Here is a 72,089-nt window from a genome sequence, read left to right as displayed (position 1 = left end):
GTAAGTGGTAGTATGTTTTGATAAGTCGTAATTTATACATATTTTTATCCCATTCTTAGCATATTTTTAGATGAATTATCATTAGATTTGTGGAATTCAATGCTCTAAATCCTTTAATTTCATGTTTTATACTTAGGAGAGCATTGGAGAGTAAAAAGAGCGAGAAACGGGCCAAAAATGGAGAAAATGGGTTAATGTGGGAAATCAACACGGGCTGGACTTCTTCATACGGGTAGACCACACGCCCGTGTCTATTTAACAGATTGTAACACAACCTAAGCCACACCACACAACCATGTCTATTTAGCAGACTTTAAACATGGCTTAAGCCACCTCATACGGGTGTGTCCCTGTCGAGCCAAAGTCTAGTCCTATTTGGAAAAGGCCATTCTTGAGGGTTTTGAAGCATTCTAAAGCTTATATAAACACCCCAAGAGGTACCTAGAAAAGACACACGAGTAGGAGGCAAGGAATTACTCGAATAAAGCTGATTGATCCATCTCAGAAGCGAATTCTCCTTCAAGATTGAAGATCTTCCTTCAATTTCCTTCAGGGGTTTTTGGGTTTTCTTTATGTTTTGTTATTATTATTCTTCTGAGATGTTTCCTTTTACACTTATGAACTAAGTCCCCTAAATACCTAAGGGGAATGAAACCTAAGATGGATCTTGTTATTATTTTCTGAATTATATGATAAATACTTGATTTGTTCTTAATTCTGTGTTTTTAATTCTTGTTTTAATATTCTAGGATATTGATTCAAGTTTTAATGTGCTTATTCAGAGGAGAAAAAGTCCCTGTCTAAGAGTAGATCTAGCATAATTAAGTGGAGTTGATTGCACCCCTAGACATAGGGCGACATAAATCTGCCAGATTAGGCTCAAACATAATAAGGGAATCCATAGATCGAGTTAATGCAAACTAGGGGTTTTAATTAGAAAGAGATTTCAATTAATCAACCTAGGGTTAGACGTTGTTAGTCTCAAGAGAGATAATAATATAACTTAGGGATTTCTACGGATCGAGTCAAGTGAATAAATCGTCTGGTTCAGAGTCAAGTAACAAGTGAAGTCTAGGTAGATTTTTCCTTGGGTATTGTCCAAATCAATCAGTTTTCCCAAAAGTATCTCCCCAATTTTCTTCCTGTGCATTCTTAGTTTAGTTAATTAGTTTAGATAAAGTAAATCCTTTTATTTTTAGGCTAGATAATAAAAAGAAAGTTAATACTAGTACTTTTAGTTCCTGTGGGTTCGACATTTCGGTCTTGCTATAAACTATACTACTGTTCGATAGGTGCGCTTCCCTTCATCGTGATAATAGTTAGTTTTCAATTACGATCAATCATAAATATAAAAACTTATCACGCATACATCAATTTTTTGGCGCTGTTGCCAGGGAACTAAAATATTAAGAACGCATAACTTTATTACTTTACCCATTTATTTTATTGCAATTTAGATTTTATCTTAGTTTTGTTAATTTTACTAATTTTTTTTTATTTTCTTCTAACAGGTTTTTATAGTTTATGACTAGAGGAAACCCGTCAGGACCATTACTTTTTGACAGTGAGATTGAAAGCACAGGTCGCAGAAACCAAAGAGAAATAAGGCAAAACCTAAGAAAAATAGAGGAAGGACAAGAGGAAAATATCCATAATACAACCGAAGAGATGGATGAAAATCAGAATAATCAAATTCCTTCTGTGGTTGTTGCAAATCCAATAAATCAGAATCCTGTTCTTCGTACTATGTATGATTATGCTAAACCTACTTTAACAGGAGTTGAATCGAGTATAGTTAGACTTGCTATTTCTGCAAACAATTTTGAACTAAAACCTAACACAATTCAAATGATACAACAGTTTGTTCAGTTTGATGGTTTGTAGGACGATGATCCAAACACTCATTTGGTGAATTTTCTGGAGTTTTGCGACACTTTTAAGATCAATAGCGTTTCTGACGATGTCATTTGCCTTTAGTTGTTTCCCTTTTCGTTGAGGAACAAAGCTAAACAGTGGTTGAACTCGTTACCAAGAGGGTCAATCACTACTTGGGAACAAATGAACGAAAAATTCTTACTTAAATATTTTTCGTCAGCTAAAATGGTTAAGTTGAGGAATGATATCTCTTCTTTTGTGCAGATGGATCTAGAAACACTCTATGATGTATGGGAGAGATACAAGGATCTATTGAGAAGGTGCCCTCACCATGGGTTACCTCTATGATTGCAGGTTCAGACTTTTTACAACGGTGTGAACCTCTCAACAAGGCAACTTATCGACGTAGCCGTTGGTGGTACTTTAAACAAAAAAACTCTTGAAGAGGCTTACGAATTTATTGAAGAGATATCACTAAATAACTATCAGTGGCAAGTCATGAGAACAAAGCTGAAAAAAGCAGCCGGTATTTTCAACCTCGACTCGGTCACTATGATATCTAACAAAGTAGAACTTTTAAATAAAAAGATTGACGGTTTATATGGTTCTACTCAGGTACATCCAGTGATGACGTGCGATGCAAATGGAGGAGGTGTGCACACAGAATATCAATCTTTCAACCCTAGCACCGAGGAGAAACAAGTTCAATAAATGGGTAATAATAATTCTAGACCTCAAAACAACCCATACAGTAACACTTATAATGCAAGTTGGAGAAATCATCCCAACTTCTCGTGGGGTGGCCAAGGAAATCAAAGGCCACAACATCCCCTAGGCTTTCAACAACCACCTTACCAGTAGGAAAAGAAACCGAACCTTGAGGAGATGCTAACGAAATTTTTCTTAATGTCAAAAACTCATTTTTAGAATACCGAGACAGCACTTAAGAATTAACAAGCGTCGATTAAAGGGCTCGAAACCCAGATAGGTCAACTCGCCAAACTGATTTCTGAACGACCATAAGGTAGCTTGCTGAGTAATACTGAATCGAACCCAAGGGAACAACTCAATGCGATTACCGTTCGAGATAAGGAAGGGTTAGTTGAACCTGAACTAGAACCGAGGTAAGGAATTGTGGTAAGTAAAGGTAAAGGTGAGGTGGACCACAATGAGAAAGAACTAGTAAGTAGAGATTACAAACCTCGTGTGCCATACCCTAGTGCGACAAGGAAATACCATACTGATGAACAATTTGGTAAATTCCTTAAATTATTAAAGAAATTATATATTAACTTACCGTTTATTGAAGCTCTTTTGCAGATGCCTAATGTAGTTAAATTTTTAAAGGAGCTTTTAGCAAATAAGCGGAAGTTGGATGAGGTGCTGCATGTAGAGTTGAATGTAGTTTGCTCAGCCATTCTACAGAATAAGCTACCCAACAAGTTGAAAGATCCAGGGATTTTTACGATTCCTTGTTTAATTGGTAGTCTACACGTTAACAATGCTTTGGTTGATTTAGGGGCTAGTATTAATGTCATGCCCTATAAAATGTTTAAACAACTAGGTCTTGGGAAACCCAAACAAACTAGGATGAGCATTCAATTGACAGATAAAACAATCAGATTTCCTAAGGGTATTATTGAAGATGTACTTGTTAAAATTGACAAATTTATATTTCCCATTGATTTTGTTGTTCTAGACATAGAAGAGGATGATGACGTGCCTTTAATTTTAGGAAGACCCTTTTTAGCAATTGCTAGAACTATTATTAATGTTGGTACAGGTGAACTCATACTGCATGTGGGTGATGAAACAATCACTCTTCAAGCTCATAATTAGAGTAACACATCAAATATCGAGGGTGGTTGTATAAATCATGCTACTAATACTGATCATGTAGTGCCACCTTCTTTGCAGGAAACACGTTCGAGGAGCATACATGAGCCATGTTCAAGGAACAAGAAAAGACCCATCTATGAAGAGCGAAGGCTACAAATCGAGAAACTAGATGAATGGCGTACACAGAAACTGAGAACACACGATAAAACAAAACCACGCCATGATGAACTCAATGTTTCACCAAATCAACTTAAGGTTGGAGGAAAAGTACTATTAGATGCACCAAACCCTCGCATTACCACTTCTGAACCTAATGGAGCAATCCCTTTTACGGTACTTAACATTTTCCCATATGGTACAGTCGAGGTCACTCATTCCAAATTCGGCACATTTAAGGTAACTAGTACTCGTCTAAAACCTTATTTTAATAAAATTGATAGTAGGAATGAGGAGTGTAAACTCCTCACACCAGCATGACCACGCAACAGAGAGATAAATCTAGCTTAGACTATAAAGAAGCGCCTCTCAGGAGGTAACCTGAGCACTAACGGTGTCGATTTCTTTAAATTTTAGTTTTTAACATCTAAATTGCTAACTGAGTCCTTGAACACAGGTTTTCCAAATCCACACAGCCAGACACACGGGCGTACCTTAGGCCGGGCTCATACCACGGGAAGCAACACGGCTGTGCAATACGATCGTGTGAAAATAGAGTAATTTTTTTCCCCAACACGGGATTCGATACGTTGCCACGGCCGTGCGACATGGCCGTGGGCAATCCTGCCAAATCAACACGGGTGTACAACACGCCCGTATCTATAAATCATGGTAGAAATTGAGAAATAACACGGGCATGTGACATGCCCTTGCCCACCACCCGTGGTCAAAACTGTCAAATTAACACGGGCGTGCGCACATATACACAAGCATGGGAGAAGTGAATGAAGTAGGACACGAGTGTGCAACCCGGCTATATACCCCAAAATTTATATAAACCCCCACTATTCATCATCCCTTTTCCCAAAAAAATGATAACCTTAGCTGCCGCAATCTTCCTTACCCACGCCTGTAGCCGACTCATATCACCCACTCCTCGGACGACCAACCTCCTCCCTCTACAAAGCACTATTGCGTTTGTTCATTCTTTTCTCTCTATTATCTTCATTTCTTTTACTAATTTCATGTTTTTTCTTGTTTTATTTGACTATTTTTGATTAATATTCACATTTCTAATAATAGTCATGCTTATGCTTTTTGTTCTTATTTAGAAATTTGCCATTTTAGTCGATGTATTAGGATACATTCATTCATTCTTGTGTTTCTATGGATTTCATGCCTAACCACACCATATTCCATTTTATCATTCCCATATGCATTCATTCACTAGGTATTTCGTTTAGCACTATTCTCGTATTACTATTGCTAATAATGATTTGATATATCTGTCTATTAGGATTTGGCTTGTGACCCCTATGAAGTATTTCTATTTAGTTTTAACATGCTTGCATACTTTTTCATGCTATTCTTGGGGATTATTTTTAATAACTCGTCTTTTCATTACAGATACCATGTCAAATCCACGTGGTAAAAAAATTGCCGTCCCTACGTCGAAGAAGTAAAAAGGAGCAGCATCATCCTCGGGTCCTGCAACTGAAATTCGGTACCCATTCCTACAGTTTCCACCGAGATCACAGGAGGAACTATTTCAGATACTACGGGTCCAACCCTTAGGGGTAGGCCGTTGTATTGATTTGACCGCCCTAAAGCAGATCTAACTCGCTAATGCAGTCCGAGCTCTCCTAACTACTGACCCATGGGGGCTCTTCTTCGAGATCGTCAACCCGACATATCTCGAGTTCACGTTAGAACTCTGTTCGACCTTCCACCTTCAATCCATTATGACAGATTTCAATGATCCCGGAACGGTCCAATTCCGTCTCGGTGGTTTAGTTTGCCAGTTGAGCGTGCCTGAGTTTGGTGTCGCATTAGGACTGTATACGGAAGAGTTCATGGATGACGACCACTTTGACAACCTCCATCTCTATATCCACTATTCGCCTTCAAATTGCTGGAACGCCCTAGTCTCTGCTTCGACCACTTATGACCCTAGTCGCTCCAAGGCATCAGTTCTCGCCCCATCCCTGAGATACCTACACGCTGTCCTAGCCTACACCTTAACAGTACGGCGAGAGAGCACCGGCATTGTCAACACTAACGATGCCTATTTTTTATGGAGCATGACACATGGGCACGTATTTGACATTGCTTATTTTATCGCCCTCGCCATTCGACACCAGACAGAGCGACATAGGAAGGGAGTCATTTCTATTGGCCCTTATGTGACTCACCTAGCGCGGTACTTCGGTCTCCTTGACACGGCGATGTAAGCATCCTCCCTCACTCTCATTGGTCAGATGTCCCTAGAGGGCATCTCGAGTATGCTCTATATGAGGATGATCGAGCGACGACGTGGATTTGATCCTCCCTAGTATCACCTTGTCCAGTCGGCCGAGTAGAAGGACCCTGAGGACATAGCTGATGATGTTCCACCACCTCATGAGGATCCACCCTCTCAACCACCACCTATTCATCTCCCAGTTCATGCGGCTGCTTCACTCTCTGACATCTCTGAGCGTCTCACTCGATTCGAGCAGTAATATTTTCAGCACTTTGATCACATTGATGCAACCTTACATCAGATTTGTCAGCACCTTCACATCTCATCGCCACCCCCACCTCGCGAACCATCTGGCGATGAAGATTTTTGAAGATTTTTATTTATTAGCTTTATGTTTTTACTTTTATCTTTTTAAAACTACTTTTTATTTTATTTCTCTTTAATTTTAATTTTACTTCATCCTTAGGTTTTAAAATTTATATTAAGCAATTTATGTTTCGGTCATTTCTTTACGAGTAATCATGCTATTTTATATTTCCTAAAGAGTTAATTAATTCTATCGTAGTTATAAACTTAGGAATTTGCAACTCCACAGGAAAAGGTCCTCCACGACTGCCATGTCTTGCTCTACCACCAGTGGAGTATCCTCCTCCAATCTCACCCTTGCCTTAGCCGATTACTTTCCATAACTCCAATTCAAGGATTCCATATAACATTCAGGAAGTTTGAATTTTTTCCCTAACTTATGATCTTATACCTATATTTTTCAGTAAATCTATCTTTGTACATTGAGGACAATATACATCTTAAGTGTGGGGGGGTTATTTATATCATTATCAGAAAAATCTCTGAATTTTGTCTTATTCTCACGTGACTCACTCATATCACTAATAGAATGAATTTTGATTAATTTATGATTTTTATTGATATGTCTTGAATTAAAACATAGGTATTTATGCATTTATTGTTTAAACTTTAAGGAATTAAAGAATCAAGCATGATAAGTTGATTTTTGAGAATTAAAAATTTTTAGATTGTTTCCCCAAGTTTAAGTATTATCTTGAGTTGAAATTCATAGGTTTAACATCAAAAAGCCATAATTTTTGTGAGATTTTGAGTCTTTAGAGCATATATTATTTCTTTCATGCTCACTTTTATTGTTGCTATGAGTGCGTCAATATTGATTTGTTATTTTAGAACTTGCTTCGATTATGCATGTTAAGACCACACCATTTGATTTGATATGTCGAGATGATAAAGGCACTTAGGTTTAACCCACTTACTCCATAAAAGTCTACCATCATAATTAACCCTTAGTGAACCCCTTTGAGCCTAACAAGCCATTCATTGATTTACCCTCAATATTAACCCATAACCCATTATTGTTGAAATCCCCTCATTTGATCCCTATTTTTGTCGAGATTTGATTTGAATAAATTGCTTAGCTATGTTTTATTTTTGATAGTTAGAAAAGTTCTATGTTATTTTGATTTGTTCTTAATATATATATACATACATACATATTAGTAGTAATTTTTTGTTTTTGAGCTTAAGTATTTAATTCCATATTCCATGAAGAAAAGCTCAATTCTAGGATCTTCTAATTAGGAATCTAATTTGTCAGTTTTAGTATTTTTCTAGTTAGGTAATTTTTTAATTCAATCTCGATTCTAACCTTCTCTTTCAGCTTGTGACCACACCCCCTAACCAAAGCCACGTTACAACCCTCTAAAGACCTTTTGATGTATCATCTCAATATATAGTGGTGGAGATTTGATTTTCACGAAAGCCTATGGTAATAACATTTCATATTGGATGTTGAGTGCTAAATTTCTTGCCCTTAAACACCTCGAGTGATTTGAGTGAATCTTTAGTGAGGATGTGAAACTCTGTGATATTTTGAATCAAAGGTGATTACTTAGATGATGGGAGACACCTATGTTTTCGTGATTAAATGCTCAACTTGGAATGTATGAAACTTTGATGTTCTTCAAGTTGAGTTTTCAATGTATGATTACTTATGTATTATTTTGAGATACTATTGATGAGAATTATAAGTTGAGAAGAATTTATTTTGATTGTGAGTTTAGGATTTTACTTGAGGACAAGCAAACCCTTAAGTGTGGGGGTATTTGATAAGTCGTAATTTATACATATTTTTATCCCATGCTTAGCATATTTTTGGATGAATTATCATTAGATTTGTGGAATTAGATGCTCCTAATCCTTTAATTTCATGTTTTATACTTAGGTGAGCATAGGAGAGTAAAAAGAGTGAGAAACGGGCCAAAAACGGAGAAAATGGGTCAACGTGGGAAGTTAACACGGCCTGGACTTCTTCACACGAGTAGGCGACATGCCCGTGTCTATTTAACAGATTGTAACATGGCCTAAGCCACACCACACGACCGTGTCTATTTAGCAGACTCTAAACACGACGTAAGCCACCTCACACGGGCATGTCCTTGTCGAGCCAAAGTCTAGTCCTATTCAAAAAATGCCACTCTTGAGGGTTTTGAAGCATTCTAAAGCCTATATAAACACCCCAGGAGGTACCTAGAAAAGCCACACGGAGTAGGAGGCAAGGAATTACTCGAAAAAAGCTGATTGATCCATCTCAAAAGCCGGATTCTTCTTCAAGACTGAAGATCTCCCTTCAATTTCCTTCAGAGGTTTTTGGGTTTTCTTTATGTTTTGTTATTATTATTCTTCTGAGATGTTTCCTAATACACTTATGAACTAAGTCCCCTAAATAACTAAGGGGAATGAAATCTAAGACGGATCTTGTTATTATTTTCTGAATTATATGATAAATACTTGATTTGTTCTTAATTATGTGTTCTTAATTCTTGTTTTAATATTCCAGGATATTGATTTAAGTTTTGATGTGTTTATTCAGAGGAGCAAAAGTCCCTGTCTAAGAGTAGATCTAGCATAATTAAGTGGATTTGATTGCACCCCTAGACATAGGGTCACATGAATTTGTCGGATTAGGGTCAAACCTAATAAGGGAATCCATAGATTGAGTTAATGCAACACTAGGGGTTTGAATTAGAAAGAGATTTTAATTAATCAACCCAGGGTTATACGTTGTTAGTCTCGAGAGAGATAATAATGTAACTTAGGGATTTTTACGGATCGAGTCAAGTGAATAAATTGTCTGGTTCAGAGTCAAGTAACAAGTGAAGTCTAGGTGGATTTTTTCTTGGGTATTGTCCAAATCAATTAGTTTTCCCAAAAGTATTTCCCCAATTTTCTTCTTGTGCATTCTTAGTTTAGTTAATTAGTTTAGATAAAGTAAATCCCCTTATTTTTAGGCTAGATAATAAAAAGAAAGTTAATACTAGTACTTTTAGTTCCTGTGGGTTCGACATTCCAATCTTGCTATAAACTATACTACTGTTCGATAGGTGCGCTTGCCTTCATCGTGATAATAGTTAGTTTTCAAGTACGATCAATCATAAATATAAAAACTTATCACGCATACATTAGTTCTGCTGAGGACGAAGCCTTTGCCTACTCTTTTAAGCCTTGTTAAATCCTCTGTTAATTTTGTGCTTGTGTTTTAACAGCAGCAAATCCAATGAATAGGGGTTTCTTTCGTGTGGAATTTTGATCGAATCGTCGAGGTAACTGAGTAAATGTTGGATTTCGGTATTGGTTTTGTAGTTTCGTTTAGTCACGAATTAAATCTAACTCTTAGCATTGGGTTGTCGATTTTGTGGTTTTGGAAGGCTCGGGAGTGTTTTCGCTGCGAAACACTACCAGGTGTGTACTCAAAATACAGAAAAATGGGATTCAATGAAAGCCGAAAAAACCCTACTGTCGATGCCACACAAGTGTGTGGTCGCCCGTGTGGTAGGCTGTGCACGACAACACAGCTGTGTGATTAATGAAGGCCAGGCTGTGCGCAAGATATGACCATGTGATGGCCGAGGTGCGGCCGTGTGGACCGCACGGGCATGTGGGCCCAGACGGGTAGTCCACACGGGCGTGTGGGGTTTGAGCCAGACCGTGTGATCCATACGGGCCAAGGCCAATTGGGGCGTGTGGGGTTTGAGCCAGACCGTGTGATCCATACGGGACAAGGCCAATTGGGGCGTGTGGGCCACACGGGCATGTGGGCTCACACGGGCAAGCGACATGGACGTGTGGGCCCATTTAGCTAAAATGTTTCCTAAGGTTGCATGGGTCATCCAAGTCGACTGTTAACCTACTGTAGGGTCGGTAAGCATTACTTTGACCACCCTAAATCATGTGATCAACATACAATGTATGTATTGAGTATGTTAAATATATGCATGTTTACTGATCTGTATGTATGACTGATAACTAAATATTAGCATGTAAGCATGTATTTCTGTATATCTACATTGAACATGTTTAGTTGCGTCTGCATTGGGGTAGGATGATTGACTATTGGAGTAAGTGTACTGAAATGATTTCATGCCTACTATCTGGCAGCTGAGCTGCAATATTACAAATATGTGCCGCATTCGGTACGACTTGGTGTGTAGGGCTAGGTGGGTGTTTTAAACCCCACATGGTGCGTAAGGATGGTTAAAGATGGTGTGTAGAGGCTGGTGGGTAGGATACTGATTTCTTTACTGTATGCATACTTTATCTGAGATGGGCTAAGGTCCTAATTTATATTTGAGACTGTATCTGAATGGGCTAAGGCCTAAACTGTATCTGAATCTGTAATGGGCTTAGGCCCAGACTGCATTTGACTGATATCCGTTGTTTGACTGTATGTATGTCTTCTGTGGGAATTACACACTGAGTTTACGTAAACTCACCCCTTTTTGTTTTATCTATATAGGTAATCCACAGACTTAGACGAATCGGTGCAGCGGAGGGCTCAACGGTGACCACATGATTATTGAACTGTTTAAATTTCATTTATGGTTTTATTTTCTATTTGCTTTCTGGGGTATTTTTTATGTAATTTGGGACTTTTGGATTGTTTGCCTTTATTTTGGATTTTAACAGTTTTCATGAACTTCAGAACTGTAATGAAAACTCAGTTTTATTAAATACAACGTTTTTCCTAAATGCAAACGATTTTATTAAAATATAACGGTTTTAAAAGCTTCCACTATAAAAGATGTTTTTAAAGCGAATCAAATTAACGAGACCATAGTTTTGAAATTAACGAAAGATAAATAAGAGCTAATAAACAGAAATTGTTTTAACTTGATAAATTCGATTTCAAATTCCATTCCATGTGACATCGCCAGATTCGACCATAACATCTAGGCTAGGTTTGGGGTATTACATTATTTCAGCAAATCGAGCCTGTAAATTTTTTTTATTAAATTTTATGGAGTTATTGTATAGTTTTATTGAATTTGAATAAGTAAATTTATCGAACTAGTGATTAATTAATATACAAGGATTAAATTGTAAAAGTGGTAAAAGTTAATCATTTTGGATTTTTAAGCAATTGGAAGAACAATTACTATTATACTGATCGATAGTGAAAGACATTGTACAGCCAGTATTGTTATTTAGCTTAATTAAGATTAATAATTAAGATTTATTAAGCTAATTTTAGTTAATTAACAAATTAACTTAAGTACATAAAGTAAAAATTAAAAGAATCAAAAGCCAAATTCTCTTCCTATCGTCTTCCTCACCGAATAAGAAGAAAAAAAGTGTTTCAGTTTTGAACTTTTTTCCCTTCAAATTGGTAAGTTTACAAGCTGTCGAAACCATTTTTTCGAGTTAGGAAAAAATGGAGATCGACTAAAACCAAATGTGGAGTCGCACCAATCTTTTGTTTAGGTGTGATTGGGTCACCTACTAAAACATTTTGTTCCATTTAAATCCATTTTTGGTCCACGTAAAAATAAATGGGCTCGGGAGCCAGTTACGTATGAGGAAGGGTTAACACCCTCAATACACCCAGAAACTGGTACAAGATTGATTAAATGCTATCCTTAGATTTTAAAGAAGTTTCGAAACATAATTCTTATTAAAACGCTTAAGTGGTTCAAGTTCGATGTCAAAATTCTCTTGTTTTAAAGGTATGCAGTATCATATCCAGCACGATTGGACACGATCCTTTATACCTTCAAAAATACGATTGATTTTTGACTTTCAAAAGCTTGTACACTAAAAATTATAAAAGGAATATCCAAATATTTAGTCCAACGAAAAAATCACACCTAGCACAATAGGGCATGATTCCTCGAATTTCCAAATATTGCATATTGCCTTGCTTTTAACAAAGAATTTAAATAAATGGTTGTAAATTTTCTCAAAACACATTGATCTTACTGGAAATAAAATGGAATAATTGATTTCAAAGAGTTAAAAAACCACAAAACAACATTTTGTAAATCAAAGGGAAAAGAAGTGATGAATAGGGGTTAATACGCATGAAAAACGTACAATACTTGACAAGTGCTTATAACATAATCTTATTCAATCAATCAAATCAAACAAACAATTAATTTAAAATAGCAAAATTTATGAGTATGGGTGAAACAAGTAAACACGATGTAAATATACATGAAATGACGTGAGGACAATTGACTCATGACATACCAAGCAATATAAAACTGATATAACACTAAAATAGTTTCTAAAAATGATAGATAACGAGCAAATAACATATGCTAGGGCTTGAAATAATTTATAAAAGGGAAAAAAATTAAGAATATAAATATAATTAGAAACATTTGAATCAAATAAAATGCCAAATATTTAGAAATAAAACATTTATTTGAAATTTACAATATCTATACAATAAAGATAACTTTCTAAAAAAAACATAAAATATGAAAAGATTGCATGTGTATAAAATATGAAACAAAATAAATGTATATGTGAATAAATTTCAAAAACAACGATATACAAAAATAACATGGAATTAAAATATAAATCATAAGATCAAATTAACTTCATCATGCATTATGTATGTACCAATATATATTCAAACATTTAAACGAAATATTATATGAAGTGTTAAAATAAAATGATATTAAAAAAACTTCAAAATAACGATTTTATAAAAAATAAAGTAAGGTTATTAAAAAATTAATAAACAAGCGGATTTCAAAATAATAATTGTTAAAAATAAAACTTTGATTAAAATAACATATATGTACAAATATATAAAAAGATTTGAACCGGATATTATATAAAATATTGAAATTATATGATATAAAGAAGAATTTCAACGCAATTATGCAAATAAAGACAACGCGAGATTATTTGAATAAATCAACATGCATAAAAATATTAAATGAATTTTAAAATAATAAGTCATACAAATAGGAAGCTTAATTAAAATTGAATTAAAGCATAGGGGATAATTTATAAATAAAATAAGTCATTTAAAATTAAAGAGAACCAGCGCGCCACGCATGTGAATATTCAGGGGCCAAATCTGGAAATATTACAGATCCTAAAAAACAACACCTAGGTGCAGACTGAAATGCAAAGACATGCAGATTCTAGGGAAAATTTGAAATAAAATAAAATGTAAATAAAGATCAATTTAAAGGTCTGCGCGAAGACGAAGGTCTAGTCGCGCAATTTGACCATTCGAAGTGCCAAAGTGCAGATCCAGCATATGGATCGGGTCTGCGCGCGGATCTTCCCAACTCTACACGGCACCGTTTCAACCTCTGCACAAAATCAAGCCTAAAAAAATCATAAAATCCAACATTCAGACACTTAAGAACAAATTAAAATAAAAAACCTACAGTCTATCTCCCTTATTCATCCGGCCGAACATTAGGCACCTTTCAACTGCCGTTTTGCCTCCATATTTGGCTGGCGGTCATCAAGCGAAGGCCAAATCTGGCCCTATTCGACCACGAATCCAAGAGCCTTGCTCAAACGCTTCAAGATCCTCGTTTAGGCTTCGATTACGACGAAGCAAGCAAGGACATGAAGGAACCAACATTAAGGTAAGTCCCTTTTCCCTATTTTTTTCTGTAAAAAATCTATATGCAGGAACAAAGAAGGAAAAAAAAACTAAATTAGAACATGGAAAAATGAATATGAAATCACCTTAGTTTCATTTCTTTTTTCTTTTTTGTATCTAGTATTTCGTAAATCCCCTTTTATAGTACATTCAATGGCTTTTTATAGCCGGATTTTACAGTATAAATAAAAGAAAAAAATCTATTTTCTTTCTGTCATTTGTTGTTATCTGCTGACTGCTGTTGTGGTTGTTAGTTCGTTGCAGGTGTGCATGGCATGGAGGAGTTATTCGTGGGCGTGGAGCATGGCGTACGTGAAAGAATCGGTTGGAGGCTGTGGCGGTTCGTTGACGTGAAGGCCTGCTTCTAGGCTAACAAGCGGCGGCACAAGGAAAAGAAACCCTTAGGGTTTTTGCTCAAAAATGTCTTGGGCCATTTGGGCCTGTCTTAGGATAATTGGGTAGGGTTTCAATTGGGTTAAGCTTATTTGGGTTAATTTGCTTGTATATGGGCTAGATAATTGGGTTTGTAACATGGACATTGAATTGCTGATTATTGGGTTTTATTTTGTTTTTATTATTTATTATTTTGGTTTTGGTATGGGCCCGGGCGAAATGGGCCTATTACAGCTACCCCTATTTGCTCATTGTCGTGCAACGAGAATAGAGCAAAGACTTCAAATAGGGCCAATTTTGCCTGGTTTTACTAAATCTTGACTGTAACTTTAGGTAAATAGGATGGTGACTTAAATCTGCTCCATTGCCAATACATGGAGATAAGATTCGCCATCCTTAATTTTCTCTACATCTGCTTAGGGAGATAAGATCTTCAATCTTCAGTCTACTTCCTTGCTACATCAGGAAGATAAGACTACAATTGCCAACCTGCTCTCTTGCTACCTCAGAGAGATAAGGCTAGTGGTAAAATCTGCTCCATTGCCGATACATAGAGATAAGATTCACCATCTTCGATCTGCTCCACTACTGCTTGGGGAGATAAGATCTTCAATCTCCAGTCTGCTTTCTTGCTACCTCAGAAAGATAAGACTTAATCTTTAACCTGCTCTCTTGCTACCTCAGGGAGATAAGATTGGTAAAATCTGCTCCATTGCCAATACATAGAGATAAGATTCACCATCTTTGATCTGCTCCGATACAACTTTAGGGAGATAAGATCTTCAATTTTCAGTCTGCTTTCTTGCTACCCCAGAAAGATAAGACTCATTCTTCAACCTGCTCTCTTGCTACCTCAGATAGATAAGGCTAGTGGTAAAATCTGCTCCATTGCCGATACATGGAGATAAGATTCACAGTCTTCGATCTGCTCCGCTGCAACTTCAGGGAGATAAGATCTTCAATTTTCAGTCTACTTTTTTGCTACCCCAGAAAGATAAGACTCATTCTTCAACCTGCTCTCTTGCTACCTCAAAGAGATAAGGTTGGCGGCAAAATCTGCTCCATTGCCGATACATGGAGATAAGATTTGCCATCTTTGGTCTGCTCTACTACAACTTTAAGGAAATAAGACCTATCACTTCAACTTGCTCCACTGCAACTTCAGGGAGATAAGTTCAGTGGTAAAATCTGCTCCATTGCCGATACATGGAGATAAGATTCACCATCTTCGATCTGCTCCGCTACTGCTTAGGGAGATAAGATCTTCAATCTTCAGTTGTTTCCTTGCTACCTCAGGAAGATAAGACTACAATCGCCAACCTGCTCTCTTGCTACCTCAGAGAGATAAGGCTAGTGGCTTAAATCTGCTCCATTGCCGATACATGGAGATAAGATTCGCCATCTTCGATCTGCTCCGTAACTGCCTAGGGAGATAAGATCTTTAATCTTCAGTCTGCTCTACTACAATCTTAAGGGGATAAGACTTGTACATTGAGCCTGCTCCACTGCAGCGTCAGGGAGATAAGGTTTGTTATGATCTGCTCTATTGCAACTGACACTTCAACCTGATCCACTGTAACTTTAGAGAGATAAGTTTGTAATTTTCGATCTATTCTGTTGTAACTTCAGGGATATAAGATCTGACTTCACCGATGTTACTACACCGTCCTTTGGGGAACATGTCCTGTAGACTCGATTTTATATGCGCATGTTTATGCCCAATGATTAGGATGCTATGATTGAAATGAATCCAATGCTCCTAACTAAATGAGTGATGTCAAATAATTAGGACGCTATGATCGAAATGAATCAAATGCTCTTAACTAGATGTTATGCTTATGTCAAATAATTAGGATGTTATGATCAAAATGAATCAAATGCTCCTAACTAGATGTGTGATTTATTATGCTGTCATCTTGTTCGGCTGGTATTCTTGATAGAAAACCCAAAGAAACAATCACATTCTGCTCAGCAAGCTTGCCCCGTTGTAATTTCGGAGTCCCTTACACTGTAACTTCTGGGACATAAAGTTTGAACTTCCCACTGCAACCTCAGGGGAATAATCATTTGATTTCTTCTATCCATCCTGTAACCACTCAAAGGTATAGAATTTTCATCATCTTCAATCAATTTGACCTATTACACTATTCCCTGGGTATAATGAACAAACGTATATGCCTGATATCTGCATGAATACAAAATACCATTTTCCTTTTCCGAGAACAATCCCATTGCTCATTCTTGGCCAGGATTATAACACTGATTAATATTTTCGACAAAAAACCCAAGGAGATAATCTCAATTTGGGCTTAAATATTTCCAACCCTTAAGCTTGGTGAGTTTTAAACAATAGTCCTATTTCAGGCTCCTATATTATTTAGAAACTTCCCAAAGTAATATGCGAAACTCCCTTTATGAAAGTATTATTAGTCCAAAAATCATTATTTCAATGTAAAATGCTTGAAAATGATCATAACCATGGACAAGAAAGGGATTAATTGAGAACATAGCTCGAAACAAGCAAATGCAATCCAAGAAAGAAATTTACTGGGACGCGACCTGAAAAGAATAAGGTAATCAAAGATAACAACAAAAAAATGGGTAAAAATAGAAAACTAGGTGCCCCAGATATCGCAGGTTGAGCTTCCCTGTACCAACTTCTTGAGGACCATTTTGAGCTCAATTTGTGTTTAGGGGATTCAGAGTACTTTGTCAAAACCCCAAGACATAACATACTTCTTTCATTGTTCATTCAGGCATAGCAAAACTATTGTATGCCCCCATTTTAATCCAAATTTGAGCCGCTCTTTTCGGGTTTTCAACTCAAATCCCCTTTGGTCTCAAAGCGCCTTTTGCAGGTTTTTGCCCTGGCCTCTCCTTTTTCTTTCTTTTTTCAATTTCTTTGATTGATTCTTTCTTTTTTTTGATTTTTTTCTTTTTATTTCTTTTTTTATTTTGATTTTTTTAAGGTCTCAAGCCGCCCTTTGCAGTTTTCACCTTGGCCTCTCCCATTTTAGGTAGAATACTCTTTGACTGCACTTTGAATTTCTGAACTGGGCAAATCCTTTCGGTCAATATCAATGCTCCTCCAGAATAGGCCTTCTTTACTACATAAGGTCCCTCCTAGTTTGGCAGATTTCTTCCTTTGAAGTCCTTTTGTATAGGAAGGGTCTTCTTCAATTTCAAGCTCCCCTCATGGAACTCTCGAGGATAAACCTTTCTATCATAAACCCACATCATCTAACTGTGACAGATATCCTTTAAATTTGACTGATCATATTAGGATTGAACCCATTCTGATCCATTCAACTTTAATTCTGCCAAGACTCGAAGAAAAACTGTTTTAGTCCTATGAATCAATGTGTTGCCTTGGTGAAGATTCCGGCCCACGTTCGATAAACATAGAGGGTAAATGATAACTTCTTTATGCCAATCCTTACAAGACTCAATCATTTTTCACTATTACCTTTGCTCTATTGTTTGCTTTTCCTTTTCTTTTTCTATTTTTGTACTTTTGTTTTGTTGTTTGGATGCCTTTGTTACACTGTGATATAGTGTCTGATCTTTGAACAGTCTATAAACTTTTGACATTGTGCAGTTGTATTTGAAAGTGATCCTTTTTGATATTACTTGTCAGCAACCCTTTTTTTTTTGAAATTTGGTGACTATTGATCTTGTAATATTGACATATGAAGCGATCTTCACCCTCTTTGTGAAGTAATCAATGACTGCCAAGATGAATCGATGTATATTAGATAAGAATGGCCTGATAACATCATTGCCCCATATAGAGAAAGTCTGTGAAGAAATGAATGAGACACATGAATCTTGTCTCTCTAAATACATCCTAACTAATACAATCCCCTTCTATGGTGAACTAACAATACCCAAACCTCATGGTTAGCATGACTACCATAAACCCATCAACATGTCCTTCTGACAATGTATAGACATTTTGTATTATCCACAGATCTTAGTATCTCAGGTATATCTTGACATGATCATGTGAGAACATCTTTCAATCCTTGGAGTAACTCAATGACGATTCATTTTGTCTTTGTGATGACTCAGATTTTGATCTTTGCCTCTTGCTCACAATGTCCACTGACCCTTTGTAAAGTAGGATCTATTTTTCAACTTGTTCTACCGTCCTTAACAAATCAGGAAATAAGTCACAATCTCTGTCATCTTCAAAGTTCTGAGATCTAATTAAACACACATCTCACCCCAAAAGAGAGTCAGTTACAGCGTTGCTCATATCATTGATATCTAGAGACCTATTGTAGGTACAAAGATAAATTCCTAAGAAAAAATGATTCTAAGGATAATTATTTGTATGGTATGATCATGAATGAGGAATGAAAGCATATTTTAAAAAAAATAGTCCAAAGAACAAAAGAATAAAGAATGAAAGAATATTTATTCAAAAAGCATGCATTTTATTGAAATAAAATTTTTTGGACACAAGTCTATTTCACAAAAGGATTCTTATTGCCCCTAGGCTTAAGGCAACAAACGCGTTTTGAATATTACTCTAAATCAGCTCTAGAAATACAAGGATCTCTCCCACAGTCCCATTGCTTAAAACAACCCCAAATACATAAGGGTTTGGAAACCTTTATTCCCTAGACCTCTCTTTGGATACGTTATTCAAATTCCCTTTGATAATTAATGGTTACAACCCTTGGCTGACCTATGTTGACCAATTTTGAAGGCATGCTCATGATGTTCACTTCATTTTCCTCATTTCTCAAGGTTAACCTTTTGGCGCTTTCTCCCATATCTATCCTTTTATTTCTTATCGCATCTTCAATCATCTCACCGGGCATTACTTTATCTAAAAAGCTCAGAGTAGCACTTCCCAACACATAGTCAATGAACGGGGCTTTCAAAGTATTGATGAAAAGCATCATAGTCTCCTTTTCCAAAAGAGGCGGTTGGACTTGTGTTGCTACCTCTCTCCATCTTTGGGCATATTGCCTAAAGCTCTCATTTTTCTTTTTTTCCATATTCTGCAAGGTAATTTTGTCGGGTGTCATGTCTGTTACATGACTATACTGCTTCATAAAATCTTGTGCTAAGTCTTTCCATGAATTGATTTTAGCACGACTCAACTGATTGTACCATTTAACTGCTGACCCGATCAGACTGTCTTGGAAGCAATGGATTAATAGTTGGTCATTGTTAACATACCCTATCATCCTTCGACTGAACATTCTGATGTGAGTTTCAGGACAACTAGTCCCATTGTACTTTTCAAACTCCGGAGTTTTAAATTTCGACGGGAGTACTAAATCGGGGACCAAACTTAGATCCTTGGCGTCAATCCCACAGTAGAAGTCAACAATCTCCATTGCTTTCAATTTTTCTTCCAACCACCTATACCGATCCTCGAGTTGTTTTGGCAGTCTCATCTTTTCTTTTTCCATTTCATCCAGATTAGGAGCTTTAAGATTGGTTGAGTTGCCCCCTCAAATTGGAGCCTGAGCCTATCAGGTAATCCATTAGTGCCGAGGTACTAGTCTGATATTGTTGAGTTTTGATAATAGGTACACCTTGCGGATATGTCTGAGCATTTTTCAAGGTACAACTGGGAGGGTAGAGAGGCTCCTCATTGTCCTTCCCAGTATTGATCATGGATCTTTTCCTTTCTTCAAGCCCCTTTGTCAACAATTGAGACAATTGGCTCAACATATTCCTTTGAGACTCTAGCACCAGATCCATCATATCTTGCCTAATCTTTGCCAGTTGCTCTTGCATCTGTATTTGTAACGGGTCTTGCATCTCTCTTTGAAGTTGTTCAAGTCTTTCCAATCTTTGATCTATATCTTTTGTCATAGCACGGGTACCGAAACAACACTTGGTTGGTAAATTTTTATTGGTCCCCAGATTAACTAAAATGATTTCAACTAATTAGAGACCCTTTTCTGAAAATCTAATGCAAATGATGCAATGATGCAATGTAATGCAAATGCATGAGATGAATGCAAAAAAAATAGAGGTGTTGATTTTGAATTTAATTCCATTAGAACAACTTTTCTAGAAAACAAATTCCTTTATATAAAACGGAATACATATACGGTATTGCTTTAATATTCCAGGCGAAGACATCGATCCCTTTTCTTCGTGAAATCCAAATCTCGCAAACCTCCAATAAATGCCTCAAGTAGCTCTTCTTGGCTTGATCCAGGTCACGTCTCATTATCTTCAAGACGTTGATTAGCTCCGTTAAGAAAATCGAGATGCGACGACTCTCAAACAATCTTTATCGATTTGAATCTTCAGGTAAAGATTTGTTTTTCCTCACGAACTGTCAGCCTTCTTCCGTCAATTCAGACAACCGTATTATAATCCACTTCATCAGGAAATTCGTTTTCTTATGACAAACTGTTCTATTTAGTAATCAAATATGAATCAACACCTCCTTTCTATGATGATGTAATGCAATGCAATTATAAACAAAACAAAAACAAAACACGTTAGTACAAGTGAGATAAATATCAAATAAGTACCTATTCAGGTGACCACTAAATTTGGGCAAGGTTCTACTAAAGGTGGATTCTCAAGGTTCACTATATGTAGCTTGGTTCTAGAGAAAAGGGTACCTAAACCAGCGAATTCCTCAATTCTCACCCATTATAGGCTCATATGAATCGAGTTCGGTTTAGGGGAATACATTTCCCTATGACCGTGCGGAGATGAAAATCTCACGAAATCATAGGTACGGATGTATCCCAGAAGCAATCCACTAGCCCATACAGAGGTGAAAACCTCACAAAAGCATAGTTTCTTACTCCCACTTAACAGGTATAACCACAGCGGTCATACAATGCAATATTATTCTACAAGACTCGAACCACAACAATCATGCAAACAAATACAATTAAAAGAATCATGATTTTCAAAACAAATTTTCAATTCTTTTATAAAAGGACAACAAATAATCAATTTTATGGCCTGACTCTCTTTGTTCAATCCCCAGTGGAGTCGCCAAGCTGTCGAAACCATTTTTTCGAGTTAGGAAAAAATGGAGATCGACTAAAACCAAATGTGAAGTCGCCACCAATCTTTTGTTTAGGTGTGATTGGGTCACCTACTAAAACATTTTGTTCCATTTAAATCCATTTTTGGTCCACGTAAAAATAAATGGGCTCGGGAGCCGGTTACGTATGAAGAAGGGTTAACACCCTCAATACACCCAGAAACTGGTACAAGATTGATTAAACGCTATCCTTAGATTTTAAAGAAGTTTCGAAACATAATTCTTATTAAAACGCTTAAGTGGTTCAAGTTCGATGTCAAAATTCTCTTGTTTTAAATGTATGCAGTATCATATCCAGCACGATTGGACACGATCCTTTATACCTTCAAAAATACGATTGATTTTTGACTTTCAAAAGCTTGTACACTAAAAATTATAAAAGAAATATCCAAATATTTAGTCCAACGAAAAAATCACACCCAGCACAATAGGGCATGATTCTCCGAATTTCCAAATATTGCATATTGTCTTGCCTTTAACAAAGAATTTAAATAAATGGTTGTAAATTATCTCAAAACACATTGATCTTATTGGAAATAAAATGGAATAATTGATTTCAAAGAGTTAAAAAACCACAAAACAACATTTTGTAAATTAAAGGGAAAATAATTGATGAATAGGGGTTAATACGCATGAAAAACGTACAATACTTGATAAGTGCAGATAACATAATCCTATTCAATCAATCAAATCAAACAAACAATTAATTTAAAACAGCAAAATTTATGAGTATGGGTGAAACAAGTAAACACGATGTAAATATACATGAAATGACGTGAGGACAATTGACTCATGACATACCAAGCAATATAAAACTGATATAACACTAAAATAGTTTCTAAAAATGATGGACTAACAAGCAAATAACATATGCTAGGGCTTGAAATAATTTATAAAAGGGAAAAAAACTAAGAATATAAATATAATTAGAAACATTTGAATCAAATAAAATGCCAAATATTTAGAAATAAAACATTTATTTGAAATTTACAATATCTATACAATAAAGATAACTTTCTAAAAAAAACATAAAATATGAAAAGATTGCATGTGTATAAAATATGAAACAAAATAAATGTATATGTGAATAAATTTCAAAAACAACGATATACAAAAATAACATGGAATTAAAATATAAATTATAAGATCAAATTAACTTCATCATGCATTATGTATGTACGAATATTATTCAAACATTTAAACGAAATATTATATGAAGTGTTAAAATAAAATGGTATTAAAAAAACTTCAAAATAACGATTTTATAAAAAAATAAAGTAAGGTTATTAAAAAAATAATAAACAAGCGGATTTCAAAATAATAATTGTTAAAAATAAAACTCGATTAAAATAACATATATGTACAAATATATAAAAAGATTTGAACCGGATATTATATAAAATATTGAATTTATATGATATAAAGAAGAATTTCAACGCAATTATGCAAATAAAGACAACGCGAGATTATTTGAATAAATCAACATGCATAAAAATATTAAATGAATTTTAAAATAATAAGTCATACAAATAGGAAGCTTAATTAAAATTGAATTAAAACATAGGGGATAATTTATAAATAAAACAAGTCATTTAAAATTAAAGAGGACCAGCGCGCCACGCATGTGAATATTCAGGGACCAAATCTGGAAATATTACAGATCCTAAAACACAGCACCTAGGCCCAGACTGAGATGCAAAGACATGCAGATTCTAGGGAAAATTTGAAATAAAATAAAATGTAAATAAAGATCAATTTAAAGGTCTGCGCGAAGACAAAGGACTAGTCGCGCAATTTGACCACTAAAGTGCCAAAGCGCAGATCCAGCACATGGATCGGGTTTGCGTGCAGATCTTCCGAACTCTACATGGCACCGTTTCAACCTCTGCACAAAATCAAGCCTAAAAACCCTAAAATCCAACATTCAGACACTTAAGAACAAATTAAAATAAAAAACCTACAGTCTATCTCCCTTATTCATCCGGCCAAACATTAGGCACCTTTCAACTGCCGTTTTGCCTCCATATTTGGCCGGCAGTCATCAAGCGAAGGCCAAATCTGGCCCTGTTCGACCACGAATCCAAGAGCCTTGCTCAAACGCTTCAAGATCCTCGTTTAGGCTTCGATTACGACGAAGCAAGCAAGGACATTAAGGAGCCAACATTAAGGTAAGTCCATTTTCCCTATTTTTTTCTGTAAAAAATCTATATGCAGGAACAAAGAAGGAAAAAAAAAACTAAATTAGAACACGGAAAAATGAATATGAAATCACCTTAGTTTCATTGCTTTTTTTCTTTTTTTGTATCTAGTATTTCGTAAATCTCCTTTTACAGTACATTCAATGGCTTTTTATAGTCGGATTTTACAGTATAAATAAAAGAAAAATAAAAAAAATCTATTTTCTTGCTGTCATTTGTTGTTAGCTGCTGCTTGCTGTTGTGGTTGTTACTTCGTTGCAGGTGTGCATGGCCTGGAGGAGTTATTCGTGGGCGTGGAGCGTGGCGCGCGTGGAAGAATCGGTCGGAGGCTGCGGCAGTTCGTTGACTTGAAGGCCTGCTTCCAGGCTAACAAGCGGCGGCACAAGGAGCAGAAACCCCTAGGGTTTCTGCTCAAAAATGTCTTGGGCCATTTGGGCCTGTATTAGGATAATTGGGTACGGTTTCAATTGGGTTAAGCTTATGTGGGTTAATTTACTTGTAAATGGGCTAGGTAACTGGGTTTGTAACATGGACATTGAATTGCTGATTATTGGGTTTTATTTTGTTTTTATTATTTATTATTTTGGTTTTGGTATGGGCCTGGGCGAAATGGGCCTATTACAGGTATGATTATCACCTCATTTCATGCATTTTTATTATGCAATGTCATCTATGTTTGTCTTGCTTAAGAAGTGTATATGAGGTTGCAATATATACTGAGAGGTATTGTATTATGCTACTTATAGTTTAAAGTAAATGTGTGGTTGTTTTTATCTAGCATTTTGCTCGAACTTTAGTTTTAGTCCCCTAAATATTTAGGCATCATTTTTCACACCCTATATGTTGTTGCTTGTACCATAAGAAAGATCTGTTGATTTAGTGTGTTGTGTAATGTGGACATTTACTCCAATTACATGCAAATATAATATGAATTATGTCACAACTTGGGGATTATTAATTGTGATATTTATATCTATAAGACCTTTGTAGGATCATATCTACCTCCATTTTAATCATTTAGCACCAAAGGTGCTCAAGGAGAGGCTTCCAAGTATCTCTAACACTGCTATCATTTTTGCTGTATGAATGTTACAAAGGAGTCTGTAATAGGCCCAATTCGCCCGGCCCATTATAAACCAAAATAAAGATAAAAAAACAAAAATAAAAAACAAAAACAATAAATAGCCCAAGATAATCTAATGCCCATTTACAAATTATTTAACCCAAAAAAATTTATATAATAACAGCCCAATTATTAAACTAAACCAAACTTATTATAGCCCAATAATTATACCCAAAGTCCAATCTAAGACTAACCCTAGCCCAAAACCCAGTTGCTAATTAGCGCCGTAGCAGTAGTCTGCACTCCTGGCCATTCATTCTCGAAGCAGGCTCATAGAGCCCAGGCCAGAAGCTTCTGGAAGTCACCAGTAGCCAGCCAGGATTGGGCTCCTCACGAAACGGCCTCCTTCACATGCGCCCCTCCTCGTGCTCCTGTATGGATGCTCCTGCAAAAGAACATGCGAGAATAAGCAAATAATAGAATATGTAGTAAATTATAGCAAAGCAATTTGATTTTTCTTATTTATTTTATTTCCATTTTTCAGCTATAAAAAGCCATTGGATGTACTATGTATTCTTACGCACACTAAATAGGCATATTGAATAGAAAAATTCAACAGCAGTTTTTAAGAAGGTGATCTCCGTTTTTAATCTCTTTAATTTTCTGTTAGTTATTTTATTTGGTTTTCTTCATCATTTACTTTTAAAAAAGGAAAACAAATACGAGAGGAGAAAGGTGATCATACCTTGCGATTAAGCCGTCAGTTCTCTTTCGCTTTGTCGAAATCGGAGTTTAAAGGGAATTCCGAGGCTAAAAAATAATTCTTCGAAGCCTATGAGCGCTGGTCGCAATTCATAGTGGTGGATTGGTGTTTGAGGGAGAAAATTTAGGGTTCGGCTGAAGGAGAGGGGAAGACCTAGGTTATTTCGGCTGAATGGTTCAATTTTAGGCCTTATATAAGACCAAATACGATACCGTTTTGAGCCTGATTCAGTGGCTCCAAAACGGCGTCGTATTGATTAAACCCCAGGATCCTCTCACCCCAGGATCCGCGCGTTTTTGCGGAGAGGGGATAATTGCGCGATATGTCCTTCTCTTTTACACGGGCATTCAATCACATATTATTTATTTTACTTTATGTTAGAATTTCGGCCCTATAATTTGAGCACGTTTGCATTTTGGTCCGCGCTACAGCGCTGCGTTTCGGGGTCTGGAATATTGCCAGCTTTAGTCCCTTGGCATTTGTGTGCATTGGGCAATAATCCTCAGTTCAATTTTTAAAAATTTATAAATTATCCCCTTTCATTTTAAATTTATTTTAATTAAGTTTTCTATTTATATAATTCATTGTTTTTGAGGAAATTCATTTATTTTTTTATGCGTTGAAGTTACTCTAATAATTTTACTTTGTTTAAAAGAATCATTGTTTTGAAGTTTTTGTATAATATTATTTTAACATTATGTATAAAATTTTATTTAAATATTTATTTATATACTTGTGTACACCTAGTATTTTAATTAAGCTTTCTATTTGAAACACTTAATGTTTTACAATTCATTTAATATTTTTATATATGTGTTAGTCTATTTTGGTAATTTTGCTTTGTTTTTATTTGTATAATTATTTTGATGTTGGTTTTATCATATTATTTTAACATTTTATATAATGTCTCATTTAAATATTTTTGTGTATATTTGTACATATAATGGAGTTTTCTATTTAAAATACCTATTGTTTTAAAATTTATTTAATATTTTTGTGTATATGTCAAGTTATTTTAGGAACTTCATTTTTTGTGTTTATAAAATTATTATTTTGAAATTCATCTTTATATCATATTATTTTAATATATTATATAGTATCTCATTTAAATACTTATATATATATTTGTACATATATAGCAAAATTAATTTAATCTTTTATGTATTATTAATTCCATGTTGTTGTTACAAATAATTATTTCTAAATCTATTTATATATATATGTTTGGTAAACCTATTATGTGTATTTCCTAAGATTTTATCTTATTATGTATTCTTGCTATCCTTTCATATTTTATATATTATTAAATTTTTCTTTATTGTATATATTTCAACAAATGTTTTTAACACTTTGTATGTTATTTGATCTAAAAATCTTCATTCTATAATACATATTTTAATGATTACATATATATCTCTAGTTTGTTTTTACAAATAGTTTCAAATTCATTAATTCATCAATTCATATATTATATGTGTTCATCATTATTTAAAATTTGTCTTATACCACATTTTTTCTATTTTTTTTCATTTTGTTATGTATATTTTGCATTGGTTGTATTATATTAGGCTATACATCATTGTTGTACTATTTCTTTCATTTTTGTTGTTATCTCAATTGTTCTCTATGCATGCTAGAAAGATGGTTTCATTTTGCTTAGATTAGCTATAGTCAATTATTTGATTTAGTTGGTTAAGTAAGGTTATGTTATCTTCGTTCACCAAATATTGTATTTTATGCATGTATACTATCCCATGCTAATTATTTTTCTTTTGGTTTACAAAATGTTGCTTTATAATTCTCAACTCTTTAAAATCAATCATTCCATTGAATTTCAAATAAAAGTAATATGTTTTGGGTTTACAAATATCTTTAAAAATCCTAAAATAAGACAATGTTCAGTATTTAGAAATTCGAGAAATCGTACCCTATCGTGTTGGGTTTTGATTTTTCGTTGGACTAAATATTTTGACACCCTTTTGTAACTTTTGACTTAAGAACTTTTGGAAGTCAAAACTCAATCGTGTTCTCAAAAGTATAAAGGATCATGTCCTATCGTGCTGGATATGATGCTTTATACCTTTGAAACGAGAAAGTTTTGGCGACCAGCTTAAACCACTCAAATGTTTTAAAAGGAACCATGTTTTAAATTTTTGAAAAACCCTAGACATAAAGACAACAATTAATCAATCTGGTACTAGTTTTTGGGCGTAATGAGGGTGTTAACCCTTCCTCATACGTAACCGGCTCTCGAACCCATTTTTAAATTTACGTGGACCAAAATTGATTTAAATGAAACAAAATGTTTTATTAGGTGATCCAATCACACCTAAACAAAAAGATTGGTGGCGACTCCACATTTGGTTTTAAAAAGTCGATCCCCATTTTCTTAAATAAAAATCGACGGAGTCCATCTCTTTCTTGCCTACTATGCATTATAAAATCGGTAGAACTCTTATAAAACACCATGGAGAGGTGTGGTATTCAGATGCATATATGTATATTATATGTGGTTGTTTTTAGTTTTAATTTTTTATGTACATGGGTATATAGTCGAGCAGGTTTAGTGGAATTTAATTGTGTTATTCATTTTAGAGATACACAAAACAAATGCATATTATATATGAGTGCTTTTTTTTTTAGAATTTACACAAAAAAAAATGCGCATTATATATAAGTGTTTTCTTTTTGAGAACTTTTTTGAAAGTATGAAAAAATATTAAAATTTCTAGTTGTATCGTTTTCAAAACTAACATCGAATTACCAAAACAATATACTTACAAAAATATTGATTGAACTTCTTCCATATTAAATAATAACTAAAAGAAATACAAGATAGCACTATAAAAACCATATAATACTATTATTCTCAAAACATTATATAATTACATATAACAATAAAATTGAAGTCTTTCTCATAAATTATCATCAATCTTTCTGAGATTCTAAACCATTTAAGAAATGTTCATGAATTAAAAGTATTATATTGTTAGATAAACCCTTAAATTATACATATAATAATTTCATCCAATATAAGTAAAAACATATTACTTTAGTCTTGAATAGCGATGGATCATTATTTTCCAACATTTTAGTATAACTCATGTTACATGAAGAATTGAACCTCCAATTTGAATAAAAATCCTACATAAAAATATTTTCACAATACATGTACTTAAGTATTTACGACTTTTGACATTTAAAAAGAATAATGCATTCAATCAATACCTGTAGAGGATGAAAAAAATGGTTATAATAGTTTGGAGTCATTAACATTGAAATTTGATGATAAAAAGGATAAACAACAATTATTTGTTAAAACTAAATATGACAAGATGTAAATTAAAGTATAGTAAAGCAAAACTTAACTATTTCTTTATTTTTTTCATTAAAATAAAGACAAAAATTAATTAAATAACATAACAAATATATGCAAATATAATACTAAAGGAAAGCATACTCACTTGATATTTTCTCCCTATCTTTTGAAACTTGAGAGTTCATTGCCTTCTTTGTTTTTTTCTTTTGATTTTGGTCAAATTGGCTTTTCATTTGAGAATTTTTTGAACACTTTTTTTTTGACACATACAGGATCAAACATTGATTTTTCACTTAATCTCCTATTGGTATCATTGATAGCATCTTGAAAAGATGTATGTTTGAAATTTCCTAATCTTTAGCTTCTTGCATAATTGTCATCTCCTTTTCAATTAATTGCAATGCCTCAAATAGTTTTTCTTTGACAATTTGAGTACACTTAGGAGTCAATGAACATTTGTCAAAAAGGTTGTAACGATATGATTCAATTCATTGGGGCGCAATAAACAGCTAGATTTTTCTTCATGTGCTGATGAGGCTCTAAAATCACTTGCCAACAACAATTTTGTTTTTTTGTCCATCTCCCAAGTATATATTTTTCGAGTATCTCTTTAATGTTATTCATAAGATGAACCTGTAATGACGGAAAAGTAATCTAAGACTTTCAAACATATTACAACTATATTAGACAATGTTATTTGAAACACCAAACTCCACACAATAAATTCTTTCACGTCCATCTTCAGTCACATGATATAAAGAAAATTTTTTTATGTTGCTAACTTCAACTCAATTCAAGCCTATACAATCCATCAATTCCTCTTCGAATATTTTAAACATAGCAAGAGTTTAAACATCGGATGCAGACTTCAAAATCCCACATTCATTAACATTTTTAGTGCCATATTTTTACATAAAAAATCTTGATTTAACTTTATTTGGCAAAATTCTTTTGCCTTTTCCTCATAATGTTGTATAACCTGAATAAGAGGCAAAGAGAAATTCATAATCTGATGTAATATGTTGTTCATACTCTCACTTCTTTGAGTGGATCTAATCCAAGCCAAAAAAATATTTATGCTAAAGGCAGGGCACCATTTTACGTGAAGCTCATAGTCTCTTAAGCCAAGCATGATCTTGAATTTGAAAATTTTCAATCATGGTAACCCAACTTGATTCAATTTTTTTCACTTGCACATTCACAAAAGCATTTATTAAATTGTACTTTGAACTCAGCATTGGCAAAACAACTAGCAAGATGTTGTTTAGCATTATTTGAAATGTGCCACATGCATAATCTATGAGAAGATTTTGGGAGCACAATCTCTATTGCTTTCATCATCACTTGATCTTGATTAGTAAAAGTCCTCTTCAGTTGTCGGTGGCCCGTGGCTTCTAAAAATGTTTCAAATAGCTAAGTAAATGACTTAGTGGTTTCATCTGATAAAAAAACACAACCAAACAAAACAGTATTCCAGTGATTGTTGATTCTGAGCACAAACCAAATTATACTTATTGGTTCTATATGTGGTATCAAACACAAGTACATCTCCAAAACAATTGTAGTCCAATTTTGATCTTTCATCTCTCCAAAAAAAATTAGCTAGTCGATTATTCTGGTCCACTTGCATTGAACGGAAAAACATAGGGTCTTATCTTCCTTATATTTGAAAAAAATGATAATGCTCCCCTGCCTCAATCATTTTCTCTTTTTCAATTCGCAAGAAATTATGACAATCTAATTTGGTAAATGTAATATTTTCAAACCCAATCTCCTTATTGAGAAATGAATATGAACTTGATTGTTTGATTCTAACATCTACATGTCCTTCCAAAATTTTTCTTCCTGATCTTAAATAAATTCTTTCTTTTGAAGTTGCTAGGTGGTAATTATGATAATCATTAAAGTAAGAAACAATCTAAAGACCTTTTTCTGTTGTAAAACAGATTTTAGCTTGACAACCTGTCCTTGTCTCTAGACGATTAAATTTTTTTCACTTTGTCAACATCTTCGTATTTATGATACCTAGATTTCAAGCATAAAAATTCATGTTGTCTTATAGGTTTAGTCATACGTCGTCTCTTATTTCCTCTTCGAAGACTAAACCCCTTACTCAGAGCAAACTAATTGTAAATATTGTAAGCCTTTTATTCAAAATGCACTTTCAGTCCCACTTTTATTTCTTCAACGGAATTATTTTTTTTATTGACAAGATGAACTATTTTGACTTGATGTGTCTCCATAAATGAAAATTATAAATTAACAAAACTTGGGAAGAAATTTTAATATCTAATAAAAAATCATGATAATAAAAGAAACCGCTAAAAATTTTTAAAATTCAATTAAAATATAATAAAAACATAGGTTGAAAACCATATAGATTTTTTTTCACTAAGCTAAATCATTATTATTAAAAATCACAACTCTTTCAAAGATTCTAAATACAACTATATATCAAACAAATGAAAACCAAGTGGAAATACTTAACATCCCAAACAAACACAGTTCCACACCAAACTAAAAAAAAAAAATCTTTAAAACATGCGCACGATCACTAACCAGAAAATCTCCATGGTTTGCAATAGTGTAATGCATATTTAATTTAATCATGTCTAATATAAAAAAAAATCAACCAATAACAACAGCCAATAACTTTGAATTATTGTATCTTCTTTTCAATTTTCATGATTCAATGATCATCATCATTATTGTATTGCGAAAATAGAAACTATTAGAATTAAAACTTATCTTAAAACAACAATTGGATAGTAGTAGCCAACAATTGAATAGCAAAATAGCAGCTGGCAACAGTTGCCCGAAAAACAACAAATGAATAGCAACAGCTAGCAGTTGCAGAGAAGTGTCAAGAAAAACAACAATTGAATAGCAGCAGCCAACAATTGAATAGAAAAATAGCAGCAGTTACTGGAAAAACAACAAATGAATTGTAGCAGTCAGTAATTGCAGTGAAGTGCCAAGAAAAACAGCAATTGAATAACAGCAACTAGCAATTGAATAGCAAAATAGCAGCAACCATTAGTTGCCAGAAAAACAACAAATGAATAGCAATAGAACTGTTGCTGAGAAGTGCAAAGAAATTCTTAATTAGGATTGAGTTGTGGCGGGAAATTTTTAATTGAGATTTTAGGATTTATGGTTAAAAAATTAATTAAATGAGTTGTGAATGACATGTAAAAATTATTTGACATGTCATTAAATGGTTGAAAAGGGATACAAATGACGTGGCGTCACTGTTTCATAAAATCATTTCCCTTACAATGTAATATAATATATGAATAACCTATCAACTATTTTATTAGGCTAATTTACTAAAAAAACGCCCATTTCCAAAATTATTTACGAAAATGGGCCAATTTTTTTATTATTTACCAAAAAGGTCTAAATTCCCCAAAAGCGCGTCCATGTCAACACGATTTTAGGGGATATGCCAGCAAAATGCGTCCCTGGGGGAGCATTTTTACCATGTCAGCACAAATCACGCCCTCATAGACGTATTTTGCTAATGTAGCAAACCCTCCCCCAAGGACACGTTTTAGTCCGTGTTTAAATTTACAAGAATAAACCTTAAAAAAGGCTCAAAGTGACAACACCATTATTTTTTAAGGTGTCACCAATTAATATGGAAATAAAAGTTACAAAGCAAATCTTTATATAGACCCAAAGTCTCATATCTCTTATCTTCTTAAGCAACGTGGGATATGAGATATGTGTATATATAGACTCATGAATAGGTTTGCAGCTTGTTCCTAAACAATGTGGGATTCCTTCTTCTTTTAATTAACAACATGAAACTAAATGCTACACTATATTTATAATTTTTTTACAAAACAATTTCTATTTTTTTGTATTTTGTTAACATTTTCTCATATTATAAAATTATCTTTTGAGAAATTTAATCTTGTTGCATTTTAGAATTGTTAACATACATAAAAGAACTATTAAAAAAAGAGAACAAATTGCACATATGAAACTTGTACATGCAATAATCTTCTATTCAACTTTGAAATTTTGAAGTTAATATCAATGCAATTCTAATTTTTAAAATAATTTTCCATTATTTAAATCTAGAAGTTATACTTTTAATTTTTTAATTTTGTTTTTGATTTTATATTATGAATGTTTGATTAATAAATAAATGGCGAGTATTTGGCACTCAAATAGTATTTTTTTGTAATTTTAAAAAATTGATATATCTTTTTTTAAATATTCACTTATTTTTAGTATTTTACTGTACTAATTAATTTTTTTAATTCTAATTTTAATTTAATTTTCATCACTTAATGAATGCTGATAAATTTATTTTAGATGTATTTTGACTAGATAGATAATCTATTTAAACATAGTATATAATTATGTTAAATAAATTTTTTTATAGAAATATATAATATACATAAAATATAATAATAATTTTTTATATTTTTATATCTAGATTAAATTACATTAGTAAACACTTAAATATGATTTTTTAGCTATCGAATTATAAAAAGTTACAAAATGATCACTTAACTATTAGTAATTTTTTAAATATTTATTTTTTAATATTTTACCATACTCATTTTATATTTTAGAATTTTTTGACTTATAGAGTTTAAAATTTTTATTTATAATGTAACAAATGTTAACTTTTTGTAAAAAAAATTTAAACTCTAAGTAAAAAAATATAAAATATAGTGTAACTTTTAATCTCATGTTGTTAGTTAAAAGAGGAAGGAATCCCACATTATTTAGGAACAAGCTGCAAACCTATTCATGAGTCTATATATACACATATCTCATATCCCACAGTACTTAAGAAAATAAGAGAAATGAGACTTTGAGTTTATATAAAGATTTACTTTTTAAGTTTTGTTTCTATATTAAATGGTGACATCTTAAAAAAAGTGGTGTTATCACTTTAAGCCCTTTTTAAGGTTTATTCTTATGAATTTTTAAAAAAATTGGTCTATTTTTATAATATTTAAAAAAATGACCTTTTTTGAAAATTTAAACATGGGCTAAAATGCATCCTTGGGGGAGCCATTTTGCCACATCAGCAAAGTGCGTCCACAAGGGTGCGATTTGTGTTGACATGGCAAAAACATTCCCCGAGGGATGCGTTTTGCTGATATAGCCCCTGACTCTGCGCTAACGTGGACGCGCGCTTTCAGGGAATTTGGCCATTTCCAGTAAATAATCAAAAAATTAGTCCATTTTTATAAATAATTTTAAAAATGGGCATTCTTTAGTAAATTGGCCATTTTATTATCAAACACCTTTTCAAGTCTTTTAACAATTATGGTCCTTAAAAAGCAAAATGTTGTGGCGATGAGTTTGGTCCAAAACAAGTATCAAAAGATACAAAGATTGTAAGCACAAGTATGAAAACCATCTATTATGCCAATGCCATGTACATCAACTAAATCCAAAATGCTATAAATTTTTAATCCACAAGTTAGTTCAATGCAAAAAATTCTTAACAACTACTTTGTCGTAAGGACATCTTTCTCCACTAAGTTATTTGATCTGGTGTCAACTGTTGTTTGAATTGAATACTTGGTTACTATCCAACTATATATATATATGTTCACTTTGATAACCTTAGTTCATTCGCCTCTACTTTTATAGTTGCTCCTTTTTATAACTTTTTCGGAGAGCTATAAATAAAGGCTTAAATATTTCATTTGTAATCTTTTGATTGTTTGCCTAGCTTAAACATATTCTAAGTTCTCTATGCATCTTTCTCTAAACAATCACAGCCACCACCACAGCTTTCAATTCTTTTAGCGACCAATTACTTCCATCACCAATGCACTTGTTTTTCAAGGTGCGCCGATCTTTCTCTCTTTTTCTCACTTGAGGTCTTAATTAGATTTGTATCTATCTTACTCTAAAAGAAAGTTTCATGATTTCTAACATCGTAATTAAAAGAATTGATCGACACTCGCGAATGAATTAAATTTATAATTTATTCTAAACCATAATTATATTAGTATTATATTAGGCTTAAATGTATAAGAAGCCCTTAAAAAAATTAAAAAATAATTAATTAAACCTATTTAATTGAGCTCTTGTTAATAACCCGTAACTCAATTAAACTCTTCCATTAACAATTTCCATCTTAAACCATGTTAATTATTAAATCAATTGGTAGATGAAGATATGTGGCAGCCCTAGATTTAATGGTTCATTTTTCTTATACAAATTTATAAAACAAAAATCATAAAATTTGTATAAAAAAAATGTCATAAAAAATTGTAAAATATTATATAAACATATAAAAAATTATAAAAAGGATAAAAATTACAAAAAAATTTTAAATATTATTATAAAATTATATAAAAATGTAAAAATTATTTAAAAAGTTATAAAATATATTAATATATTAATATAAAAAGTATAATAAATCTCAACTCGGTTCAAAGTGCCATCACCATCCAAATCACCTTCACCCAACATACAAACTACTACATCATCCTCCATATTACTCAGCCGCAACATCACACTCCTCGTTTTCAAACTTTCTAATTGGTGTTAGCTAATTTTAACAATCAATGTAATAAAAAAATCCTTATTAGAGGTACTTAATTAAAATTTTATATTAATAAAACAGTTCAATTAAGTATAAATTAAATTAAAAATCTTAATTTTTTTACTTAAAATTTTATACCTTTAAGCCTAATATATTAAAATTCTGTTTCAAAACACAATTAATTGTTTAATTAAAATTTTCTAAACCCCAGGAACGCATAAAATAATTCTCGCACTATGCGAAAGAAACCTACATTTTTTCTATCATTTTCCTCCATTTACGTTTATATCTTTTAAGTTTTTTTTATATCTTTTAATTACAAAAAATTATTATTCTCTAGCAATATTTGACTAATAAAGTGTAATTATATTGTAATTTTTTATATCATGTTAAGTAGTATAAATTATAATTACACGGTTATATAATTTATTTATTTTTTAAAAAATATCAATAATATTTTTTAAGAAAAAATTTCTAAACAAGTAACATATCAAAATCAAATAACTGTATGTAATATGTTAGTCCAAGAAGTAGTAGAAAAATATTATTACCAAAAAAAATAACAAGAAAATAAGCATCATATGCAATTTTATTTAATTGCTCTAGCATTTCATATTTGTTAGCCTATTCCCTGTGTAACATTTAACATATACTCTTTATCGTCATCAGTTGGTCTTTGACTAATTAGTTCATCATCTGAATTGGAATTTGACTATGCATCATTAGAATTAATAGGATCTTTTTCTTCCGTATACTCTTCAAAGTATAGGTCATTTCACATATGAATGAAGTTAGGAAGTATGCAATATGTTAGCATAATTCAACATTGTCTTATCAGACTATACTAAAGTGGACAATTTTTTTAGAACAAAAAGTGTCCTCTCAACCATGTAACACCTAAAAATTTTAGTTTTTGAATTATTAAATTTATTAAAGTGATTTAATCCAATTTAGTGGATAGGTGTTGTACTTGTGTGTGTGAGGTTCTGGATTCGAATCCTTTTCCTTTGAATTTTGTTATTTTTTGTCTAAACCCCTATCTCTTAACTTTGGGCTTAAATTTTATTTTTGTGCACCTAAGAATAAAATGAGTCTAATGGTTTAATAGTAAGGTGTTAGCTTACCATTTAGTATTGTGCTCAAATCCTTGTACGTGTAAAACAAAAATATTTTTGCAATGTTTTGCTTGTGTTGTCCATATGGTAGAATTAGGGTGAATTTTAGTGGGATTATGTGGATATTGTTTTTAAATTATTTCAAAGAAAATCCCAAAAAAATCTCTCCCACTTTTCCCTCTCCCTTTGTCTCTTTTCCTTTTTGTCATCTATACTATTACTTTCCTCAAAATTTTCCTTTTCAAGTTTTGTTCCTTCTCATTCTACTCACCGAAACTATTCTTTGCTCATAACATGTTTTTTTCGAGTTCTTTCTTTATTGTTCCAAACTCTGTGCTAGTTGGCGTGAGTTTCTTTGTTTGAATCCTTTTCGGTTGTTCCAATTTTTGGGTGTTGGATGTACGCATTTGTGGTATTCGATAAGACAATAATTCTTTTTGGTTGATGTGTAATATTTGGTTATTAGGTTCTTTACGAAGAAAGTGGTTTTAGTGTTCAATTTATGTGTTTTGGTGCAATTAGGAGAAGATCATGAGACGGTTGATCCTCTAGCAAACTAAGTTTTTATTTAGGTTATTGTTTCGTTCAAGGTTAAGTGATTTTGCCATTTGTAGGGGCTGTTTTGTTTTTGTAATTGTGTTCGATTGTTGATGGTTGTACTAAATTAGTGCATTGGGTTGGTAAAAAGCATGCTAATTAATTTGTGTGAATTGTACTCAGTTCTTGAATCTACACCGGAAACTAACTAGGTGTGCGACTCGATCCCGTAAAAAACACAAACGGCAGAAAGTCGAAAAATCCACTACTGGCATTACACGACTGTGTGTTAGACCGTGTGGACCACACGAGCTGGGCTATTTGGGCCAATTGGCCTGTGTTGGCCACACGGGCATGTGGGCCCTTTTTTGGAAAATTTCACCTAAGGCCGTATTGATCTATGATGCGTATTTAGCCGCTCAGTAGGGTCTATACTATATAAATAGGGCTTGAAAACATGATATCTAATAGTATGCTACAACAAATATCCCCTAACCCAATTTATCCAAAACACTAACCCAACCCAAACACAAAACAAATAACCCTAGCCTAATTAGCACCGTCCCATCACCACTTGCCTCCACCGCCTCTGACTCCCACCGCCCCAGTCATGTCAACAGTGCAAATGGCCTCTGCTCCACCGCCCATTTTCCTGCAAAGAAAAGACAATGTAAAAAAGGATTTGTAATGGCTATATAAAGCCGAATCCAAAACCATTTGAAAGTTCAGCATTTTTTTTGTGAAAATAAAAAACAAACATCACTCGATTTCAAGCAGAGAATCTCTAGCAATCTAAAACAATAAAAACAATCCAAACAGAGTAGAAAGATAAACAGTCGAAGGTGATTCATCCTCATCTTCTTTCTTTTTCTTTCTTTTTAACCAATTTTGCCCGCATATACATATATATACGTTTTAAAAATAAAAAAATGTAAAATTTCTTACCATTTTTCATCTCCACGGTGGCCGGCACGGCGAACGGCACGGCGGCGACCGGCCTGCACCTCGTCGGCTTTTGGGCTGGCAGACCGAGAGAGAGAGAGGAGTTTAGGAGTTTTTTTAAAGGGAGAGGAGAAATGAAAAAAAATAAAAATAAATGGGTTATATAGGCGGGCAAAACGCACCGTTTTGCCCGACCATTTTAAAACACAAAAACGGTGCCGTTTTAAGCGCTGACCCGAAACCCGGCCCGCTCCACAGAAGGATCCGCGTGTTTTTGCAAGCATGGTCTAATTGCTTGCGCAGTCCTTCTGGTTTTTACATGCTTTGCAATCAAGTTTTTAATTCTTTTAAATTAGCCCCGAGGTTATCGCATTTTGCAAGTTGGTCCTCCCTTCAGCGACACCGTTTCAAGGGCTCAGGTAAATTGCCCTTTTGGACCTCGTATGTTATTTGCACTTTCAAATTAGTCCCTTCTCTTTATTAGTTTTTTAAATCGGCCCCAAAACTTAATATTTGTTTCAATTTAGTCCCTTTCTCCTATTTAATACAGTTTCTATATTATTTTTACTCTTTATTATTTTAATATTATTCATTATTCTATTGTACCATTCTTGTATTATTATTTTTAGCATATTTTATTATTATTTAGCCCCTTTTAAATTAATACTATATATATACATATTATATATATTCTTATAGTTGTTTTATATATTATTATTGTTCCTAATATATGTTTTATGTATATATATTCAAATATTCTATTATGTACATTTTGTTATATCTATTTTTACCTCTATATTATTAATATTTATTATATATCTTTAACATATATACTTATATATTTATATATTATTATTATTATTAGTTTTTGATATTATTGTTTTGTTAAATACATTCGTGTCATATATACATACTTTTAATTTATATGTTATACTTCATATTATGCCCATGTAAATTAATATTATATTATGTATATCATTTTATTATAGTTTTATATGTTGTAAATATCATATTATGTTCTATAATGTATATTATGTAGGTCATGTATATGTTTTAATATATTATGTGTATACTTTGTTTTGTATTTCACGTACATATTATGTATAAACATTTAATATTATCACATATTTAATTTCAATATATATTTATACAATGTTTCTTTATTATTATCATTATCTCTGTATTATTACTATTATTATTCCTTCCATTACCATCACTATGATATTATTATTTTTATAACATTTTTATATAATTATCTATACGCTATTGTTTTTACACTAACTAATAATATATACACATTTTTGCGTACATATTTCGCTTATATATATCATTACCCACGGTATTATCGTTTCATCACCTATTTATACCGTCGTAAATTCTTTCAAGCCTTAAGTCATTCATTGGTTGCATTATTATTAATATATATATACTATGTAATTTTATATTGCGTATATATTCTATATTATGCATATGTACCTTGTAATATTATTATTATGTATATATATGTTTCTATATTTCTTCTTACTTTTATTATCATGCATATACTTTAGTACATATAATCATTATTATTGTTTTCATTATCATTTTATGTTACCATTATTTATTTATTTATTTGCTTGCGCGTTCGATCATTTCATTTTTTTCCTCACATATGTGTTTACATTTGCTTAGCCTCGTCATTATATCATCTTTTACAACTGTTCATATTATTGCTTTTGACACTATCGCACCCGTCATTATGTTATTATTCATATTAATTTGCTTTTATGTTTACTATAAATCACGATTTTACTCAAAACATTAATAATTTTCTCACAAAAGTAAATATTCCGTATTTAGTAATTCGAGTGTAATACCCCTACCCGTACTCATTGCCGGAATAGGGTACGAGGCATTACCGGAGTTTACGAATTAAATTTTTTTTTATATTCAATATAGCCCTTTTATAAATATCTAACCTTTCCTGTAATATTAAATCAAGACCAATCCACATCAACCAAATCAATTCAACATATTTTCATGATAGATTCATGCATTTATATAAGATAACGTCATCACATATCTATAACCAGGTTTGTTAACCATACTAATGGCTAACTTTACATTCATTTCACGTTAACATTTACTTTGTTAGCTTATACATGCCATTGATTTCCAAAATAAAGTTTCTTTATATACCGAAATCCTGAGGTTGACAGTGTGATGTGTCTCCAACCAAATCCGACCTCCGAGCTCTTAACACTACAAAACAGGGAAAAAGGAAACGGGGTAAGCACTTCGTGCTTAGTAAGCTCATGTAACAAGAATTATACTTACCTAATATTTTCAATACAATACAATAAACATCCATATATCCATTCAATGCATTATTACCCTAATATGCACAAACTCAACATTCAAGTTAGTACAATAATTTCCATGTACCAATAATATATACCATGATTGATGAGCACGTCAATACCATGATTTCCATTTTCTTGTTATTTTTCCATATTTATCCCGTTGAATTTCTTCGAATTTTCGATGGATTTTCAGAGATACACTTTTAGTGTATATTTCCGGGTCCGTCAATTCATATTCATGTGTGCACATATCCATTTCAGAGAGCACACTCCCGCGAACCTCAACCTTGCAGCGGGATTACCAGTCCAGACTAAATCCCCTGCAATATAAACTCATAGAGTATTGTCGGGATTACCAGTCCAGGCTAAATCCCCTGCAACGACAATTACTCTAATGAGCTTGGATCTGAATTACCAGTCCAGGCTAAATTTAGACCCTAATTCGGATTACCCGTCCGGGCTAAATCCATTTTACACATATTCTTCGGGAGGGCTATATCAGGATAGGATCACCCGTCCGGGCTAGATCCTTTTTACCGTCAATTCCTTTTCAAAGATCCATCGAATTTTCCTTTCATTCAATTGAGATTTCTTCCCATTTTATCAAATATATCAATGTTTCATTAATTTTCATGTAACACCCCAAACCCGGCCCAGAAGTTATGGCTGGATCCGGCATGCCACATAAAAAATGTTAAAAAAAAATTTCCATTCTAAGTCCAGAAAATCGTACTTGATGTTCAAAAGATTAATTCATTAAGGGTTAAAGTGAATGGAAGCTGTGCACCAGGTAGGAAACCGGAAAAGAGGTGGTGAGTCCATCGGACTGCTTAAGTACCAAGCTCCCTTCGGATCCAATCCTAGACATGCATACTGCCATTGCCACACCTTAACGTCATGGATATTTCTAGGAAACCGATTTGATTAAGTCATTTTTAGGAAAAGCGATTAATTTTGGAAAATTACTTTCATTGCGAAAGCTTTGCTTGTTGTCGTGTTATTTTGAAATCAACTGTTGTTTTTGAAAACGCGCCCTAAAGCTATCCAATTTCAATAGTTAAAATAAGTATTACCTATCTTAGTAATACATATTAAAACCATCAAAAATAATTAAGCGGCCTTATTACATTTAAAAGCCCAAAAACTTCAAACGTAAATAAAAGGATGTCCAGTTCACCAGAAGAAAATCAAACTTTCAGAACGGGTGGCCACTCCGAATTCCCTCACAACTCCAAGCCCACTATGGTTGGGGATTTCCTGCGTGGATGAAAATAAAAGGGGTGAGTTTGGGGAAACTCAGTGTGTAAGGAAAACCCATTCAAAGCCCAAGTCAGCTCAAGCCTATTGGGCCTAAGCCCATTCAGGTAACAGTGGTACTGGGCCAGAGCCCTTTTCAGATTACAATAAACTGGGCCTTAGCCCCTTATTTAGATAACAGTATGGCCCATAGGCCCATTTCAAAATACATACAACATCAGTAAACATATGCAAGCCCATTTGGGGAGACTACTCAACCCACCAACCACTACACTCCACCCGTACCAGCCATACACTCCATGTGGGGAATAGCTCAACCCACCCAGCCCAACACTCCACAGTTGCAGCCTTACTGCTCAGTTAACAGTAAATTGAGGCAAAGCCTCCAGTACGTGGACAAGCCACTTTCAGTACTTCCTCCGTCAATATCCCAGTCCCATGCATCAGATAATAACAACATGGCATGCAGTAAATAACAACAGTCAAACATGCATTTAGGTCAATTTAACCCTAGGGGTATTTCGGTAATTTATTTCCTAGGGGGTAAAACTGTAAATTTTCCACTTTTAAAGGTATTTCAGTAATTTATCTATTTTAGGGTTTTTCATGCATATTCCTACCTTTCACGTACTAACAGAATCACGTACCGAGGTTTCTTACCGAATTGGGCCCGTTGGCCCATCATTCCAATTTTGGCCCATTAAGCCCAAAAATATCGAGGGCATAGAAATCATGCACTTTGCAGTCCAAACATTGCAGCTTACCAAAAACATTAATCGATTTACCTCACGAGCATTCGCACACTCGCAAATCTACAAAATACCAGTTTTCGGCATTTCGGCTTTTGCCGATCTAGACTAAGAAAGAGGGTGTTAGTTACACACCTGTTTGTGACGATATGCTGACGAGATCCACACACGAACCGCCTACAATTGGATTACTAACACGTTAATCTAACTATTCAAATACGAACTACGTATTAACCCCTTACAATATTCGGCCAACCACACCTACAAATCATAGTAAGTTTATAAGAAAACAATAAGCAACTCATTAACAAATTTTTGTCAATGTTTACCACATAATCATAATTTCACTGCAAGCTGTCTTCCTGAGCGACAGTCACTAAATCATTTATAACTGGAGCTACAAAACTCCAAATCAAGTTCCATTAATTTTTCCTGAAAATAGACTCATATATCTTCTATCCATAAAATTTTCAGAATTTTTGGTTTGGCCAATCAATACCAGATTTTTCTCAAAGTTTCCCATGTTTCACTGTTTGACTAATCTGACCACCCTTCATTGCAAATAAAATTTCTCATTGTAAAGAATTCAAAATATGTTCTTGTTTATTTCATTAGAAACTAGACTCAATAAGCTTTAATTACATAATTTATTCAGCTTCTAATTCTTCTCCCACAATTTATGGTGATTTTCCAAAGTCACGTTACTGCTGCTGTCCCAAGCAGATTTATTACCAAATCACTCTTTCACACATACCTTGCATGCATGTTATTTAAACATGTATATCACCAATCAATCATCACATATCTATGATTTTACTTAAGTATAATCTCCATTTCATCATTTTAAAGCACAACATGTTAGCTGATTTTTCCCTTTAACATCTAAGGCACATGCATGCTCATTTGTTTGGCTCAACTTCACCTATCTTCCATTTTTCATCAAAAGAACATGAAACAACAACCATTTCCTTCATTTTAATTCATGACTAAATGCTCACAACACAACTAAAAATCAAAATATACTTCAAGAGTTAAGGTAGAATCAAGAAGAACTCATGAACCTCAAAATAGAAGCAAGGTACCAAGAACTTACCTTCAATTTTCCTCCTCCTAATGACCGAATACTCAAGAGCTTTCTCCTCTCCTTTCTCTTCTCTAACTTTCCGCTATGATGAACAAAGATGGACAAAACTTTGTTCTTTTCACCCCTTTTTCTTTTAATAAAACTTCATATTTCATCCATTTAATTTTTTAATACAAAAGACATGAAATTCTTATCATGAAACATTTACCTAACCCATTATCATGAAACATTTACCTAACCCATTATCATGAAACATTTACCTAACCCATTATCATGGAACATTTACCTAACCTATTATCAATTTGTATCAATTTGTACCATAAATTATGGATATCAAGTGTACATTTTGTCTACAACAACATGATGGCTGGCCACTTCATGTAAAATGGGAGGTTTGTCATGCAAATCCTTCTATTTTGCACTCCTATTTATTTGGCCACTTCAATTTAGCCTATAGCATTTTCAAACATTTTCACATAGGTCCTATTTCATAATTTCACTCCCTTTTTCTTATGGAACAAAAATTAACTAAAATTACCGGGTTCTATCTTAAGCTTGGGCCTTCGAGAGGCCCACTAACATAATTAAACCTATGCCAACATCCACAGGATTCCCGAAAATTGGGGCGTTACATTTCATACAATGAACACTCCAATCATATTCACATCAATAACATACAATCTCAAGCATTTAAGAATATAATTCAAGTTACATGAACTTACCTTGATACTTGTTTGTAAACAGTAAAAATCTACTAATCCCGAACTTTTTCCTTTCCTCGATCTAGCTTCGTATTTGAATCTTCTGGATCTAAATAAATAAATTTAATTATCAATTTAATACATTTCATGTTCATATGCAACATTCTCTATAATTCAACTATTATTTATAGTTCATTCAAAGCTGTCTACTTGAGTCATAGTCACTAAATTATTTATAACTTGAGATACGGAACTCCAAATTAAGATCTGTTAATTTTCCCTGAAACTAGACTCATATATATTTTTACCATAAAAATTTCAAAATTTTTGGTTTAGCCAATCAGTACAGTTTATTCTTCAAAGTCACCCCTGTTCTGCTGTCGACAGTTCTGACCCTTCTTCACTAAAAATTAATTATCTCTTCATAAAGAATTCAAATGATGTTCTCGTTTGTTTATCTTAAAAATAGACTCATTAAGGATTCTATACATATAAATTTAAGACCCTAATTGTTTTTATTCAATTTTTTTTATGATTTTTCAAATTCAGAACAGGGGAACCCGAATTCATTCTGACCTTGTCTCACAAAATTCATTATATCTCAAAATTTACAAATCCATTTCTTACACTATTTCTTCTATGAGAAACTAGACTCAATAAGATTTAATTCTATATTTTTTTCATCTTCTAATTCGATTTCTACAATTTATGGTGATTTTTCAAAGTTAGTCTACTGCTGCTGTCCAAACTGTTTTTGTGCAAGCTGTTTATTACCATTTTCCCCTAAGCTTTTAATAAATGATAATTTCGTCCCTACTCAATTAGCCTCTCAATTGAGCTGATTTTTCTCAATTAACATTTTATTCTATCACCTTAAACTAGTTGACAACCTTTAGGAATCAGAATTTCAGCAATAGACTTTAATTCCAAGCATTTTCACAATTAGGTCCTAAAAATCAATTTCTATTGAAATTACCTAATAAAATCATATCATAAACAAATTAAAGCTTTAATTTCATTCTATTTCATCATAAACTTACAGCACTCAACCATGGTGACTTTCAATTTCATCCATGAAATCAAAAACTAATGAATTTAATAGTAGGACCTAGTTGCAAAAGTCTTAGAAACACAAAAATTACAAGAAAAAGGCAAGGATTAACTCACTTGGTGCAAAAATTATGAAATACCAGCTTAGAGAACCCTCCCATGGCATTTTTAGCTTCTGGAATTGAAGAGAAATGAAGAGAAATCTAGATATTTCCTATTTAGTCCTAGTTTTATTCAGTTAATTTTGCAATATTCCAATTTTACCCTTAATTTATCAATTTTTCTGCTGATTTCATGCCCTTGCCGTCTAGCCCAAATAAATTTTGGGTCTAATTGCCTTTTAAATCCTTTCTCATTAGACTTTTAAGCTATTTAATCATCCTAGTGACTTTTACACCTATTACAATTTAGTCCTTTTCATTTAATTGACTATCCAAACATTAAAATTTCCTAACGAAATTTTAATACCACACTAATAACATTTCATAAATATTTATAAAATTATTTTCGAGTTGGTTTTACAAGATAGAGGTCCCAATATCTTGTTTTTACCCAATTTCTTCAATAATTTTTTTTTCTAACTAATCACTAAATCGGTAAAATCTTTCTATCAATATTTCATACGATTTTCCTATCATATCAATTTTCATGCAAAAATATTGAAATAAATTTCTCTTTAAATCGAATTTGTGGTTACGAAACCACTGTTCCGATAACCTTGAATTTAGGTTATTACATCGAGACAATCGTGCCCTAACTTACCGGGTCTCGATTTGTCTCATTCAACCTAAATAAATGGAATATTCTTTGAAATATGAGTCTAAAAAAATGCTTATTTTTGGAGCTTCGAGGTGTGGTGCCCTAACTTACCGGGTATGACATTTTGATACCTCGAAATAAGATCTTTTGCAAATAAAGGCAATGTTCGGTGTTCGAAAATTCGAGGAAACGTGCCCTAACTTACTGGGTTTTGATTTTCCTCGTTCACCCTAACTAACTGAATATCCTTTCAAAAGAAGTTAAAATACATCGATTTTAAATAAAAGGCAAGCTCATTCTCAAAAGTTCGAGATGTCGTATCCTAACTTACTGGATATGACGTATCGTTGCCTCGAGACGAGAATGTCTTTGACATTTTAATGTTTATTTTACAAAAGAGGGATCTTATTCCAAAGTCTTTCAAGTTCTCAATTTTTGACAATTAAGACACTAATTAATCAACTAGGTACCAATTTTGGGCGTAGCGAGGGTGCTAACCCTTCCTCGTGCGTAACTGACTCCCGAACTCATTTTCTAATTTTCGTAGACCAAAAAAATTATCGTCTTAGTAAATCTTAACTTTTATTAAAATGATTAATTTAAGGTGATCCGATCACACCTCATCAAAAAGGATTGGTGGCGACTCCCATTTTTCATTTTCGTTTTCAAATCCAAGTCGATCCCCGTCTTCCAAAAAATGGTTACAACAGCTTGGCGACTCCACTGGGGACACCAAATAAGAGAGTCAAGCCACAAGTTGATTAACTTTTATCTTTTTATCAAAAATTAAAAATTTGGTTTTGAAATACGATCCTTTCATTACATTTCATCAGCTATTTTTTGGTTTGTGATACAATACCTGCTGCGTTGGTTCGAGTCTTTAAATGGTTTTGCATATTGCATTGCATGACCGCTGTGGTCACACCCCTTTAAGTGGGAGTGAGAAACTACTCCTTCGTGAGGTTTTCACCTCCATGCAGGATAGTGAATCGCTTTCGGGATACATCCGTACCTATGTCTTCGTGAGATTTTCATCTCCGTGCAGCCATAGGGAAATCTATTCCCCTGAACTGAACTCGGTCTATATGAGCCTATAAATGGGTGAAGATCGAGGAATCTACTGGTTCGGGTACCCTTACTCTAGAACCAAACCCCATATAGCAAGCCTTAAGAACCCACCCTAGGTAAAGCCACTCCGAAACCCTAGTGGTTACCTGAGCAAGTGCTATGTTTATTATGCTTTGTTTGCTTTGAATTGCGTATGAAATACTGACTTGTTTTGTTTTACTTTGATTGTATTTGCATGGTATTTTCATCGCAAAAGGTGTTGATTCGTATTCGGTTCCTAAATAGATAGCTTATCATGGAAAAGGGGTTTTTTTGATAAAGTAGAAGACAACGCGGCTGTCCGGATATGGGCTGAGATGACACAACAAGAGAAAGGTGACAGTCTTACTGAGGGGTATGTGTCAGAGTTATGGAACTTTACTCGGATCAGCGTAACTCAGAATAATCTCCAAGAGATGAAAGAAATTTGGGGTCAGTGGGATGATGAGGTCAAACAGCTATTCTATTGTCATTACGGTGATTTACCTTATCTGCTCGATGTCAAGGTAGATGAACACCTGTTTCGAGCCCTTGCCCAATATTGGAATTCTGCTTACAGTTGATTCACCTTCGGGAAAGTAGACTTGGTACCTACTATAGAAGAATACACGACCTTGCTCCATTGCCCAAAAATTCAGGTTGACAGAATTTATTCCAGGCCTGCTAACGTCCCAGCATTTTCAAAAAAGCTGATGAACATCACAGGGATGAGCGAACAGTGGGTGACAACCCGGATCAAACAAAAAGGGGATTGTAAATGCATTCCTTGGAGGAACCTGAGGGATATAATCTTAGCACACCCCAACGTGAAAAAAAGGGTAGATGTCTTCGCCCTGAGCATTTATGGACTGATCATCTTCCCTAAGGCTTTGAGGCATGTAGACGAGGTTGTTTCTGGTCTTTTTGACAGGCTTGGTAAAGGAACCACACCTGTACCCGCAATCTTGGCTAAAACTTTCAGATCATTGAATGCTTGTAGAAGAGTAGGTGAAGGGAGATTTATTGGATGTATACAACTCTTGCTATCTTGGTTCCATAGCCATTTTTGGAAAGTGGAAAAGGTTTCCTATCGTATCTTCTCTGAAAGTTATTCTCCACTGAAAGAGTTAGTGGCAACACCGAGGCGAGATGATGTTACAGAAGAAAATTGGATGACGGTTCTCCAAAATTTGCGAGAAGAAGATGTTGAATGGAGAGCCCCTTGGATGGTTCCTGATGAAATATTATACCGATGTGGAGACTTCGATTGGGTTCCCTTGTTAGGAGTATGGGGAGCCGTCGGGTATGCTCCTCTGCTTGCATTGCGACAGTACAGATCCAGACAGTTTACACCACCAACATACGGGTTAGCCTAGTGCGAGTTCGTGTTCATAGGGATTCACAGGGAATAATTACAAAAAGAAAGTTTGCAAGATATCAAATGCCTCGAACCAGACTCGTAGAATGAAAAAATTTGCTGCCAATCCCATGACTACTTCTGAGTACGACCGATGGTGGAATCAGAGGATTAACGACAACATCCCTACATCAGATCAAGGGAATCCTTAGTTGATAGAAGAACACTTAAAAGTAATCCCGTCTGAGCTAGAAATCATTAGGCAAGATTTCGAGAGAAAAAGTCTGGAGCTAGAAAAAAGGATCGAGCAGTTGGAAGAAGAAAAGATGCAGTTAGGGTTAGATGTCGACGTCCAGAAACTATAAGTTGAAAGACTCAGAAAAGGGAAAAACAAGGCTAAAGAGGACTTGGACAGTTTGAAAACGGACTATAAGAAGCTGCGTAGATCAATGAGAACCGCTGGGTTAGGAAAAACATCGGAACTGTGGCGACAAGAAGTTAAAGAAGAACAAAGCAAAGCCAACCAATGGGAAGAAAAATTCCGAGATGCTCAAGCTCGAGAAGGTGCTCTGAAAAGAAGTTTGGTAGAAAGCCAGAATGAGAAAGAAGGGTTGAAGATCCGGGTATCAGAGTTAGAGAGGTCATTGTATCAGTATCGCTCGCGTAACTCTGCAATCGAGTTGAAAGCTAGTCAGAACAGAATCGAAGAATTAAAAGAGAATATAGAAGAACTCAAAACAGCGCTACAAAATCGTGATCTTCAAATAGAACTCCTCGAGGTAAATAACGAGCGATGGAAGGAGCAACTTCATCAATCTCAAGACCAAGTCAGAAGCAGGGACTACGTCATGGGCGAAGCTTTGACTCAAGTGCAAGAAGTGGCCGATCACTTGCAAACATTAGCAGTACAAGCTGATGTGCTGAGTTTAAAATACGAGTCGAAATCGGACCGAGGTCGAGAGCTAGCTTGGCTTCTTAGACAGGTCAAGGCCTTAAGTATCAGGGCCAAGCCTTATATGTAATCTATTTTATGTAAAGAAACTTGTTTTCTAGAAATTTATTCTAATAAAATCGAATTGGAATCAACGCTTTTTTGCATTCATCGCATTCATTGCATTCATGCATCAGCATTGCATCACACGCACTAAAACTCACAAAAAACCCTAAAAATCATGGCAGTTACCCTGGAACATCGTTACGGTACAAGAAGAAAAACAAGAGCAATAGATCAAAGGTTAGAGAGATTGAAACAAATGCAAAAAGAGATGCAGGATCAATTACAAACACGTATGCAAGAACAGCTTGCCAAAATCCAGCAAAATATGAAGGACCAGATGCTGGAGTCCTAGAAAAGCATGATGGACCAACTAACGCGTTTATTGGCTGGCGGGTTGGAAAAAGGGAAAAGCCCCTTGATCAATGCGGGAGATGATAATGAAGATCCTACCTACCCTCTGGGTTTTGCCCTAGCGGACGTTCAGACACAACCTGATATGTACCCAAGAAGGCCATCGGTCACAATTAGGCCCTAACCATTTCAGGCCAGTGTTTCGGCACCGATGAATTATCAGGCCAGCTCGGGCTCTAATCCGGGGGATAAACCGACCAACCCTATGGTCCCCAATCTTGATGAAGTAACAGAAACAGAAAAGGCAAGGATAGAACTCCCGAGAGAGCTTGAAGAAAGGTGTAGATGGTTAGAAGAAAAATTTAAAGAAATGGAAAGCACTGACTATCGTGGTGGAATCGACGCTAAGGAATTAAGTTTGGTTCCGAACCTGGTACTCCCTCCCAAGTTCAAAACTCTGGAATTTGAGAAATACAATGGGACTAGCTGTCTCGAAGCTCACATCACTATGTTCTGCTGACGAATGGCAGGCCATGTCAATAATGACCAACTATTAATTCACTGCTTCCAAGAAAGTCTGGTTGGGGCCGCTTCTAGATGGTACAACCAATTGAGTCGCGCCCAGGTCAGTTCATGGAAAGATTTAGCACAAGCTTTCATGAAGTAGTACGGTCATATGACAGACATAGCCCCTAATAGAATCACTTTACAGAATATGGAGAAAAATCATAATGAGAGCTTTAGGCAGTACGCCCAGCGATGGAGAGAGGTGGCCACACAGGTCCAACCCCCTCTGTTAGAAAAGGAAACCACTATGCTCTTCATCAATACCCTAAAGACACCTTTTATTAACCACATGCTGGGTAGCACAACCAAGAGTTTTTCAGACATAGTAATGTCTGGAGAAATGATAGAAAATGCCATAAGATGTGGGAAAATAGAGGCTGGGGAAAATGCTAAGAGGTCAGCACCGAGAAAGAAAGAGCACGAGGTGAATAATGTGAGCTCATATTTGAAGTCGATCACCGTAAGCCAACCAAGGTCAACAACTACTGGACAGCAGGGCCCACCCAGACAAGAGCCCAACACAAAACAAAATAGGGAGAAACTCCAATTTACGCCCATTCCAATGACGTACAAGGAGTTATACCAAAGTTTATTTGATGCACATGTCGTGTCTCCCTTCTATCTAAAGCCAATGCAACCTCCATACCCCAAATGGTATGACGCAAATGCCCAATGCGAATACCATGCGGGAGCCATAGGACACTCGATAGAAAACTGCACCACTTTCAGGAAATTGGTTGAAAGACTCATCAACATGGGGATTGTGAAATTTGATGATACATCCAGTGCAGAGAATCCATTACCTAACCATGGGTATAAGGGAATAAATGTGATAATCGAGAGTTCGGGGAAAGAAATTAAGATGAATATTGCAGAAGTGAATACCCCGTTGAAAGAAGTATGGAAGAAAATGGTGGAAAGAGGTTTGATAGCACATAATTCAAGGGTCAAACCTCGAGAAGCGAAGAATTATTGCGAGTTCTATGACCAAGAGGATCATGAGATTCAGAAATACAGCGAATTCAGGGCTGTGTTACAAGGATTGATAGATAATAAGGAGCTGGAATTCTTCGAATATGTCGGGAGCCCGAAAGAAACAGATGTGTGTGCCTCCGAAGAAGGATCAATGAAGGATGTTTACAAAGTCAACCACCCAGTGGTTATCATATCATGTTTGAGAATAAATGAAGCGGAGCACAAGTTGCGCCAAAGGTTGTGATCCAAAAGCCCGTTGCTTTCCCTTATAAAGATAGCAAAAGGGTACCGTGGAACTATAGCTGCAATGTGACATTCCCGGGAGAGGAGACCCCGATTAATGCATCAGAGGAAGTTCAAGATGAAGCTTTTTATACGCACAGCGGAAGGCGTTATACCCCAAATACAAAAGTCGAGCAGGTTAAAGAAAAATCATTAGCAATTGATCAAAAGAAAGAGAAGCCGGCGGGGCCTGAACTAACTGTTAATGAATCAGTGACTGAAAAAGAAGCCAAGGAATTTTTAAAATTTCTAAAGCACAGCGAATATAGCATCGTAGAACAGTTGCACAAACAGCCAGCTCGTATATCAGTACTGACCTTACTTTTAAGCTCCGAAACCCATCGCAGCGCATTGATGAATGTGCTGAATGAAACTTATGTTGCTAATGATATCTCTGTAAACAAACTCGACCGCTTAGTCAACAATATAAGTGCCGACAACTTCATATACTTCAATGACAATGAGGTACCTCCAGGTGGCCGAGGATCAACTAAAGCTTTGCACATCACGACTCGCTGTAAAGGGTACACATTACCGGGGGTATTGATTGACAATGGGTCTGCACTGAATGTCCTACCCCTATCTACGCTGAGTAGGTTGCCATGGATAGTTCCCATATAAAGACATGCCAAAGTATAGTGAGAGCATTTGATGGCACGGAAAGGAAGGTAATGGGGAGAATTGAAATACCCCTCTTAATCGGACCGAGCACGTACGAAGTAGATTTTCTGGTCATGGACATTAAGCCTTCATATAATTGCCTATTGGGAAGGCCATGGATACACTCGGCAGGGGCAGTCCCTTCATCGCTGCACCAAAAGTTAAAATTAGTGACTGAAGGTCGGTTAGTAATGATCAATGCTGAAGAGGACATCATCGCAGCAATAACCAGTGATGCCCTATATCTAGAGGCAAATGATGAAGCAATCGGGTGGTCTTTTCAATCTTTGGAGTTTGTGAACACGACATTCATTACCGAAGGAAATAGGATTCCAATGCCCAGGTTATCTGAGACTATAAGAATGGGACTACGACTAACTGTTGGAAAAGGGGCCCTACTTGGAAAAGGACTCGGGAGATATCTCTAGGGAAGGATTAATGCACCAACGGTGAAGGACAAACAAGACCGTTTTGGGTTAGGATTTAAGCCAGACACGAAACAAAGAAAGAAAGAGCTAGAAAAGAAGCAAGAAAGAAGGAGAGCGCGATTGAGTGGGGGAGAAATTGAATGGGAACCAATGATCTGCCTTTATATATTGAAGACTTTTGTGTTTGGAGGGGTCATTCACTCCGAGCGGAAGATATCGGGAAAGGAAATCGTGGAAGGAATGATGGAGAGTTTGGACATTAACGCCATATATGAAGAAGGAACTGGGTAGAGAATTTGTCGGGCATTCGCCCCTATAAGCCGAGAAGTGTTCTGAATAATTGGACTGCGGAAGAGATTCCTGTAGTCTTTAAAACTAACTCAGAGTAATGTCCAGAACACACTTATTGCTCTAGGCCTAGGAGTAATAAGTGTCCTTTGTGAAATAGGCTTATGTTCGAAATCGTTATTTCAATGAAGTGCATCCTTTTGACTTATTCCGTGCAAATATTTTTTTTTCTTTCATTCATGATCATACCATACATATCATTGTTCTTAGATTCTCTTGTTCTTTGTATCCTCCTTCGCACCCACAACAGGTCTCCGGATATCAATGATGTGAGTGACGTTGCTACTAATTCAGAGTCTTCTTTTGAGCGGGATATTTGTCTAGAGGGATCTCAAGACTTTGAGGATGACGAAGACTGTAACTTATCCCCTGATTTGTTAAGGATGGTAGAACACGAGGAGAAACAGATTCTACCCCACAAAGAGACTGTAGAAGTCGTGAACTTGGGAGATGAACTAGAAAGGAAAGAAGTAAAGATCGGAGTTTGCATTACCATAGAGACAAAGCGGGACCTTATTGAGTTACTCCAAGAGTTCAAGGATGTCTTTGCATGGTCATATCAAGATATGCCTGGGCTAAGTACTGACATTGTGGTACACAGGCTCCTCATCAAAGAAGAATGCAAGCCAGTTCAGCAAAAGCTTCGAAGGATGGGGCCTGATGTTTTGTTAAAAATAAAAGAGGAGGTCAAGAAGTAATTTGATGCTGGTTTCTTACAAGTAGTTAAGTACTCGGAATGGGTAGCCAACATCGTCCCCATCCCTAAAAAAGATGGAAAAGTACGGGTGTGTGTAGACTACAGAGACTTAAACAAAGCCAGCCCGAAGGATAATTTCCCATTGCCTCATATTGACACCTTAGTGGAGAACACGGTAGGTTACTCACTCTTCTCCTTCATGGATGGTTTCTCGGGGTACAATCAGATCAAGATGCATCCTGAAGACATGAATAAAACCACATTTGTGACCATGTGGGGAACCTTTTGCTATAAAGTAATGCCGTTCGGATTGAAAAATGCAGGAGCAACATATCAGAGAGCCATGGTAACCCTATTCCATGATATGATGTATAAAGAAATTGAAGTCTATGTCGACGACATGATCGCCAAATCTCGACTTGAAGAAGAGCATGTGTAGGTCTTGAGGAAATTATTTTCTAGGTTGAGGAAATTCCAGCTGAAACCCAATCCAGCAAAGTGTACCTTCGGGGCCAAGTCAGGAAAACTGCTAGGATTCGTGGTCAGTGAAAAATGGATTGAGATTGACCTAGATAAAGTCAAAGCCATACAAGAGTTATCTCCACCACATACTCAGAAAGAAGTTCAGGGATTCCTAGGAAGATTAAATTACATCGCTTGGTTTATTTCACAACTAACCGAGAAATGTGACCCCATATTCCGTCTCTTTAAGAAACACAACCCTAGTGTTTGGGATGGGGAATGCCAGAAGACTTTCGAAAAAGTTAAGAAATATTTGTCTAATGCCCCAGTGTTGATACCACCTAGTCCAGATAAGCCATTGATACTGTATTTGACGGTATTTGAAAATTCTATAGGATGCGTGCTTGGCAACACGATGAATCAGGAAGGAAAGAAAGAGCGGTATATTACCTCAGTAAAAATTTTACTGAGTGTGAGATGAGATACTCATTCATTGAAAAGTTGTGTTGTGCCTTAATCTGGACAACCCGAAGACTGAGACAATACATGTTGTACCACACAACTTGGCTGATTTCTAAACTGGATCCTCTGAAGTACTTGATGGAATCAACTACTTTAAATGGAAGATTGGCCCGATGGCAAATTCTACTTTCCGAATTTGATATCGTCTATGTAAATCAGAAAGCTGTAAAAGGGAGTGCAATAGCAGATTTTCTAGCCAGTAGAGCTCTAGAAGATTACGAGCCTCTGAACTTTGATTTTCCTAATGAAGATTTGATGTACGTGGAAACCACTGAAGAAGACCCTTAAGAAGGTCATCCTTGGAAGCTAAACTTTGATAGAGCATCAAATGCTGTGGGTAACAGAATCGGGGCAGTCTTGGTATCCCCAAACAGTGAACACTATCCCTTCACTAGTAAAATGGATTTCGACTGCACAAACAACATGGCAGAATACGAAGCATGTATTATGGGAATACGCGCAGCCATAGAGCGTAAAATCAAGGTGTTAGAAGTACACGGAGATTCTGCGCTAGTGATTTATCAACTCAAAGGTGAATGAGAGACGAGAGACCCCAAGTTGATTAATCATCAAAGGCTGATCCTCGAATTAATTAAAGAGTTTGATGATATTGTCTTCTACTACCTCCCGCGAGAGGAAAATCAGATGGCTGACGCCCTAGCAACTTTAGCTTCTATGATCAAGGTGAACCAACCAGAGGATGTGAAACCAATCCAAATGAGCATTTGCGAGGTCCCGGCTCATTGTTACAACCTCGAAGAAGAAGAGGAAAATGATGATCACCCTTAGTACCACGATATCCTACGATATGTGAAGAATCGTGAGTACCCCGACCAAGCTACTGAGAATGACAAGAGAATGTTGAGAAGACTGGCCAGTGACTATGTCTTAGATGGGGAGATCCTGTACAAAAGAAGGAAGGATCAGGTACTATTAAGATGTGTAGACGCTATTGAGGCTAAGAAAATCTTGAAAGAAGTCCATGAGGGCATCTGTGGGACACATGCTAATGGCTTTACAATGGCCAGGCAAATTATGAGGTTCGGTTATTATTGGTCCACCATGGAAGGAGACTGTATTAGCTATGCCAAAAGATGTCATAAGTGTCAAATCTATGGAGACAGGATTAACGTGCCTCATTCACCTCTGCATGTTATGACTTCTCCATGGCCTTTCTCGATGTGGGGCATGGATGTGATTGGGCCAATTTCACCAAAAGCTTCAAATGGACATCGATTATTTCACCAAGTGGGTGGAGGCCGCTTCATATGCCAATGTTACAAAATCTGCAGTTAGCAAATTCCTAAAAAAGGAAATCATTTGTTGTTATGGAATGCCAGAGAAGATCATATCTAACAACGTATTGAATTTAAATAACAACACGATAGCGGATGTCTGCAGTCAGTTCAAGATCAGAAACCACAACTCGTCACCATATCGCCCAAAAATGAACGGTGCAGTCGAGGCAGCTAATAAAAACATTAAGAAGATTGTGGGAAAAATGACTGAAACTTATAGAGACTGGCATGAAAAGCTACCATTCGCCCTTTATGCTTATCCAACGTCTGTCAAGACCTCCACCGGGGCAACGCCTTTCTCATTGGTTTATGGAATGGAGGCGGTTTTACCTATCGAGGTCGAGATTCCTTCCCTTAGAGTTTTGTCAAAGATAAAGTTGGATGAAGCAGAATGGATCCAGTCCCGATACGATCAGTTGAATTTGATTGAAGAAAAGGGGCTAAGGGCTATTCGCCATGGTCAGATGTACCAAAAAAGAATGATGCGAGCCTACAACAAAAATGTTCGCCCTAGAGAATTCCACGAGGGAGACCTAGTATTGAAAAAGATCCTGCCCATACAAAAGGATTTCAGAGGAAAATGGATGCCGAATTGGGAAGGACCTTATGTGGTGAAGAAAGTCTTTTTTGGCGGAGCATTGATATTGGCTGAAATGGATGGCAAGATTTTACCCAATCCTGTGAATTCAGATTCGGTTAAGAAATACTTCGCCTAAAAAAAGGGGAGAGGCCAGGGTGAAAACTCGCAAAGAGCACCTTGAGACCAAAGGGATTTTGAATTGAAAACCCGTAAATGACGATTCAAATTTTGATCAAAGATGGGGCATGCGATGGTCTTATGATACCTAAATTAACAAGGAGGAGAGATGTTACATTTTGGGGCATCTACAAGAGTACTCTAGATCCCCTAAACACATATTGGGCAAAAAAAAGTCCTCAAGAAGTCAGTACAGAGAAGCTCACGCTGCGATATCTGAGGCACCTATTCCCTTCTTATTCATTTTGTATTCCAGCAATGTTTGTTGACCGTGATGAATCCATTCCCTTCAAATTTTGTTTCTGATAAATTTCAGTTCCATCATTATTGTAATCTTTTTCAAGCATTTTGCATTGAAATGATGATTAATGGACTAAAAGCCATTTTCGCAAAAAGAGTTCTGCATATTGCTCTAAAAGTTTCTAAATAGTATAGGAACCTAAAACAGGACTATTATTTAGAACTAACCAAACTCAAAGACTGGAAGCATATGAGAAGAAAGAGTTTAAATTGGGACTACCTCTTCGGGTTTTCTGTTCAAAATTTGAGCTGAACAAGAAGACATGGTACCATTTCAGTGAAAGAACTTTGATAAACAAAGAGCAATGGCAACCTAAACATTAAAAGGGATTCACGCTCACAACATGTTGCACTCATACATTCATAGATCATTCATAATGCATCTAATTAGGAACATTTGATTCATTTTGATCATAGCATCCTAATTCTTTGGCATAAGCATAAATACATGGAACTAATTCTATAGGTCATGTTCCTAAAAGCAGATTCAAACCACCAAGCCTTAACTCCCTAAGCAGTAGGGTAACAGGCTAAAGATTTACAGATCTTAGCCCCCTAAGCAGTAGGGAAATAGATCAAAAGCGATGGGCTTTAACCCCCTAAGCAGTAGGGTAACAAGCCAAATTTACAGACCTTAAATCCCTAAGCAGTAAGGTAACAGGTTAAATTCACAGATCTTAACCCCCTAAGCAGTAGGGAAACAGATCGAGGGCAACGAGCTTTAACTCCCTAAGCAGTAGGGTAACAAGCTGACGTTCATAAGATCTTATCACCCTAAGCAGTAGGGAAGCAGATCAAAAGACAGCGAATCTTGCCTTCCTGAAGTTGCAGTGAAGCAGATTCAAACCACCAAGCCTTAACTCCCTAAGCAGTAGGGTAACAGGCTAAAGATTTACAGATCTTAGCCCCCTAAGCAGTAGGGAAATAGATCAAAAGCGATGGGCTTTAACCCCCTAAGCAGTAGGGTAACAAGCCAAATTTACAGACCTTAAATCCCTAAGCAGTAAGGTAACAGGTTAAATTCACAGATCTTAACCCCCTAAGCAGTAGGGAAACAGATCGAGGGCAACGAGCTTTAACTCCCTAAGCAGTAGGGTAACAAGCTGACGTTCATAAGATCTTATCACCCTAAGTAGTAGGGAAGCAGATCAAAAGACAGCGAATCTTGCCTTCCTGAAGTTGCAGTGAAGCAGATTCAAACCACCAAGCCTTAACCCCCTAAGCAGTAGGGAAACAGATCGAGGGCAACGAGCTTTAACTCCCTAAGCAGTAGGGTAACAAGCTGACGTTCATAAGATCTTATCACCCTAAGTAGTAGGGAAGCAGATCAAAAGACAGCGAATCTTGCCTTCCTGAAGTTGCAGTGAAGCAGATTCAAACCACCAAGCCTTAACTCCCTAAGCAGTAGGGTAACAGGCTAAAGATTTACAGATCTTAGCCCCCTAAGCAGTAGGGAAATAGATCAAAAACGATGGGCTTTAACCCCCTAAGCAGTAGGGTAGCAAGCCAAATTTACAGACCTTAACCCCCTAAGCAGTAGGGTAATAGGTTGAAAATTATAGATCTTGTCTCCCTGAAGTTGCAGTGGAACAGATTGAATCCAGCAAGTCTCATCTCCCTGAAGCCGTAAGTGGAGCAAACTGAATTTACGGATCTTAACCCCCTAAGTAAGAGGGAAACAGATCAAAAGCGATGAGCCTAAACCCCTAAGCAGTAGGGTATCAGGTTGGAAATCACAAATCGCTTCTCCTTGAAATTGCACTGGAGAGCATTGAAGTCACATGTCTTATCTCCATAGAGTTGCAGCGGAGCAGATCAAAACAAACCTTACCTTCTTGAAGCCGCAGTAGAGCAGTGAAGCGGAGTGAAGCAACAAGATTGGAATAAAGCTACCTGGAGAAAAGGAGTGCTAAACAAGTCCAGATATGGTAAGACCGATCAAAATTGGTCTTTCTTAAGTCTTTGCTCTGTTCTCGTTACACGACAACAAGCAAAGAGAGGCAGCTGTACAAGCCCAATTTTGGGCCCAAATAACAACAAATATCCCCTAACCCAATTTACCTAAAACACTAACCCAACTTAAACACAAAATAGAAGGAGAAAGAACCCTAGCCTAATCAGCACCGTCCCATCACCACTTGCCTCCACCGCCTCTGACTCCCACTGCCCCAGTCATGTCAACAGTGCAAATGGCCTCTGCTCCACCGCCCATTTTCCTGCAAAAAAAAGACAATGTAAAAAAGGATTTGTAATGGCTATATAAAGCCGAATCCAAAACCATTTGAAAGTTCATCGTTTTTTTTGTGAAAATAAAAAACAAACATCACTCGATTTCAAGCGGAGAATCTCTAGCAATATAAAACAACAAAAACAGTCCAAACAGAGTAGAAAGCTAAACAGTTGAAGGTGATTCATCCTCATCTTCTTTCTTTTTCTTTCTTTTTAACCAATTTTGCCCGCATATACATATATATATGTTTTAAAAATAAAAAAATGTAAAATTTCTTACCATTTTTCATCTCCACCGTGGCCGGCATGGCGAACGGCACGGTGGCGACCGGCCTGCACCTCGTCGGCTTCTGGGCTGGCAGACCGAGAGAGAGAGGAGTTTAGGAGTTTTTTTAAAGGGAGAGGAGAAATGAAAAAAATAAAAATAAATGGGTTATATAGGCCGGCCAAACGCACCGTTTTGCCCGGCCATTTTAAAACACAAAAACGGCGTCGTTTTAAGCGCCGACCCGAAACTCGGCTCGCTCCACAGAAGGATCCGCGTGTTTTTGCAAGCATGGTCTAATTGCTTGCGCAGTCCTTCTGGTTTTTACATGCTTTGCAATCAAGTTTTTAATTCTTTTAAATTAGCCCCGAGGTTATCGCATTTTGCAAGTTGGTCCTCCCTTCAGCGACACCGTTTCAAGGGCTCGGGTAAATTGCCCTTTTGAACCTCGTATGTTATTTGCGCTTTCAAATTAGTCCCTTCTCTTTATTAGTTTTTTAAATCGGCCCCAAAACTTAATATTTGTTTCAAATTTAGTCCCTTTCTCCTATTTAATACAGTTTCTACATTATTTTTACTCTTTATTATTTTAATATTATTCATTATTCTATTGTACCATTCTTGTATTATTATTTTTAGCATATTTTATTATTATTTAGCCCCTTTTAAATTAATACTATATATATACATATTATATATATTCTTATAGTTGTTTTATATATTATTATTGTTCCTAATATATGTTTTATGTATACATATTCAAATATTCTATTATGTACATTTTGTTATATCTATTTTTACCTCCATATTATTAATATTTATTATATATCTTTAACATATATACTTATATATTTATATATTATTATTATTATTAGTTTTTGATATTATTGTTTTGTTAAATACATTCGTGTCATATATACATACTTTTAATATATATGTTATACTTCATATTATGCCCATGTAAATTAATATTATATTATGTATATCATTTTATTATAGTTTTATATGTTGTAAATATCATATTATGTTCTATAATGTATATTATGTAGGTCATGTATATGTTTTAATATATTATGTGTATACTTTGTTTTGTATTTCACGTACATATTATGTATAAACATTTAATATTATCACATATTTAATTTCAATATATATTTATACAATGTTTCTTTATTATTATCATTATCTCTGTATTATTACTATTATTATTATTCCTTCCATTACCATCACTATGATATTATTATTTTTATAACATTTTTATATAATTATCTATACGCTATTGTTTTTACACTAACTAATAATATATACACATTTTTACGTACATATTTCGCTTATATTATCATTACCCACGGTATTATCGTTTCATCACCTATTTATACCGTCGTAAATTCTTTCAAGCCTTAAGTCATTCATTGGTTGCATTATTATTATTAATATATATATATATATATATATACTATGTAATTTTATATTGCGTATACATTCTATATTATGCATATGTACCTTGTAATATAATTATTATGAATATATATTTTTCTATATTTCTTCTTACTTTTATTATCATGCATATACTTTAGTACATATAATATCATTATTATTGTTTTCATTATCATTACCATTATTTATTTATTTATTTGCTTGCGCGTTCGATCATTTCATTTTTTTCCTCACATATGTGTTTACATTTGCCTAGCCTCGTCATTATATCATCTTTTACAACTGTTCATATTATTGCTTTTGACACTATCACACCTGTCATTATGTTATTATTCATATTAATTTGCTTTTATGTTTACTATAAATCACGATTTTACTCAAAACATTAATAATTTTCTCATAAAAGTAAATATTCCGTATTTAGTAATTCGAGACAATCGTGCCCTAACTTACTGGGTCTCGATTTGTCTCATTCAACCTAAATAAATGGAATATTCTTTTAAATATGAGTCTAAAAAAATGCTTATTTTCGAAGCTTCAAGGTGTGGTGCCCTAACTTACCGGGTATGACATTTTGATACCTCAAAATTAGATCTTTTGCAAATAAAGGCAATGTTCGGTGTTCAGAAATTCGAGGAAACGTGCCCTAACTTACTGGGTTTCGATTTTGCTCGTTCACCCTAACTAACCGAATATCCTTTTAAAAGAAGTTAAAATACATCGATTTTAAATAAAAGGCAAGCTCATTCTCAAAAGTTCGAAATGCCGTATCCTAACTTACTGGATATGACGTATCGTTGCCTCGAGACGAGAATGTCTTTGACATTTTAATGTTTATTTTACAAAAGAGGAATCTTATTTCAAAGTCTTTCAAGTTCTCAATTTTCGACAATTAAGACACTAATTAATCAACTAGGTACCAATTTTGGGCGTAGCGAGAGTGCTAACCCTTCCTCGTGCGTAACTGACTCCCGAATTCATTTTCTAATTTTCGTAGACCAAAAAATTTATCGTCTTAGTAAATCTTAACTTTTATTAAAATGATTAATTTAAGGTGATCCGATCACACCTCATCAAAAAGGATTGGTGGCGACTCCCATTTTTTCGTTTTCGTTTTCAAATCCAAGTCGATCCCCGTTTTCCAAAAAATGGTTACGACACGCTCACTTATTGGTGTGTGGGGTTGGAAGGGTATTTAATACCCTATTTGTTGTGTAGGAATGGACGGAGATGTTGTGTAGCGGATGGGGGTAGGATTTGAATATGCATCTGACTACATATCTGAATATGTTTTGGTATCTGAATATGAAAACACATCTGATTCTATATTTGATCATGCATCTATCTGTTAATTTTTGCACATCTGATTGTTGCTTAGGATGTGTTACACACTGAGCTCATAAACTCACTTTTTGTATGTTTTCTTCTCAGGTAACCAGTAAACTTAGGATAGACTAGCGTAGTAGGAGCTCAGTTTAAATTATTGTTTTTAAATTCTGTTGAGTTTAAGTATTATTTTCAATTGAACTATTTTTGGAATTTTTGGGGCCTGTTATTTGTTTTGGATTTTATTCTTCACTTTAAATTGCTTTATCTTTTATTTTGAATATTTTATTTCAAACTACAATGCAATGGATTTCAAAATCAAACTACGGTTTTCAAAACTCTATTTAATTTAAGATTTTTATTGCAAAATTAAGTAATCTTATAAGTGTTTTTCTGTAATTTAAATGAATTAATTGAATAAGGTGTTTTTCCCTAAAAACTGGAAATATCATTACCAAGTTTTGTTTTATGTTATGTTTTCAAATGTAGTCCCTCGAGATTCGGCCATAATGTCTAAGTCGAGTATGAGGTGTTACAAACCATGTTTTGACGCTTTGAATGGCTTAAATCAAAGAGTTTGTGAGTTATTTTTAGTGCTTTTGTCTAACTCCAATCTCTCAAGTGGTATCGTACCATACAATATGGTATACGAAAACCTTTTGTATTTAAATAAATAATATTTATTATATAATATTTTTCTTAAAAAATAACATTTAAAAATTTAAATAATTTATAAGAAAATAAAATAAATAACGACAAAGTAATGATGACGATATTAGTGGGCTACCAAATACAATATTTAACATATTTTGGGATTTCTTCGACAACATTACAAACCAATTTTGTAATTCAATAGTTTTTATAAGCCTAATTTGCAATTGACTTATGCTAGCGAATAACAAACCAACTTTATAATCCTTTTATATAATTTTTCAGTTAATATTATTCCATGCAAACTAGGTTAAAATATCATGTAGAAGTTATAATATAGACTTTATAAAAAAAAAAAGAAAAGTTTTAAAAAATGTTCTACAGTTTTAAATTACAAATAATATCAGAGTGTTTCAATTATACTTAATTTAATAGAGTCAATACATTTATATAATTACAAATAATTAAATTCAAATCTATTTATAAAGTAGTTTCCCCAACATTACCACATATATAAAAAGGAATGTCTCTAATGACATGTAATTTAGTTGCGTTTTTTAATTACCAGCCAACGCTGCTAAATTATGTCATCAACAGCGTTTCTCACCATACACATCACTAATATACATTCATGTGACAGTTTTATTGTATTTACATAATGTAAATTTTTATTCGTCTCAAATTACATTTTAGTTATTTATGTTTGAAATGTTACATTTTAGTCACTGAGTTGTTAATTGTTGTTAACGGTAAACTAACGTAGCACATTAAATCATCATTTCAAGTGAAAATTTTAGGTTAAATTATACAATTGGTCCCTATTTTTTCGTTTTGAACAATTTAATTTTATTCTTTTATGTTCTTTTAACTTTTTTTTTTTCTTTTTTTTTTCATTCTCTTCTGCTTCTCCTTCTATTTTCCTCCCTTCTCTATTTCTCTTAACGTTGTTTTTCTATGATTTCCATTCGTTAAAACATCCGTGCATATAGATTAAGCTCTTTTAGTTTGACATTTTTTGTTTCTTGCTTTTGGGAATCGTAGGAAGGAAGGGAGTTCAAGAGGCACAACCGAGTCCGGTTCTTGACTAAATGCAAAGGGTAATTGTAATAGCCCAAATTCGCCCGGGCCTTAAACTAAAATAAAAAATAAAAAATAAAAATAAAACAAAGTTCAAGTCCAGTACAAAATTACAAACATATAATTTGGCCCAATCGGAATGGCCCATTACTTAAAAAGATTTAAGGTCCATCTATAAGCTTGACTCATATGGAAATATAATCTTTAAGGATATGCAATCTTAGATATGATATGCAATCTTAGATATGATATGCAATCTTGAAGATATGATCTTGTAATCTTGGAGGTTTAATTTGTAGATATCCTTTAATCTTAACCGTTGATGTAATTGATCTGTACCGTTAGATTTGGGGAGGCTCAACTATAAATAGAGGTCTCTCCCTTCATTGTAGAACACTTGAGTTTTGGGAAGCAATAAGAATTCTTGAGAGCATTCACTCAAATTTCTCTCCCTCTTGCGTTCTTACTCTCTGTGGTTTGTTCTTATTTTATTATTCGTCTATCTTAGTTTTTCAACCTTTTTTTATTTTAATTTCTTCATTTTTCAAATATGTATATTTATTCCTATCTTTTATACATTTGATTATATATTTTATATATTATAATATTTAACCTTTTTATATAGTTTATTTTCAAATATATATTTTCTATGCATGTATATATATTATATTATCATTTCATGTATTTTGAACTATTGCATTATATTTTTATAATTTGTAAATGTTCTATTTATTCATTTTTTTAGTGTATGTCATTTATCTTATTTGTGCATAGTTTCATTTTTATATGCCATGTTTAATTATTTCTTTTATGCGCTATTTTATGATATATATTGTTGTATAATTTTTGCATGTATTATGTTTTTCTTTTAGTTTACTCATATTTTTATTTGTTTATTATCTTATATTTACCCTAGTATGATTTTTTTTATTAAACGTATGTTCATGTTATTTAGTTTTGTCTTAATGATATTATTTATGTTTGTATAGAAATTTTAGAATATTTTGTACATCTATGCTTCATGATGCATTAATATGTCATCCTAAAACGTCATTTAAAATAATATTCCAAGGTTTTTTTTTTCAAAAAAAATAAAAGGGCAATGCTTGATGTTTGGAAACTTCGAGAAAGCTAGTGCCTTAACTTACTGGGTTGCGACTTTTCTCGTTGAATTCGAATAGTCAAGCACCCTTCTAAGTGATTTTGAGTTTTCAAAACTTAAACAATTATTTCGAGATTTCAAAACATAGTGTCCTAATTTACTGGATATGGCGTTTTGTTGTAGAAATTTTCGAAAGACGAGCTTAGTTTCGAAGGTTTTAAAATGTTGCGTCCTAACTTACTGGATGTGATGTTTTGACTCGTTTGAAATAAGTGAGCCTTAATTTTCAAATTTGAGACATTCTAATTAAAAGAGGTTTGCATCTTAAAACTTTCAAATTTTCGACATTAAAGACACTTGATAATCAATTAGGTACCAATTTTTGGGCGTTACGAGGGTGCTAACCCTTCCTCGTACGTAACCGACTCCCGAATCCGTTTTCTCGACTTTCATAGACCAAAATCAATGTTTTAAAACAAAACATTTTATAAGGTGATCCAATCACACCTAAAAAGATTGGTGGCGACTCCCGTTTTCGTTTTTCTTAAAGTCAATTCCCATTTTTCAAAACTCGATTTAAAAATGGTTTCGACAGTAATAATTGCTGTTGATGTGGCAAGGGGCTTGGAATATTTGCACGAGAAGGTTCAACCTTCGATTATCCACAAATATATCATATCTAGCAATGTCCTTTTTAAAGACTTCAAATCGAAGATTGCAGATTTTAACCTCTCAAACCAGGCTTCCGACATGGCTGCTCATCTTCATTCTACTCGTGTTTTGGGAATCTTCGGCTATCATACACTTGAGTATGCTATCTTAAGCTATTTTATAACATTGTTCATTTCTTTTCAGAACCAACCAGTCATTTCCAGTTGTTGACATAAATAATTGAAGGGGTGAAAACAGGAGAAGTAGAAGAGAATGGAAAATAAAGAAAAAGAAAAGGAAAATTAAAAGAATATAAAAGAAAAAATTAAATTGCTCAAAACGAAAAATATAGGGACCAATTGTATAATTTAACCTAAATTTTTTGTTTGAAATGATGATTTAATGTGTCACGTCAACTTATCGTTACACCGTTAACAGCAATTAATGGCTCAATGGCTAAAATGCTACAACGTGATAACGTAAGTGACTAAAATGTAACATTTCAAACATAAATAACTAAAATATAATCTGAGGCAAACAACAGTGATTATTTTAATATTTTACCCTTTTATAACTAGTAAAAAAGTCCATAAGTCACCGACCTTTTTTTTCCTATTACAAACGCCCACATTTATTAATTAATTTGTGTATTCATACTATGCACAAGTTAATATTATTTGTCAATGTAATTATTTTCAAAACAAAATAAAAAGTAATATACATTTAATCTTAACATAAAAATCAATTTTACATATTAATAGTATATAAAATATATGTTTTATTATGAAATTTGAAAATATTATATTAAAATGATTATAATAAATAGAGATATCAATTTTTAAAATAAATAAAAAAATTGAATTTGAAATATTATATCAAAAAGATTATAGTAAATAGATATGTCAATGTTTTATTATAAAATTTTGTAATAACAAATAAATTAATTTATGAAAAAAATTATAATTAATAATTAATAGTAACAAAAAAGACTTTTGTTATAGAAAATAATAACAATAATATTAATTTAAAAAAGAATTTTATAAATTTTAATATACATATGATAATTAAATTATGTTTAAAGTAAGCTATTTAATATAATTTCGAAAGGCAAGAAGTAAAAAAGTAATTTACTTAAAATAAAAATAAATACTTAAAATAAGGAATGCCACATGTAAAAAAAAAACCATAATGTGAACACAGTTGTTTATTTATAACCTTGTAATATAATATATATATATATTATATAATATAATATAAAGTAAGGAACATGAGATTTTAGGAAGCTTTTAATTCTAAGTTAATTGTTTGAGTTTCAAAATATTTTCTTAATCATTAACCTATAATTATGGGCTCTACTATTAACTTAATTTAATTACATATATATAATATTAACTTAATTTAATCATATTATATAATAATTAATTTAATTTAATTACAATATTATGTACTATTAATGACATAATATAATAAATTAGCAAAAATCAAGAAAAAAGTTATTTTATTTCTTTTGTTTATTACATATATGATAACATACATACAAATATCATATCATATACATCATATATATATAATAATAATAAATATAGTTTTCAAATAATTTTAATAATAATTAATTTTAAAACATTTATCACTTATTACATGCCAACACATCAACATAATTTAATTTCGTAATTAAATTATTAGTGAAACAATACAAAAATTAAATAAATTCATAAAAATAATTAAATACATTTTAATTAATATATACATAGTATGGATATACAAACTAGTATATATAAAAAAATTTTCCCACATTTTTCATTTACAAACTTCACAACTATCTAAAAAAAAGCACCAATAACCTGTTTCTGCTAGGTAAAGAATTTGGATTAATGACAAAAATATTATACAGAATTATTACATAATTAACCCAACATTGAGACGTGGAGTTATTCAAAGTAGTAACCAACGCCAATAATATTGACTTGGAGCCAGTTTGGAGAAATGTTTTTTTGAAAAGTTGAATTTAAAGAAAGTTTTGTGATAAAATGCGTTAAAAAAGTTTAATAAAATTTATTAATTTAAAGTGCTTGAAATTATTGTTAGAAGGTGAAAAGTTAAAATGTTTACTTGATGTTGAATATTAAAAGATAAATTAATTTAAGTGATATTTAAATAATTTAATATAATTACACATGAAGTATATATTTTAAATACTTCTTTAATAATTTATAAATTATTTGTAAATTTAATTATACTTATAGAGATATTGTCATATCACGACATTTAACAAAGTAGACATTAGTTGCCGCCTCTTCAAATTATGCAAAAATAATTGCAATGCATAAGTCAAACTGAGAGTGTATTTGGCTAAGATTATTAACCCAACATATCCAAAAAATCTGTAATTTGCCTTTATAAGAAAAAGATGTCAACTATCTTAAATAAAGATAATGCATCATATATAACTCAATTGAAGGGTGATTACATCAAAGATGACAGAATGAAACATATTTCACCAGAATTATTCTTCACTCATGATATTGAGAAGAAAGATAATATAAAAGTTCAACAAATTCGTTCTAGTTTGAAAGACTAGTCAAAGATGTAATGTGATGTTGCCATTAGAGGAAGTCTAAAACTCGCTGTACTATTACCAAGGTTTTGTCCTACTAGATTTTTCTAGTAAAGGTTTGTAATGAGACAACTTGTAATAGGAAATTGTGTACTCTTTTTCCTTCATTAGGTTTTTATTTCCCAAGATTTTTCTAATAAAGTTTTAACAAGGCGCATTTTTATTAATGGACATCCAAGGAGAGTGTTATAAATCTATTGATAAATGAATGTCCATCTAACTCTCAAAACCTCCAGATTCTTTCTTTTGTAACTCTTGTAACCCTTATTTATAGGGTACCTTAATTATCTTTATTATATATTTGTAAAATATAGTGATTGAGGCCCTATAATTAAATGATATGTACAAGCTTATTGAATCTAAGAAAAAGTAGAATTATCCTTTCACTTTTGTATCTATTCTTCCCTCTTATTCTTTCTATAATTCTTTTAATTTTATAATGTCTCATTATATAAAAATAGTCAAATTTTAATTTTGGTCCTTATACTATTCTTAAATTTGAGATATTATAATTATATTTTAATTTTTGACATAATTTGGTATCTCCATGTTTATAATGCTATTAGTTAATTGAAATATCTTATATTAATTAAAATGCTTATGAGAATTTTAAAAATTTTTAATTTCATTAAAATTCTTTGTTAAATTTAGGTCCATTAAAATGTCATTTTTTTTGTTACATGAGTTTCAAGTGTGTACTTTGTTAAAATTAGGGGTGAGCGTTCGATCGAATCGAATGAAAAAATTTCGAGTTAATCGAGTTGACGAATCATATTTTATCATCCTAATTTGATTTGAAATTTTCTCGAATCGAGTCGAGTGAGATGGAATTCGAATCGAATATATTTGTTCGAGTTAAATTTTATAAAATAATTTTGGGTCCTTGTAACCACTATCACCCATCGTAATAAAATTTGTCCACCTTAATCAAAATTTTTATTAACTTTCATCACCTCATAATTTATTTATTAATCTTTTATATACGGGTTAGCTTCTTTGTTTGCTTAGTTGTCACTTTCAATTATCTTTAGATTCTTGTCACTATGTATTTTGGAATTAAAAAATATATTAAATGTAAAAATGTGATTTTTTAACAAAAGTTATTTTAAAGATAAAATGTGAAATTGATACCTGTCGAAACCATTTTTTTTGAAAAACAGGAATCGACTTCGTTTTTGAAAATGAAACGAATACTGGAGTCACCACCGATCTTTATTAGGTGAGATTGGTCCACCTTTGTTTTAATGAAACGTTTTAGTTTATGAAAACGGTATTTTTGGTCTACAAAACTTGAGAGAATGGGTTCGGGAGTCGGTTATGTGCGAGGAAGGATTAGCACCCTCATCATGCCCAAAATTGGTACCGAATTAATTAGTTATTGTCCTAGAGTCGAGAGTTGAAAATCGAGAATGGATTTAAAATACGATCCCTTTTTATTGACGTCGATTAAAAAACACTTGAGTTAGCTCAAAATTATCGCTAAAGACTTTCTTGCCTCGAGATATCGGAGTATCACATCCCGTAAGTTAGGACACGATACCATGCATTCCCGAGCACAAGTTTGTCTTTAATTTAAATTGGAATCTGTGTATTTTAAAACTCAAAAGGATATTTGGCTATCTAGGATAACGAGAGAATCGGAACCCCGTAAGTTAGGGCACAATTCCTCGATGTTTCAAAACGCGAAACATTGCCTTATTTTGAAACCTTTGTTTTTGAATAATAGCGAGGGATCTTTAAACGACATACATTATTTTGTTTGGAATAAAAACCAAGCGATTCAAGTTAAATAAATATGTTGTTGAATCAATGTTTGATATGACTTAGGCTAGATAAAATAAAAATATAATGTGGAGCGTGGAATAATACAACATGAATTCAAGCAAATGACGATGATGATAATACGAATAGACAATAATACACACAATGGAAATATTTACATAACATGTGTTACTTAAACTCCAATATCAACCAAATAAAGGAAAACGAAATAAGATAAAATAACATAAAGCGATTTCAAGTGGGTAATGGTTTAAAATAACTAATGCATAAGAATAATTCAAAATGAATAAATAAAAAACGGTTTCAAATAAATAATATATATAAAACTTAGGGTGAATGATGATGGAACAACTTGAAATAATCAACACAAAAAAAAAATTTAACGTAGAATAGTTTAAACTACATAGTATATAAAATTTTAAGGTACATATATATAATGTAAAAATTAAAAAAAATAAAATAATACATATGTAAAATATAAAAAATATACCAAATAGTTTGAAATAATGTATAGAAAAGCTATTAAAATAAAGAAACAATTTTAAACAAATAATACATAAAAACAATTTTAAAATAGATATATAAAAAATAATAATTTAAAGCGAATAGTATAATACAATCTAAAACCATCGATATATATAAAAAATAAAATGATGTGTGGGACAGCTTGAAATAAATAATTTATAAAATATTTTGAAATACCATATAAAGCTTAAGATATAAACAAATGAATTTAAAGTGAAGTATATATGTATGTATAAGATATATGCGAAACAAGTAATATATGAAATCTTAAGGTAAACAATGATAAAAGGTTTGCAATGAATAATGAAAGAATTTAAAAATCGTTTACGTAGAAAGTAGTATAACAAAATAACATATAAAAACTTAAAACATATAAGTTGGTTTAACATAAATAATGTATAAAATATTTAGAATAGATGAGGTGAAAAGAGAAATTTGAGATAAAATGATGTATAAAAACTGTTTAAGTAAAAAGTATGCGTATATATATATGTATATAATAATTTAGAGTACAAAGATACATGTAAAAAAAAATTCAAAATAAATACTACGTATGATTATTTAGAAGGGATAATATATGTAAAAATACATGATATGTTTGAAATAATGACAGTAATGATAGTAATAATAATGTAGATAAGAAACAAGAAGAAACAAAAAATAGAAAATATATAACATGACAGAATTAATATAAAATTGATTAATTTAATAATATGATGATGACAATAGTAATAATATAATAATAATAAAGTAGAAACTAATGATGACAATACATTAATAAGAATAATGATAGTATATTAATAATAACAATGATAAAATGATAAGATAATAATAATAAACTAACGAATAATAATATTAACAATAATATAAATGATAATAAAATAGGAAGAGAAAAAACGACAACCATAATAATAAAGAATGAAAGTAATATAACAATAATAGCGAAAATAAGCATAAAAAATAAAAATACAATTATAAAGTAATAATAATATTAGTTAATAAAATACAAAGGGGCCAATTTGAACTTTGAACAGAAATTCGGGGCGAATTCAAAAATGAAATAACAAATAAAAGAGACAAGGGCTAACTTGCACACGCGAACGAAATAGGAGGACTAGATGGGTAAAAAAAAACAATTCCTGGACACGTGTCCGTGTTCCAGCGCACTAGGATTGATTTGAAAAGTGCAGAAAATTTTGTGGCCAAATCTAAGGAAGTAAAAAAGGAAAAGACCAAATTGTAGCGCCCCACAGAATGGAGGGACCTCGCGCATAAATATCCCAATAATGGGAAACGTGCGGATCCCCCCTAGGTATGTGTCGGGTCGCGCGAGCAGAGGTTCTATACGGCGCCGTTTTAATCGCTGGTGGCCTTAGTGCCAACACGGCACCGTTTCGCTGCATCATTTAAACAAATTTTTCTATATTTTTTTCGTTTCATTTTCCCAAA

General features: G+C 33.7%; 1 protein-coding gene, 4 long non-coding RNA genes and 1 other non-coding gene across 6 annotated transcripts; 3 read left to right on the top strand and 3 right to left on the bottom strand.

Moving 5' to 3' along the window:
- Nucleotides 1–2,106: 2,106 nt before the first annotated feature.
- On the bottom strand, nucleotides 2,107–2,213 carry LOC121207545 (small nucleolar RNA R71). The gene has a single exon (XR_005902620.1). It is a non-coding gene; the product is annotated as a small nucleolar RNA R71 (small nucleolar RNA).
- An 11,393-nt stretch (nucleotides 2,214–13,606) lies between these two features.
- On the top strand, nucleotides 13,607–14,628 carry LOC121206167 (uncharacterized). Its single transcript, XR_005901163.1, has 2 exons — nucleotides 13,607–14,034; nucleotides 14,306–14,628. It is a non-coding gene; the product is annotated as an uncharacterized lncRNA (long non-coding RNA).
- Nucleotides 14,629–23,274: 8,646 nt separating this feature from the next.
- On the top strand, nucleotides 23,275–24,461 carry LOC107916569 (uncharacterized). The gene is made up of 2 exons (XR_001689507.2): nucleotides 23,275–23,654; nucleotides 23,946–24,461. It is a non-coding gene; the product is annotated as an uncharacterized lncRNA (long non-coding RNA).
- On the bottom strand, nucleotides 23,789–26,240 carry LOC107916568 (uncharacterized). Its single transcript, XR_001689506.2, has 2 exons — nucleotides 25,493–26,240; nucleotides 23,789–25,192 (listed from the first exon to the last, which is right to left on the bottom strand). It is a non-coding gene; the product is annotated as an uncharacterized lncRNA (long non-coding RNA).
- A 10,926-nt stretch (nucleotides 26,241–37,166) lies between these two features.
- Nucleotides 37,167–38,088, bottom strand: LOC107917637 (uncharacterized). The gene is made up of 2 exons (XR_001689776.2): nucleotides 37,956–38,088; nucleotides 37,167–37,662 (listed from the first exon to the last, which is right to left on the bottom strand). It is a non-coding gene; the product is annotated as an uncharacterized lncRNA (long non-coding RNA).
- Nucleotides 38,089–48,786: 10,698 nt separating this feature from the next.
- LOC107917385 (tropomyosin-1-like) lies at nucleotides 48,787–49,769 on the top strand. Its single transcript, XM_016846743.1, has 2 exons — nucleotides 48,787–49,320; nucleotides 49,548–49,769. The coding sequence occupies exons 1-2, from the start codon at nucleotides 48,787–48,789 to the stop codon at nucleotides 49,767–49,769; spliced, it is 756 nt and encodes a 251-aa protein (XP_016702232.1).
- Nucleotides 49,770–72,089: the final 22,320 nt, after the last annotated feature.

Source organism: Gossypium hirsutum, chromosome A01 (assembly GCF_007990345.1).
Source record: "Gossypium hirsutum isolate 1008001.06 chromosome A01, Gossypium_hirsutum_v2.1, whole genome shotgun sequence".
NCBI lineage: Eukaryota > Viridiplantae > Streptophyta > Magnoliopsida > Malvales > Malvaceae > Gossypium > Gossypium hirsutum.
Note: the sequence above shows the minus strand (reverse complement) of the source record. Positions and strands in the feature narration are given on the sequence as shown.

What these genes read in the sequence shown, in the direction of transcription:
- LOC107917385 (XM_016846743.1), top strand. Translation starts at nt 48,787, where the DNA reads ATGAGAACCGCTGGGTTAGGAAAAACATCGGAACTGTGGCGACAAGAA. An exon ending in TAGCTTGGCTTCTTAGACAG is followed by an intron (nt 49,321 to 49,547) that starts GTCAAGGCCTTA and finishes CGGTACAAGAAG; the next exon opens with AAAAACAAGAGCAATAGATC.